This window comes from Theobroma cacao, chromosome 10, assembly GCF_053813885.1.
Source record: "Theobroma cacao isolate CCN51 chromosome 10, ASM5381388v1, whole genome shotgun sequence".
NCBI classification, from domain to species: domain Eukaryota; kingdom Viridiplantae; phylum Streptophyta; class Magnoliopsida; order Malvales; family Malvaceae; genus Theobroma; species Theobroma cacao.
Window position 1 is genome coordinate 5,062,695 of NC_142648.1, and position 72,089 is coordinate 5,134,783.

General features: G+C 33.5%; 6 protein-coding genes, 1 non-coding gene and 2 pseudogenes across 9 annotated transcripts in view; 4 read left to right on the forward strand and 5 right to left on the reverse strand.

Annotated features, from left to right (window-relative positions):
* The window catches only part of SCPL49 (SERINE CARBOXYPEPTIDASE-LIKE 49), a 4,600-nt gene extending 3,269 nt beyond the window's left edge, over nucleotides 1-1,331 (forward strand). The window contains exons 7-9 of the mRNA XM_007009941.3: nucleotides 409-667; nucleotides 775-908; nucleotides 1,003-1,331. Of these exons, the coding sequence (XP_007010003.3) occupies nucleotides 409-667; nucleotides 775-908; nucleotides 1,003-1,128 (519 nt within the window). The 3' untranslated portion in view covers nucleotides 1,129-1,331. The remainder of the gene's footprint in view (nucleotides 1-408; nucleotides 668-774; nucleotides 909-1,002) is intronic.
* A 4,657-nt stretch (nucleotides 1,332-5,988) lies between these two features.
* Nucleotides 5,989-7,284, forward strand: LOC108663595 (dehydration-responsive element-binding protein 2C-like). The gene is made up of 4 exons (XM_088802534.1): nucleotides 5,989-6,412; nucleotides 6,656-6,884; nucleotides 6,982-7,052; nucleotides 7,229-7,284. The coding sequence occupies exons 1-4, from the start codon at nucleotides 5,989-5,991 to the stop codon at nucleotides 7,282-7,284; spliced, it is 780 nt and encodes a 259-aa protein (XP_088658660.1).
* Nucleotides 7,285-17,482: 10,198 nt separating this feature from the next.
* Nucleotides 17,483-18,631, forward strand: LOC148760301 (uncharacterized). Its single transcript, XM_088802535.1, has one exon. It carries the CDS (start codon nucleotides 17,639-17,641, stop codon nucleotides 18,629-18,631), a length of 993 nt encoding a protein of 330 aa, XP_088658661.1. The 5' UTR covers nucleotides 17,483-17,638.
* A 1,585-nt stretch (nucleotides 18,632-20,216) lies between these two features.
* Nucleotides 20,217-25,118, reverse strand: LOC18586505 (vacuolar protein sorting-associated protein 24 homolog 1-like). Its single transcript, XM_007009946.3, has 6 exons — nucleotides 23,941-25,118; nucleotides 23,679-23,755; nucleotides 22,709-22,811; nucleotides 21,524-21,645; nucleotides 20,603-20,797; nucleotides 20,217-20,500 (listed from the first exon to the last, which is right to left on the reverse strand). Exons 1-6 carry the CDS (start codon nucleotides 24,050-24,052, stop codon nucleotides 20,420-20,422), a joined length of 690 nt encoding a protein of 229 aa, XP_007010008.1. The 5' UTR covers nucleotides 24,053-25,118; the 3' UTR covers nucleotides 20,217-20,419.
* LOC18586506 (zinc finger protein) lies at nucleotides 24,075-29,387 on the reverse strand. 3 transcript variants are annotated; one of them, XM_088802605.1, is made up of 6 exons: nucleotides 29,125-29,387; nucleotides 28,559-28,677; nucleotides 27,568-27,807; nucleotides 26,469-26,556; nucleotides 25,569-25,635; nucleotides 24,075-25,251 (listed from the first exon to the last, which is right to left on the reverse strand). In XM_088802605.1, the coding sequence occupies exons 2-6, from the start codon at nucleotides 28,668-28,670 to the stop codon at nucleotides 25,198-25,200; spliced, it is 561 nt and encodes a 186-aa protein (XP_088658731.1). In that variant the 5' UTR covers nucleotides 28,671-28,677; nucleotides 29,125-29,387; the 3' UTR covers nucleotides 24,075-25,197. The 3 variants fall into 3 exon arrangements, with proteins under 3 accessions (XP_088658731.1, XP_017984987.1, XP_007010010.2); XM_018129498.2 differs by lacking the exon at nucleotides 28,559-28,677 and having other exon boundaries at nucleotides 27,568-27,716; XM_007009948.3 differs by lacking the exon at nucleotides 28,559-28,677.
* Nucleotides 29,388-43,793: 14,406 nt separating this feature from the next.
* On the forward strand, nucleotides 43,794-43,884 carry TRNAY-GUA (transfer RNA tyrosine (anticodon GUA)). Its single transcript is given in 2 exon segments — nucleotides 43,794-43,830; nucleotides 43,849-43,884. It is a non-coding gene; the product is annotated as a tRNA-Tyr (tRNA).
* Nucleotides 43,885-52,659: 8,775 nt separating this feature from the next.
* On the reverse strand, nucleotides 52,660-53,040 carry LOC148760302 (secreted RxLR effector protein 161 pseudogene; annotated as a pseudogene).
* A 7,832-nt stretch (nucleotides 53,041-60,872) lies between these two features.
* On the reverse strand, nucleotides 60,873-62,410 carry LOC18586507 (akuammiline synthase 2-like). Its single transcript, XM_018128727.2, has one exon. The coding sequence runs from the start codon at nucleotides 62,408-62,410 to the stop codon at nucleotides 61,067-61,069; it is 1,344 nt and encodes a 447-aa protein (XP_017984216.2). The 3' UTR covers nucleotides 60,873-61,066.
* Nucleotides 62,411-64,465: 2,055 nt separating this feature from the next.
* Nucleotides 64,466-66,007, reverse strand: LOC108663734 (akuammiline synthase 2-like; annotated as a pseudogene).
* Nucleotides 66,008-72,089: the final 6,082 nt, after the last annotated feature.

Sequence of the window (72,089 nt, forward strand, 5' to 3'; positions counted from 1 at the left end):
CTTAAAAACATATTTGATGGATTATCTGTATGAATGGGTTGTTCTCATTCTTGTTCTGGTTGTAATATCCTGTAAACTATAATGTGCATCATTTCATGGCATAATCAAACAATCTTTTTGTGTGGAAAATCTGAAGAAGTGTTTTTGCTCAAGCAATGTAATTTGCCTGATGAGAAGAAGTAGTAGGGCCCGCAATTGATCTTCATGTCATATACTCTTTCTTTTTCTTTTTTTTTCAGAATTCTTTCTTTATGAGCAAAGGATATCTAGATATTTTTTGTTATTGTTGAATCACTCACCTATAACTACCTCTTCGCTCTGAATAAGCTGTTGATGAAAGTAATCTGTGTCCTGACCCCTTATGATTCTTTGAGTAAAATTTGACATGCACTAATGTGTTGTCTGCAGTACTACGACATTAGAACGAAATGTGAAGGGAGCCTTTGCTATGACTTCTCAAACATGGAGACATTTCTGAACCAGGAATCTGTTAGGGATGCCCTTGGAGTTGGGAGTATTGACTTTGTGTCCTGCAGTCCTACAGTGTATCAGGCCATGCTGGTTGACTGGATGAGGAATCTTGAAGTTGGCATTCCTGCTCTCCTTGAGGATGGTGTCAAGCTTCTTGTATATGCTGGAGAATATGATCTCATCTGCAACTGGCTTGGTAAGTATTTCATGAATTAGTGATAAAAATATTTTATATCAGATACATCTAGCTATTTACTTCGCCAATTTGTATGTGAATGTGGTCATGTAATTTTTCTTGAACAGGCAATTCGAGATGGGTCCATGCAATGGAATGGTCTGGTCAGAAGGAGTTTGTAGCATCTCCTGAGGTTCCTTTTGTCGTTGATGGCTCAGAAGCAGGAGTCTTGAAAACTCATGGACCTCTTGGTTTCCTAAAGGTCTTCTCTTTACCCAACCCTGCCTTTGTCTTTAATCTATTGATAGCTAATAATTTGCAGCTGATGTTGACATAACTGTGTGATGATCTTACAGGTTCACGATGCAGGTCACATGGTTCCTATGGACCAGCCAAAGGCAGCATTGGAGATGCTGAAGCGGTGGACTAAGGGTACATTATCTGAAGCTGCCGATTCAGAGAAATTGGTTGCTGAAATATGATTTCCATCATTGCACTGCTTGCATACAATTTAGTTGGCATTAGAATGGGAATAGCCGTATCGTAAAGCTCTGGGGTTTCTATGTATGCCTGTAAATAATTGCATGTTAATGCTAGTACAATGGTATCTTTGTTTTTTTGAAGATCACCTATTGAACTTATATGAATCAAGGACTTATAAAAATCTTCAAGCTGGCTTACTTAATTACTATACATGGTTATAGATACACATTGTTTAATGAAATTTTATTTGTCCAATTAATGAAGGAGATTAAAGTATATTTTGCACTGTTTCCCAGTATCAAACTATACAAGCAAAAACCAAAGCTTGTTCAGTTCGAAAAAAAAAAGAAGAAAGACCAAACCTAAAAAATTCAGAGTTTCTTTGTCTTAGAGGGAAAGAAACAAAACCCTGGTCAGAGAGAATCGAAGCAGGAACTTTGTTCATTTTTCTGGTTCTTTTGACATACGTACATGTGAGACAGTATAATCATGATTCATTCCTATATCAAAGTTGTTTGCATCCACACTAATCAAGATTCTAGGTACAAAGTTGAAGTAAGGCTACTATTTAAGACCATAACATTATTAAAAAGGCTTGCATACAATAAGAGGTCCACTATCAACAAAAAAAATTCTTAGTTTATCAACCAAACATTGTAGAGACTTGCTTGGATCATATTAAATATATGTATAAAAACAGCCGCAGCAAATTTTGATCAAAGAAAGCTACCTTGCTCAGTTCTGAACTCATTCCTAATTCTGCAACTTTATCTTGCATCAAAGAGTTATGAACTTTCTGGCAATTTAATTGAGCTAAAATGTCTTTCATATCCAATTCCAAGCAAGTATTTTCCTTCTCTAAAAACTGCAAAATATTATAAGATATTAAAGTTTTTTTATTAAATGATACCAACATTTGGATGCATACCAGATTCAAACAGAACAGGATAATAATTTGATTTTAGAAGAAATATGTTAGAAAAGCCTGGGAACCGAATTCTGGAACCAGTATTAACTATAATTAAAAAAAAAAGTATTAACTACAATCTAGTTGGCCTTAGAATGGGAATAAATGTAGTATAAACCTCTGGGGTTTCTGCATCGCACCAAAAAAAAAAAAAACATAGGGTATTTATGTATGCTTGCAATGTATGCTTGCAATATATGCATGTGGATGCAATAGAATCCTAGCACAATGATATCATAAAAACAAAAATAAAATACTTAGATCTCTTAAGTTTTAACCAAAATTCTACACGAGATTACTAGTTTTCGAAATAAACAATGAGACATAAAAATGCAAACATTGTTAATAGAAAATATGAAAAAATTAAAATATTCCTTTTTCTTTCTTTTTTTTCCTCTTAAACAATGTGGCCTGCTGGTGGTGCTCCCATTCACTAGCCAACCACCCCACGGCAGGTGCTCTGCTCCCCTAACTTGCTAGAAAATTCTTTTTGAAAAAAAATTTAAAATGAAAAAATATAATTTATATAATAGTAATTTTTAAAATTAATAAAAAGTAAAATTATCCTTTCAATATTATTACATCATCAAATTAACGAAAACCTTAACAGTTGATTAATAGCTGAATTTATGTATTTAGTAAAAAATATTTTTTTGAACGGACTGTACGTTTCAAAAATTAATAGACTAGCATAAAATTATAATTAAAACTTAAAAAGTTTAAGTATTTTATCCTAAAAAAAATCTTGACATTCCTGCAATTGCTTATCCAAATCATATTTGTCTCTCCCACAACTTCTGTTGTCCATCAATTTCTACTGCGAGATGGTCTACTTGACTCTGAAGCTTCCGATATAAACTTTCATAATCAAACTCTTCTTTAAGCTTTACCATATTTACAATTTTCATTGCCTGCAAAAAACAAGTTATTAGGCTGCCTCATCAACTCATCATTAAAAAGATAATATATAAAACAAGTGCAGTCTTTTCATCAACATTTATGGTTCAGGCATTTAGCTATAAAGCAAAATAGATACACTAAGATCCATGAATACAGACACATGCATGCATGCTAACATGGATGCACATATGTACATGCATACACATTAAATAGCAATGCTGGCCATTTCTAAATAAAGGATCCCATCTCAGATTTCATACACCCTAGCTTTCCATTTTGCTAAGGTTTAGTTATGCAGCATAAGCTTTGGTTGGCTCCAAAAATAGTAGGGAACTAATGCCTAACCAACAACTAAGTAGCAGAAAAGCTCAATTTGTTTTGCTTGTAGAATATTTCCACACTCAATTAGCTACTACAGGGAATCTTTCTCACACAAACCCTGCCATAGTTAATGAACATTCTTCTTGATCAGCTCAAAGGAGCAGGTAAAACCCTTGGAAGCTATATCCTTCTACAATTCAGTTAATGCATGACAATGACACACTCTAATTGTGATTAAGACATAGTGCAACAACTTCCTCCCACTACGGCAAGTTTATACCAGTTCTGTTGTATAAATCAATGTAGTGCTGCCTCCAATTTCAATTTAATGGACGAAAACAATATCCAGCAAAGGAAGCCTGCTCCATTTACATGCTGAGAGGAAATCCACAAAACCAGGAAAATTCAAAGACTGAAAGATGCAGAATTTATATATGTTGCATATATCAAAGTATAAGGAAGATGAAAATGCCATGGCAAAATAACAAAACAAAGAGAAAGGGAGAGAGGTTGGTCAAGAATTAAACAGAGAATATTGCATGCATTTGACAGGAGAATTCCTCAACTTTTATATAGCAATATTTTTCAAAGAAACTCACCCTCTGCCCAAACATTATTGTGCTAGTGGTCTCTGCATGATGTCGTGAAGATGGCCCAATTGTTATTGTAAGTGAAGTCCTTGCAGAGCCTATTCATTTGCAGATGAATCTCATAACAATATTAGAAAATAAAACCAACAAGCATATTCGGATAAACTGACTAATAATGCATATAGAATGCACTTACTGAACCTAAACGGAAGTGTCCTTTTGCTCCTACTTTCAGTTGTTTACCACTCAAAGAAACCGGAAATTTTTGAAACCAGTTATATAAAACTTTTAGTGTAGTAAGAAAACATACACACAGATAGAATACAAGAGACTATTAAAAAAAACACAAAAAAGTTAATGGCAAGATGGGTTTGAAGCTTGCATTTAATCAACTAATTATAAATTCTTATAAATATCAACCATAAAGAACATACCAGATTTGTCAAATCTTTCAAACCTTGCAAGATCCACAATCAGCAACTTGCTTTTCCTAACCACAAGGTAAATTGCTTTTTGTTTGCAATACCATATTCATGTTAAATTGCAATGCTTGCATGATAATTACACGTGTAAGCATGTCAATACAGTTTGCTTCGTTGTCCTGGTTGAACAATATGCTTAGCTGCCTTTTTCACATACCATTGCGAGTAGTCTTGCATGTCTTAAGGAAATTTTAAGCTTAACACTTGTTTTATAGTTGTTTACAAGTGCAATGTAAGTGTGCAAAGTTTATAAGGTTGTAATTAAGGAGAAAGATCATACTAACTAAATATAACCTTCTAATTAATTAACAATTCAACATAAAGATGGATATCAAATCATAATTTAACAGTAATTTTTACATTCTTCCCTCTGAAAAAAAGATAAAGAAAAGTACACAAATTCAAACCCTCCATCCCCTTAATTATCTTCAAAAGTAAATCACCATCATTTGCCTCATCCGCAGATATTAATTAATATTTAAATCTCTCTGGTGGGATTAGTTTGCTCTTTCGCTAACTTAAACTACAATGTGGTTACCTTTAAAAAAAAAAAAAACTACAATGTGGTTAGCAGGGATTTGCTATTGGTAATGGCCTGACTGACCCTGCAATCCAGTATAAAGCTTACATAGATTATGCTTTGGACATGGGGGTAATTAAGAAGTCTGACTACAATCCTATCAACAAGCTGGTTCCAGTTTGTGAAACGGCAATAAAGCTTTGCGGTAATGTTGAATCTGAAATGGTTTCCTCTTTTCCTTTGATCATTGCTCTACAGTTTTAACTCTTTGTTTCAAACTTCAAAGCCTGGATATATTAATTGATGCTTATTTTTTTTCTTTTGCCATTTTTGTGTTATAACTTATAAAATATATATCACAGATTGAATCGTTGCTACTTATCTCCTCGACACCTTTTCTTGTTTTATAATTTGCAGCTGGTGTTGATATACTATATATGGTTATGGATATACATTGTGTAATGAAATTTTAGTTGTCCAATTAATTAAGGAGATTAAAGTAATTTTTGGTGACGTGGCATCAATGGGAAGGTATAAAAGCGGGGCAGTTGATTTCCGTTAGAACACTTCCCGGTCTGGTCTCACACTTTACTTTCCTTATTAGTCTGTTTCCTGGAACCAAACCATACAAGCAAGAACCAAAGCGTGTTTTGTTAGAGAATAAAACAGAAGAAAAACCTGTTCAGAGAGAATTGAAGCTGGAAGTTTGTTCATTCTCTTGGTTCTTTTTACAGGTACGTTTTGTAGTTACATTTTTTATCTTGATTTTTTAGGATTGATTTTATTTTTCAGTTAAGTTTTTGTTTAGGGTTTCGGATCTTAAGAAAGTGTCGATTATAATTTTTCTTTTCTTACTTCTTTACCTAGAAAATAGAAAGAAATACCTGATGGTCATTTTTCTTTGTTTCTGTTGATCACTGGTATTTACGTCCATAGTGACAATTTGTTTCTTGAATTGAACTGCAGATTGTTGGGGTCTGAAGCAGTTTAAATCACTCAATTTTTAACGGCTAATTGTTATTTCAAGAGGGTTTCAAATACCAGAGCTTCTATTTACTACATTGGATCACGATTGCAAGATGGATCAAAATCTTAAGGTGGCTTCAACTCTGTCTTCGGATTCTTGTAGAAAAAGGAAGAGACGTGATGGTTTATCAGTTGCTGACACTCTCAAGCTCTGGAGTCAAAGCAAGGATGCCAAACAATCGTGTAAAGCTCCTGCCAAGGGCTCCAAAAAGGGGTGTATGAAAGGGAAAGGAGGACCTCAGAATCAAAGCAGTAACTACCGAGGTGTTAGGCAGAGGACTTGGGGTAAATGGGTGGCTGAAATTCGAGCACCCAATGGAGGGAAGAGAATATGGCTTGGTACTTTTCCTACTGCTTGTGAAGCTGCTTTAGCTTATGACGAAGCTGCCAGGACGATGTATGGGGAGAATGCCATACTAAATATGCCTCATATTTCGGGTTCTGACTCAGTTGCAACTACTTCACACGCGTTTTCGGAGGCAACTACTTGTGCTGCTTCTAACTCCATGACTGTGCCGAGTAACTATGAAATTTGTGGAAGAGATGTGGACCGTGAAGGTGAACCAAGTAGGATGAATGTTGAGTATACTGTGGATTCTGAAACTGCCTGGACGATGGATGGTGAAAATGCGATGCTGAATATGCCTCATGTTTCAGATTTTGACTCAGTTACAATTACTTCACCCGTGTTTTTGGAGGCAACTACTTGTACTGCTTCTAACTCCATGACTGGGTCGAGTAACTCTGAAATTTGTGGAAGAGATGTGGATGGTGAAGGTGAACCAAGTAAGATGAATGTTGAATATACCGTGGATTCTGAAGCTGCGACGACAAGTCAAGATGTCAAAACTGATGCAAAATCAGAAGAGCACACAGATGATAGCTGGCTAACTAATGGTTTGGATTACGCAAAAAATATTGCAATCGATTTTGGAGAGACTGCTGACTGGTTTGAGGATTATTGTTTTAATGTACCTGAATTTTTTGATTAAAATGTAATAGAAGAAAAAGAATTGTTTAGTTGTAATTTACCTTCTGAAATGAAGCAAGAAGTTTACACATCAAGAAGTTTCGGATTCTGTTTTTGCTTTTGCTCTTGGCTTTAATGTTAAGCAAGGTGCTTTGTTTTCGTTGTATGACTTGTTGTGTGAAGAGAACTGAGCATCGGTTAGGTTGATGATCTATTGTTGGGATGTTTGTTTTGGTCTTTGTTTTGTACTTGCTTTGAATCTCGGGCTGTATTAATTATGAAGTAAGTTTTGCTTGTTGAGTGTGAGTGGTCTCTTGCGATAGGAGCTGCTGTGTTATGGGTTAGTGCTGTGTCGAAGGTGTTGTTTGAGTCTGCTTGAATGTAGGAATATGTTACAACATGGCTCTCACTTGTTCTACTATCTAGTATGTTGGAACTGCTATGAAATGAATTTGGTACAGGGCTTATGAGTCAATTCAAGCTGAGTGGTTTGCTATGAAAGCTAAGTTACAATATTTTAATTTTTAAAGTTCAACATATGCACAAAAGGTCAATAATTTGTCTTACCCAGTGAGGTGGTGCATATCCAGCTTTTAACCTGATATAGTCTGCAATTCCTTCTATTAATCCTCCAAGAGTTTGGCCATTCCCATTCCACTGCTCAACATGATCCGCCTCATGAACTATTATTCCTGTAAATTCTCTCTTCACATCTCCTGAGTAGTTTCCCATATAGTTTACGAAACTTATTAAAGTTCTGTAAGGCAAATTAAAGGTCACATCAGGAAACTGATGAATAGAGAACATGGGACAATTTTATTACATACATACATGTGAGACAGCTTAATCAGGATTGATTCCTAAATCAAAGTTGTTTGCATCCACCACTAATCAAGATTCTAGGTACAAAGTTGAAGTTCCATGTAACTGGGAACGCTTGCAACGAGGTTAATGCTTCTGAAACAAAGATCATTATCACATCTGCAGATAGCAAGCCCGAAGACCGTGAACATAGAGAAGATCCATATTTCTCTTCAAGCAAAACAGCTCTTCCAACTGAATCGGGGGTTACATGCATGTATCAATGCTGCGCTGACTGCCTACATACCCTGCTTAGTTTGATGCAAAAAGTCCTGCTTCAAGAACCAAAATCAGATGGGAGCCAGTGGACGGTAGTTGCATTAATGTCTGTGGATCTTCTTTAAAGTTAGGAAAGTTTATGATGCTGGATATAGCAGCAGTAAATTTAATGAAAACCTAAGAATTGAAAGTCATGGAAAGTTATCCAAGTGCCAAGAGTCGTTGCAAAAGCTCAGAAAATAGTTTAGTTTTTCCAACGCAATGTATCCGTCACTCTGTAGGCACCACCTGTACAGACATGGAATTCATGTTTGATCCAAAATTTGTTTACAGAGATGGAGTAATGGTTCCTATAGATTCTAACAAAGAAGTTTCTTTTCACTGTAAATTGAAGACGTTGTGCCTTCGTTCTCTTAGAGTCTACTTACACGTTCACGATGCTTGTCACATGGTTCCCATGGACCAGCCAAAGGCAGCATTGGAGATGCTGAAGCTGTGGACTAGAGGTACACTATCTGAAGCTGCTGATTTAGAGAAATTGGCTGCTGAAATATGATTTCCGTCATTCCACTGCTTGCATTCAATGTAGTTGGCCTTGGAATGGGAATAACCATCGTGTAAAGCTTTGGGGCTTTTATGTATGACTGTAAAAATATTTGCATGTGGATGCTGGTACAATGGTATCTTGATTTTTTGAAGATTACCTACTGAAATGAATCAAAGAGTTATTAAAATCTTCAAGCTGGTTTACTTATTTACTCTATTTTCTCTCTTTATTATTATTATTATTATTGAACATTACTTCAATGTAGAAAGTGAAATTCAAGATTCATATTTCTGGCAATATGATCTTTCTGGCAATCTTATTGAGCTAAAATGTCTTTCATATCCAATTCCAAGCAAGTATTTTCCTTCTCTAAAAACTGCAAAATATATTAAAGTTTTTTTTTTTTTAAATGATACCAACATTTGGATGCATACCATATTCAAACAGAACAGGATAATAGTGTGCTTTTAGAAGAAAAATGTTAGAAAATCCTGGGAAACGAACTCTGGAAGTATTAACTATAATCTAGTTGGCCTTTGAATGGGAATAAATGTAGTTTAAACCTCTAGGGTTTCTGCATCACACCAAAAAAAAGCATAGAGTATCTATGTTTGCTTGCAATATATGCATGTGGATGCAATAGAATCCGAGCACAATGATATCATAAAAACAAAGATAAAATACTTAGATCTCTTAAGTTTTAATCAAAATTCTACGCGAGGCTATTAGTTTTCGAAATAGATAATGAGACGTATAAATGCAAAAACTGTCAATAAAAAATATGAAAAGATTAAAATATTTTTTTTTTCTTTTTTTTTAAACAATGTGGCCTGCTGGTGGTGCTCCCAGTCACCGGCCGACCACCCTGCGGCTGTTAACAACAAAGACGAATATAATGCTCTATTAAAAGGTAGTAGAACAGAGGTGAACGATAGTTACTTTGTTATTAACAAATAAGGTCTTATATTCACATTGATAAGAACAACACATATATATCAAGAGATACAACATTAATTAAACACTAACACTTGTTCTTGATCCATTAACAAGTGTAAAACATTTAACAAAATAGCTTCATGCAGCTTAACATGTAGAGTCATAGAGTTTTAAACAAAAGACTCCTATTTTTGCGCAGAATCTATGTGGAATGCATATGCCTTTCGTGTCCATGCGGATGCAAGCATTATAAGTTAACATTCTCCCTTAATGCTTGCATTGACTATCTTCATTCTCTCTCTGTGCTATTCTGCTTCCCTCAGTGAGTGGTACTTAACATTGATGTGTTTTGTACGTCCGTGGAACACAGGATCTTTTACCATAGCTAAAGCAAATTTATTATCAACAAATAAATCTGATGCAGATTTATTGTCAACAAATAAATCTGATGCAGTTGTTAGTGGGAATCCTAGGTCATGGAGAATTTTTCTTAACCAAATTACTTGGTTTGCTGTTGTTGCAACAGAGACATACTCAGCCTCTGCTAAGGACTAAGCCACAGTCTCCTGTTTCTGAGAACACCATGCAAATACTCCATTTCCAATTGAGAATACATAGCCAGAGGTACTCTTTGCATCATCAACAGAGCCGGCCTAATCACTATTTTAATATCCCATTAATTTGATTTCACCATTTTGGGTGAATTTGAGTCCAAAGGTGATTATACCATTCAAATACCTCCGTACTCTCTTGGCTGCAATGGCATGTGATTGGCATGGTTGCTGCATGAACCTTGACAAAAACCTCACAGTATGCATTATCTTGGGTCTTGTGGCACAGATGTATAACAAACATCCAATGAGACTCCTATAGTCAGAAGGATTCTCCAATTTGACACCGTCATTAAGAGATAATTTTTCATTCATAGCCATAGGAGTGGATACACCTTTGCAATGGGCCATTTTGAATCATTTAAGTACCTCTTTGACATAATTCTATTGGCATAACAGAATGCCATTATCTTCCTGCTTGACTTGAATTCTTAGAAAATATGACATTAACCCAAGATCAGACATGCTAAATTCTTTCTCTAATAACTCCTTGAGTTTATTAACCTAAGTTGAATTACCTCCAATAATTAATAAATCATCAATATACACGAACAGGATTAGAGGAGATTGATCTTTCTTCTTTAAAACATATAAAGTGGCCTCATTTGGACTCCTCTAGAAACCATGATTCACCAGGAATGAGTCAATCTTACTGTACCAAACTCGTGGAGCTTGCTTTAACCCCGTGCAAAGCCTTGTGAAGTCGGTACACCTTGCCTTTATCAGATTCAATCTCGAAACCAAGTGGTTGCTCAATGTAGATTTCTTCATTAAGTTTTCCATTCAGAAAAGTTGACTTTACATCAAAATGGTAGAGCTTCCACTTACAAGTTGCAGCGATGGCAGTGATTAGTCGAATGGTATCTATTCTTGCAACAGGAGCAAAGGTTTCCTGATAATCGATACCTGCCATTTAAGAATATCCTTTCACAACCAGGCAGGCTTTATACTTATTCAATGACCCATCTGAGTTGAGTTTCCTTTTGAAAATCCACTTAACACCGATCACGTCTATATCTTGGTCTGTCCACCAATGACCAGGTATTATTTTTTTCTATCATCTTTAACTCTTTTCATTGCTGCCATCTATTCAAAATGATGAGCAACTTCTTCAAATGAAGCTGGTACAACAAGAGCCAATTGACACCTAGCATACACAGTTTCAATAGTTCGAGTCTTTCTTACAGTTTCATCATCTATGATTTGGTCAGCTTCCAGACCACTCCCATCTTCATCATCAATATTACTATTATCAATCATATTGATTGGTGCATAACTGGTGCTTGCAAGTTGTTGTTCTTCCCAATTCCACTCTCTATCTTCATCAAAAATGACATTTCTGGTGATGGAGACCTTCCCAGAATCAACCAAATAAATTCTATAAGCTTTAACTTGCAAACTGTACCCAATGTGAATCCCAATTTGTGCCGTAGGTTTGACTTTGTCTCTTAGTTGTTCAAGAATGTGTTGATAGCATAGGTAACCAAAAACTTTCAGATGATCCACTAATGGTTTAATACTGTACCATGCCTTATGGGGAGTCATTCTTTGAGTAGCACAAGTAGGCAACATTAAGAAGATAGGTTACTGTATTTGCTGCTTCTGCCCAGAATCTTTTAGAAAGACTTTTTTCATAGAGCAAACACCTTAACATTTCCAGTACAGTTCGATTCTTTCTCTCACTGACTCCGTTCTGTTGAGGGTAATAAGCAGAAGAGAAATGATGAAGAATACCTTCTTTGTCCAAGTATCGAGTGAACTCAAGCGATGAGTATTCACCACCATTATCAAATTTCAAAACCTTAAATCTTTTTCTCTGTTTAAACTATAACTTAAGCTTTAAACTTCAAAAAGTAGCCAAACACTTCTGATTTCTCCTTCATGAAGTAAATCCAACAAAATTTGATGAAGTCATCAATGAAAATAAGGTAATACCTACTTCCATTTAAGGAAGCTTCACTCAAAGGGCCTTTTACATCTGTATGTACCAATCCTAGCTTGTCATTGGCTCTGCTCAGACTAGTTGAAGGGTGTGGTCTTCTTGATAATTTGCCAAACTGGCATGTCTTGAAAAACTGGACCACCACCTGAAAACTTGGGAAGATCATTCACTAAATTTGAAAAACTGAGATGTTTTAAGGAAGCATAATTACAGTGGCCTAATCTTCTGTGCCAGAGAGTTGTTGGATTTGAATCATACTCATTAGCCTGCATGCATACATTATTCCAATTCACAGCATAACACTTTTGTTTCATTAGTACATTCATAAAGAAATTACTTGAAGGAGCATAGATGATGCATGATTTATCTTTGAAAATTAAAATATAATTGTCATTTAACGTTTGACCCACGCTAAGTAAATTTTGGGTTATTTCAGGTACCAATTGAACCTCACATACATAAATGATGCCTGTTGCTGTGTTGATTGCTACTGATCCTTTCCCCACTACATGAAGGTATAGCCCGTTGCCAATCTTCACTATTGAAAAATAGCTAGCATCTAATTGAATAAACAATGACTTTTTGGGGGTCATGTGGTTTGAATCACCATTTTCAATCAACCATTGTTTTGCATCAGAGGTACTTGAACCACTACCTACCATAAATAAGCATTCTTCAGCAACCTCGGCCTTTTCTGCAGTCTGACCATGTTTTTCTTTATTCTCAGTTTGCTTATTCTTGCAAACTCTCTCAACATGACCTTGTTGATTACAAGCCCTACATGTGACATTGGGTTTAAACCAGCAACTAGATTCTGCATGTCCTTTCTTCTCACAATGAGAGCAAGGTACATTTCCGTTCCTTCTAGCTGTTTGCCTACTAATGGAGTTCTCTTTTCTTTATCTTTTGCTCAAACGTTACCTTTTTCATAGATGACTCACCGTGGCTCTTACCTTTCATCTTAGCAATTAGTGCATGCTCAACATTCTCATCATTTCTGATTGCTCTCATGTTCTCAGCTGCCTGCAGTGCATTGACAAGTTCTGTCAATGTTATCTTGGAAAGATCCTTAGCTTCTTCTAATGAAGATATCTTGGATTCAAACCGTTCAAGCAAGCTTATAAGCACCTTCTCCATCACACGATCCTCTGGTAATTTGCCTCTTAGAATTGTAACTTGGTTTACAATCCTTTCCACCTTTTTTTATAGTCTTTCACATTGTCATTATCTTTCATTTTGAGAGCCTCAAACTCTCGTATCAGATTCATCACCTACTAATGTCTAGTACAATTAGAACCTTAGAATGCAACTTTAAGCTTTCCCCAAGCTTCTCTTGCTGACTTGCATGCCATGATCCTTGAGAATAGGGGTTCAATGACCGCTCCATGAATGAATGACAGTGCCCTATACCTCTTTGTAATCTCCTTATTGTATTGCTTAATTTGAGTAGCACTTGCATTATCCCTCGAGGGAGGGACTTTAGTTCCGGACTCAATCACATCCCAAAGGTCGTAGCCTCTTTGATAGGCTTCCATTTTTACAGACCATGAAGGATAATTATCACCATTAAACAGAGGAGGAGTTGGATGGCTTACTGTCATGGTGGTGGCCATTTAATTTTCAAGTAACTTGCTGAGGCTTTTTAAGACTATCGAATTCAGAAGAGCAAACTTATTTAGGGTTTACCACAATCCCTCAAGACTTTAAATCAAGCTTTGATACCATGTTAACAACAAAGAAGAGTATAATACTCTGTTCAAGGGCAGTAGAACAGAGGTGAACAGAGAGTTACTTTGTTATTAACAAATAAGGTCTTATATTCACATTGATAAGAACAGCACATGTATATCAAGAGATACAACATTAATTAAACACTAACACTTGTTCTTGATCCATTAACAAGTGTAAAACATTTAACAAAATAGCTTCATGCAACTTAACACATAGAGTCATAGAATTTTAAACAAAAGACACTTATTTTTGCACCGAATTTACGTGGAATGCATATGCCTTCATGTCCACGTGGATGCAAGCATTACAAGTTAACAATGGCATATGCTCTCCTCCCCTGACTTGCTAGAAAATTTTTTTTGGCAAAAAAAATTTTTAAATGAAAAACTATAATTTATATAATAATAATTTTTAAAATTAATAAAAGATAAAATTATCATTTCAATATTATCACGTCATCAAATTAACGAAAACCTTAACGATTGACTAATGGCTGAACTTATGTATCTAGCAGAAGATTTTTTTTTGGACGAACTTGTACATTTTAAAAATTAATAGACTCGCATAAAATTATAATTAAAACTTAAGAAGTTAAAGTATTTTACCCTAAAAAAAATCTTGGCATTCCCGCAGTTGTTTATCCAAATCATATTTGTCTCTCTCCCTCAACTTCTATTGCATATCAATTTCTGCAGTGAGATGGTCTACTTGATTCTAAAGCGTTCGATATAAACTTTCATAATCAAACTCTTCTTTAAGCTTTACCATATTTACAATTTTCATTGCCTACAAAAAAAAAAAAGGTTTTTGGGCTGCCTCATCATTAAAGTGATAATATGTAAAAGAAGTTCAGTCTTTTCATCAACATTTATGGTTCAAGCATTTAGCTATACAGCAGAACAGGTACACTAAGATACATAAATTCAGACACATGTATGCATGCTAACATGGATGCACATATGTACATGCATACACATTAAATAGCAATGCTGGCCATTTCTAAATAAAGGATCCCACCTCAGATTTCATACACCCTAGCTTTCCATTTTGCTAAGGTTTAGTCATGCAGCATAATTTTTGGTTGGCTCCAAAAATACTAGGGAACTGATACCTACCCAACAACCAAGTAGCAGAAAAGCTCAATTTGTTTTGCCTTTAGAATATTTCCACACTTAATTAGCTACTATAGGGTATCTTTCTCACTCAAACCCTGCCATAGTTAATGAACATTCTTATTAGTCAGCTCACAGAAGTAGGTAAAACCCTTGGAAGCTATATCCTTCTACAATTCAGTTAATGCATGACAACGACACACTCTAATTGTGATTAAAACATAGTGCAACAACTTCCTCCCACTACGGTAAGTTTATACCAGTTCTGTTGTATAAATCAATGCAGTGCTGCCTCCAATTTCAATTTATGGAAGAAAACAATATCCAGCAGAGGAAATCCGCAAAACCAAGAAAATTCAAAGACTGAAAGATTCAGAATTTATATATGTTGCATATATCAAAGTATAAGAAAGATGAAAATGCCATGGCAAAATAACCAAACAAAGAGAAAGGGAGAGAGGTTGGTCAAGAATTCAACAGAGAATATTGCGTGCATTTGACAGGAGAATTCCTCAACTTTTATATAGCAATATTTTTCAAAGAAACTCACCCTCTGCCCAAACATTATTGTGCTAGTGGTCTCTGCATGATGTCGTGAAGATGGCCCAATTGTTATTATATGTGAAGTCCTTGCAGAGCCTATTTTTTTGCAGATGAATCTCATAACAATATTGGAAAATAAAACCAACAAGCATATTCGGATAAACTGACTAAGAATGCATACAAAATACGCTTACTTACCCTAAACGTAAGTGTCCTTTTGCTCCTACTTTCAGTTGTTTACCACTCAAAGAAACCAGAAATTTTTGAAACCAGTTATATAAAACTTTTAGTGTAGTAAGAAAACATACACGCAGATAGAGTACAAGACACTGTGTTAAAAAAAAAACACACACAAAAGTTAATGGCAAGATGGGTTTGAAGCTTGCATTTAATCAACTAATTATAAATATCAACCATAAAGAACATACCAGATTTGTCTAATCTTTCAGACCCTGCAAGATCCACAATCAGCAACTAGCTTTTCCTAACCACAAGGTAAATTGCCTTTTGTCTGCAATACCATCTTCATGTTAAGTTCAAATGCTTGCATGATAATCACACGTGTAAGCATGTCAATACAGTTTGCTTCGTTGTCCTGGTTGAACAATATGCTTAGCTGTCTTTTTTACATGCCAGTGCGAGTAGTCTTGCATGTCTTAAGGAAATTTTAAGCACAACACTTGTTTTATAGTTGTTTACAAGTGCAATGTAAGTGTGCAAAGTTTATAAGGTTGTAATTAAGGAGAGAGATCTTACTAACTAAATATAACCTTCTAATTAATTAACAATTCAACATAAAGAGGGATATCAAATCATAATTTAACAGTAATTTTTACCTTCTTCCCTCTTGAAAAAGGATAAAGAAAAGTACACAAATTCAAACCTTCCATCCCCTTAATTATCTTCAAAAATAAATCACCATCATTTGCCTCATCCGCAGATATTAATTAATATTCAAATCTCTCTGGTGGGATTAGTTTGCTCTTTCGCTAACTTAAACTACAATGTGGTTACCTTTCAAAAAAAAAAAAATACAATGTGGTTAGCAGGGATTTGCTATTGGTAATGGCCTGACTGACCCTGCAATCCAGTATAAAGCTTACATAGATTATGCTTTGGACATGGGGGTAATTAAGAAGTCTGACTACAATCCTATCAACAAGCTGGTTCCAGTTTGTGAAACGGCAATAAAGCTTTGCGGTAATGTTGCATCTGAAATGGTTTCCTCTTTTCCTATGATCATTGCTCTACAGTTTCACCTCTTTGTTTCAAACTTCAAAGCCTGGATATTTTAATTGATGCTTATTTTTTTTCTTTCTGCATTTTTGTGTTAGAAAATATATATCACAGATTGAATCGTTGCTACTTATCTCCTCGACACGTTTTCTTGTTTTATAATTTGCAGCTGGTGTTGATATACTATATATAGTTATGGTTATACAGTGTAATGAAATTTTATTTGTCCAATTAATTAGGGAGATTATAGTAATTTTTGGTGACGTGGCATCAATGGGAAGGTATAAAAGCGGGGCAGTTGATTTCTATTAGAACACTTCCCGCTCTGGTCTCACACTTTACTTTCCTTATTACTCTGTTTACCGGAACCAAACCATACAAGCAAGAACCAAAGCGTGTTTTGTTAGAGAAAAAAACAGAAGAAAAACCTGTTCAGAGAGAATCGAAGCAGGAAGTTTGTTCATTCTCTTGGTTCTTTTTACAGGTACGTTTTTAGTTACATTTTTTTTTCTTGATTTTTTAAGATTGATTTTATTTTTGAGTTAAGTTTTCGTTTAAGGTTTTGGATCTTAAGAAAGTTTCGATTATAATTTTTCTTTTCTTACTTCTTTACCTAGAAAATAGAAAGAAATACTTGATGGTCATTTTTCTTTGTTTCTGATGATCACTAGTATTTACGTCCAAAGCGACAATTTGGTTTCTTGAATTGAACTGCAGATTGTTGGGGTCTGAAGCTGTTTAAATCACTCAATTTTTAGCGGATAATTGTTATTTCAAGAGGGTTTCAAATACCAGAGCTTCTATTTACTGCATTGGATCACGATTGCAAGATGGATCAAAATCTTAAGGTGGCTTCAACTCTGTCTTCGGATTCTTGTAGAAAAAGGAAGAGACGTGATGGCTTATCAGTTGCTGACACACTCAAGCTCTGGAGTCAAGGCAAGGATGCCAAACAATCGTGTAAAGCTCCTGCCAAGGGCTCCAAAAAGGGGTGTATGAAAGGGAAAGGAGGACCTCAGAATCAAAGCTGTAACTACCGAGGTGTTAGGCAGAGGACTTGGGGTAAATGGGTGGCTGAAATTCGAGCACCCAATGGAGGGAAGAGAATTTGGCTTGGTACTTTTCCTACTGCTTGTGAAGCTGCTTTAGCTTACGACGAAGCTGCCAGGACGATGTATGGGGAAAATGCCATAATAAATATGCCTCATATTTCGCGTTTTGACTCAGTTGCAACTACTTCACACGCGTTTTCGGAGGCAAGCACTTGTTCTGCTTCTAACTCCATGACTGTGCCGAGTAACTATGAAATTTGTGGAAGAGATGTGGATGGTGAAGGTGAACCAAGTAGGATGAATGTTGAGTATACTGTGGATTCTGAAACTGCCTGGACGATGGATGGTGAAAATGCGACTCTGAATATGCCTCATGTTTCAGATTTTGACTCAGTTTCAATTACTTCACCAGTGTTTTCGGAGGCAACCACTTGTTCTGCTTCTAACTCCATGACTGTGCCGATTAACTATGAAATTTGTGGAAGAGATGTGGATGGTGAAGGTGAACCAAGTGGGATGAATGTTGAGTATACTGTGGATTCTGAAACTGCCTGGACGATGGATGGTGAAAATGCGACTCTGAATATGCCTCATGTTGCAGATTTTGACTCAGTTACAATTACTTCACCAGTGTTTTCGGAGGCAACCACTTGTGCTGCTTCTAACTCCGTTACTGTGTCGAGTAACTCTGAAATTTGTGAAAGAGATGTGGATGGTGAAGGTGAACCAAGTAAGATGAATATTGAATATACCGCGGATTCTGAAGCTGCGACGACAAGTCAAGATGTCAAAACTGATGCAAAATCAGAAGATCACACAGATGATAGCTGGCTAACTAATGGTTTGGATTTCGCAAAAAATATTGCAATCGATTTTGGAGAGACTGATGACTGGTTTGAGGATTATTATTTTGATGTACCTGAATTTTTTGATTAAAATGTAATAGAAGAAAAAGAATTGTTTAGTTGTAATTTACCTACTGAAATGAAGCAAGAAGTCTACACATCAAGACGTTTTGGATTCTGTTTATGCTTTTGCTCTTGGATATAATGTTAAGCAAGGTGCTTTGTTTTCGTTGTATGACTTGTTGTGTGAAGAGAACTGAGCATCGGTTAGGTTGATGATCTATTGTTGGGATGTTTGTTTTGGTCTTCGTTTTGTACTTGCTTTGAATCTCGGGCTGTATTAAGTATGAAGGAACTTTTGCTTGTTGAGTGTGAGTGGTCTCTTGCGATAGGAGCTGCTGTGTTATGGGTTAGTGCTGTGTCGAAGGTTTTGTTTGAGTCTGTGCTTGAATGTAGGAATATGTTACAACATGGCTCTCACTTGTTCTACTATCCAGTATGTTGGAACTGCTATGAAATGAATTTGGTACAGGGCTTATGAGTCAATTCAAGCTGAGTGGTTTGCTATGAAAGCTAAGTTACAATATTTTAATTTTTAAATAAGTGAGGTTGAGCTCTCAATTTCGAATGTTAAAGATGTGTACAACTGTTTCTTGAAACATGAGGTCACCAATATGTAGATACTTGATCATATACTAACAACAATTCATTGCAAGAAGCAAACGATCACTTTCCTATAAAAGTTATTAATCTTTTTTAATTTCTTCTCTCTTGTTGCTTTTTTTTAAAAATTTTCTATCTTATATTTCATATGAAAAATGCTATAGTCATAGTTCAAATAATTCAAGTAAGATATATTAAATCTTTATCTTTAAAAATTGTATTATTTACACATAATGTTGAAATATGCACTTACCATTACATTAAATGATAGAATGGAAAAATCTCAGAGAAGAACTTTTTGCTAATTTACTTATTTTTGAAGCATTTCTTTGCTTGAAGGCGAAGTTTGCTTCAAATGGTAAGATTTCAATAAATATGATGAAACCTAAGTGACCTTTTTTTCAAATTAATTTAATCAACAAATTTTCTTGTGGAAAGCTAATTATTGAATGGTAAATTTGTAGAGGTATTTCATATTTACTTAAAAGGGACATTTTATCTTGAATTACAGATAAAACAAAAAACAAGACTCTTTTACCATATAATCTTAAGAAAATTACGCTGATTAGATGTAAAAAGCCTGCATAAAATTTGTATTTTTTGCAAGAAAAATATCTTATCATACTTGTGAGTGTTAAATGATTGACCTGTACACGCTTCCTATGTATAAATCATGATTTTAGAAGTTTTGATATTTAATGTGACAATTCCATTGTTACTTTTCTCTTGAAACCCTATATAAACTTTGCAAGTTTTCAAGGTGAATTTTGAAAACAAAAACAGGTAATGGTTGACAAGAGTTTCTTGAAGCATGTGATCTATTTGATAGGTGATGAAATGGTGAAATGCATCAAATTATAGCCAGTGGATTGTTGTTGTTGACATTCTAGGGGTATATTCAAATTCTAGCCAATGAACTTGGTTGTGGCAAGTAGATTGTAACTTCTGGTTGAAACTAGAAACATGAGTGTGCTCTCTAGGGAAGGGCACCGAGGAACATGAACTTTCAACGGTGTCTAAGAAAAAGGCCCTGATCTTAAACTGAGAACACAACTGACATAATACAGAAGCATGTATATATCTATTCCAGAGATTAATGGTATGGAGGCTTCAAAAGCTCTCTCAAATTAGACTGATGAGCTCATAATGCTCTTTAATACAAAATACATTTTTACTAGATAGACAGTAAAATCACACCAAAAAGAAATGTATAGTTTTAGGATCTCACTCGGGCAAGTCGCGCCCTTATCTCTTCTAACTCTTCCTCATCATCTGCACCCTCTGTTATAGCTTCTTCCTGTAATATTTTGAAAACATTTAGTTCCTTTATCTTTTGGAAATAACAAGTGAAAAAAAAAAAAGACAGAGAGAAAAAGCAAGGGGATAAAGTTGTGCATACTTCATGCGAAGTGCTTTCTCTTTGGGTAGGTACCCTGACTCTTTCCTTCCTAACAGCTTCAGGAAGCTGTGCAGCAGTTTCACCAGCTATTTCTGAAAGAACCTTATCAACTTCTTCTTCAGTCTCTTCTTCTATATCTTCTGAATCCAATGCTGTGTCAAGGGCATCATTTACTATTTCTTCAATAACCCCAGCCTATAAACCAATTTATGACATAGGTGTAAGAGAACTAAAGAAAGAAAATAAAAATGAAAATGGTTAAACAGAGACATTACTGTAGTTAGGAAAAAAAAAAAAACCCTTAAACCTACTGCCTGATAAAGAACTTCTAAACATGTAGAATGCAGGTGCTTCTCACATGCCACATAAGTCCCTTAAATTTTTAAAAAGGAACCATTCATCAGTTGAAGATCAGTCACTAAATTCTAGCTTTGTTTTTTGCCATCCTCTTAACCCAAACCCCTATTGGCTGAGCTGCAAAAACAGGAAATAGCCCTCCTCCCAATCTCATAAATAGCTGAAATCGAAATATACCTCCACCCCAACCACAACTTAAGGAAGGCTTTTATATCCATATTCTTTCTCTGAAAAGAGTTTTTGTGAACTTGATTGTACATCTCATCTTCAAAGAAATGAAAGACAAAATCAAACCCCAAACGCCGTAAATGAACCATTGGACTAAAGTTTATCGGTTGAAAACTTACTATTTATATTGGGCATATTCAAAATAAATTTCCTGACCTAGTCAACCTCCACGCAACTTTCAGCCAATAAAAGCACTACTAATATCTCATCTTGAGGCCACATAGCAACTCCAAACAATAGTCAACTACCAACTGTTCTTAATATGTTGAGAAAGGTCATGAAACAAAAACTGGCATATGAATGGAACAAAATACTAACTCTAAACTTGAAAATTACCTTGGTCATTTCTTTGCTAAATTCTTGCATTGTGGCAGCCATTTCCGGAGCTTTCATGAGGTTGTTGACAAGTTTCATGACTTCAGCACTCTTGGACAAATGACCAACAGTACGAGCAATTGCTGCAAACCCATTCCACTATATAAGCACTTAGAAAGAAGGTGAGAAAGACCAAATGGGATCTACGTCAAGCAGTTCTTCCAAAGAATACATTCATGAAGGACACTAAAAGGGGAAAAATAAATTGTTTCTCTATTACACCAATTATTTTGACCATAGCTTTCCCAAGTGACATCTTATGCATCAAGCCAAGTTAAGATTCAAGGGAGAGATGGAAAGGATTTTGATAACCATAACTTCAAACAACAAAACAAGGCTTTCTTGATGGAGAAAGAAGTGGAAAGTGAAGTTTTTTAAATGTTGAAATAAAGATGATTCTATAGTGGAAGTTCACAAAGAACATGATGAACTCTTCTATTAAGAATATTCTGCAATCAATCATTCTTGTCCTCCCACAAAAGGTACCTCCTTTAACTTTAACTAGGAAACTGAAAGAAAGCTCCAAAGTATTGACATGAATTAAACCTTGTAAATTTTTAAGGCTAAATCCATTGACAGAAAAAGGTGTAGACTTATCTAACAAGGAAACAAAATTATTTCCCAGACCATTCTAACATGATTTTTTTTTTTTGACACTCTTTTCTGATTCTTCAATGAAAGTTTTACCAAGGCAATGGTTAAGGAAACTTCCATTAGGGAAAAACTAGATTTCCATAACCTTTGAAATATTGGAGTCATATTGTTCCACAACTCCTACTTCTTAAAAAAGGTAGATGCATAGTTTCCCTAAATATAAAAAATAAAAACATTGCTACTTCAGTAGTTATCAACATTCAATCAAAAATAATAATGATGATTGATAATAATCAAAACCACAAAGTCTGTTAACCATCAAAATTGCTGCTCTTGTAAGACATAATTTAACTTGCACAATTTCCAAAACATAGCAAAATGCATACACTTAGGTTTTATAAGTCTAGTACTTCAAATATTCATGGAAATAAGCACATGCAAACAAAAATTCCCAACCTATGTTCCCAATAAAAAAGTTTCCGATATGGGGACATAATAGCATTCTTTGGAATAAACATAGCGAACAAGATTCAGATGCATAAGTTGTCATACCAACACTTTCCCCGAGGTGCATTGATATTGAATTAAGCTGGGCTTTATTCTCATATAGACGGTTCACAGCTTTTCTTGACATTACAATTTCTTTTGCAAGTGCCTGAAAATATAGAAGAAGGATCATCATGTCAATATACATAAGAGATGATTCATCAATAACAAGAAGCCAAATGCAAAATTGCAGGCATGCAAGCATGCACATGATAGAAATAATGAACATTCAGACATAACAGACACACAAGCTTCAGTTGATCAGACCATGCAACTAAAACACGATCACTTCTTAAGCTAAAAATTTACATCTTTTCTATTTCAGCTTGCAGTTCCCATTAGTACTTATCAAGGGTTAACCAAGCTTTCTGTCCAAGTTTTTAGCTTTAAGGAGACTTAACAAATAGAAACATAAGAGCTCTAGTATTACAAAATTCAATTAAAATCCCATTCAATACATGCCCAATCATCTCATTCAAACAAGCACAAACTCTAATCTGTTCGACCAATTTAACAACCTCAATTACTCTACATCATACTATGATCCAGATCCTTTTACTGTAAACATAAATTTACAAGATATAGCAAAAAAAAATGCTATTGATAGATGATAAGAGATAGCTGCTACTTCCCAGAAGGAATTTCCTGACAATCAGACAAGAAAAAAAGACAGTAGATGAATTTACACTAGAAAAGAACATTAGCAGTAAGACTAGTATCCCAATAAATGCAAGAGGCGAAGTGGCAAGCACCTTAAAAACACCATCAATCAGATAATCCTTATGCCTTAATGATCTTTAATGTGATTTTATAGCAAATGGTGCTGACTTCTCTTCCTAATCAAACCATTCAAACAAAAACAACAACAAAAAGAGAGAGAAACAGAATTCAATTCGTTAACAACTATGACATGATCGATCCATTCATCTAAAGTTCCCCTAGAAAGAAAAAGTTAACAGAAAAATTAAGATGTTACCTTAGCAGAACCGATGTCATTCCTCTTGGCAGCTTCTCTAATTGCTTTCTGTACACTTTTCTCCTCTCTCTGAACATCTAAAACACAAACCACATAAAAACCCCAATCTATCAATTTTCCGATCAGAAAATTCACGCATATAACACAAAAAAATAAAAAAAAAACATTAATCTCAACTACCCATTAACTCAAAAATCTAAATAAACACCAAAAAAAGCAATCTTTAAAATTCCACCAAAACACTCAAGAAAGAACAACTTGCCTCTGATTTGGCGTTCAATGTTACGGCACTCTTGACGAAGCTTTCTTTGCCAATCTCTTAATAATTGTTGTGGGTTTGTCTTAGGTTTCAACATACTCTTAAATTTATCCATCTTCGTCTCTTCTCTCTCTAAATTAGTTGTTCTTTTTTCTTTTTTTTTCTCTTTCGAGGTCAGAGAAAAACAGGGTGAGAAAATTTTGCTAGAAAACGCGTTGCGACTTTTCTCTGAAGAGGAGGAAAGAAACTGGCTTAGAATCAAAGCTTTCCCCCTTTTTTTTTTTTTTTCTTTTAAGTTTCTTTCCCGTGTTTGTTTCCCCGGAATCGTTTATTTATCTATTTTCTTTTCCTTTTCTATTTTCCAGGAAATTTGGAACGATGTCGTTAGACCGCGCTGGGGTTTTTCTCCAACTTATTTTTCTTTTTACTTTCTTATGTTACAGTGTGACACAGAAATTTGAATCTATTTTATTAGTGAAACAATTTGATGCGTAAAGTTTTTCGGTTTTTAGTAATAAAAGTAACCTTAGTCAAGACCTTTTTATCAGAATCCATCCAAAAGTATATTAAAATTAAATAAATTATTGTCATATGAATATCGAACAACATAATTTTCTATAAAAAGTGACAAAAAGTAACTCGATCCGTTTAAAATTTTGAATCAACCCCGTACCTTTAAAAAATCTTTAAATTATTTAAAAAATTTTAAATAAATTGTTATTATTTTATTTCGTTTAATTAAATCCCTACAGTATCGACAATGACAAATTGTAAAAAAACACATGCATTTAACTTACCTACTAATTAACTCATAAGCAATATGTCATGTAATTCAATAATTTGTATTCAAAGGCAAAACTTAATTGAGTTCATATCAATGGCGCAGACAATGAAGTTAAAAATAAGAAGCAATTTGCTAAGTGTGCGTCTATATATATATGCACACACACTACTCAACTACCCATCACAATGCAAATCGAAAAACAGATAATATCTCTTCGTAGAGTTTCACTGGTTCATAATGAGTCTAATACATCAATTTCCTTTTGCTAGCCAATATGTTTATACTGTGTCAAAATGTGGGTCTCATAAGTCTTGGGAGTAAAAGAGTCCTGGCCTGCAACTGGCAGTCAATTTGAAGAATAATGGCGGCTTTCCATATGTGTAGTTTATAAGACCAAAAAAAAATCAGCTACATGAAACAATTTCTCCACTGTCTAACAGTCCCCATGCCACTACTCAACCGTCATCACCGATCATCTAATCAAAGAGGCCGTCATCGTGCCAAATATCAACTAGAAAGTCTACCATCTCCTGCACAATACATCAATCAACCAAACTGATATAAGAACTGATCATATTCCCATTGGTGCAGTTATTTATTTAAGCCAAGGAGGGAGATGGTATTCAAATCTTGAATGTTTATCCTTCTAAAGAGAGATTACAAACCCTGAGCTAAGTCAGAGTTGTTGGACCGGTTTATTTTATAATAATATAACACTGGCAAAGATGCCTCCTCAGCATTCAAATGTGTGATATGATGGTTACGATCTATCAACTAACTCTTTCATTGTTAATTAATTCTCTAAAAATCTATTGATTCATGATGTGCAGTTTGAAGATACACTTACTGGCAAAGAAATTGACTCGGGAAATGGCTCATTAGTTAGGAGCAGCTCTTCATATGTTGTGGACCAGCTGCAACAGAGATTTTGCAGTTACTAACCACATCGTATTTGGGCAAGGTTAAGACAATACAAATGGGTAAAACTTATGATATCAAAGGAAAAAAATATCATATTACACATCAATGAACCAATTGGAAAAAGATATTCTTCTTTTCTTCAGAAGATATGTTAATAAATAATAACCCCTACTTCTATGTAGCAAATTTGTGATAGTTTCCTAAAAAGTCAGATCACATATATTCTAATAAGTTTGCAATTAGATTGGAGTTTGAGAATCCATATGAATTTACATCAAAGCCCTTTTTGGACAGGAAACCGCATCAGTTCACACAGTCATCTCACATTATTCAAACTTCAGCAAGGTCTCAAAATCATTTAAGAAAAAACATTAAAAACCTTGATTTTCCCACAAAACAATGTGACAGTTAGACAAACCCCTATTTCCCCCTACCACTTGAGCCAAACCGGAATAGCAACTTCAGCTCAATTTTTAATTGCACATCTTGAGGACGGAAAAACTGGCCAGCCAAATGTTCATACCCTTACTTTGTACCAATATTTTAGTTCTCCATAACCATTTTCCAAACAAATTGCAAGTATTTTCCACTAAATGCAAATTTATTACATTTCTTATTTAAACAAAACCCTGTTATCAACAAGCATAATTTAAGAAGGGCTACAATATGGAATTTAAACATCTAGAGACAATAAAGATGGAACTCCAACTAGGCCATTTCCAAATGCATATATGGAGTCTATCTCCCCCACCCAAAATAGTATATGGTAGAGCACTACCAAAAAGTCATTGCATAGAAAGGTAGAAGATTGGAAGAACCAGTATACCTTATAACTGGATCCTTACTGACCCTTTGTGACTGTTGAGATTTATCCCCCACCCACCTTCTTCTGTTCTCATGCCATGCAATTGCAGCTACATAATAGATTCAATTAGTTTATAACATCATGCTCAAAACATAACTAAGAAAATACACCATGAGAAAACCACATCAAGCATGAAAAGAAGAACCATTAACATTTATTTACTGATTACTTCAGCTCATTATTTCTTAAAAAAATTGAAAATATATATAAACAAACACTGCAATCAAAGAATATTTAATCTAATATTTCTTTAGATGTACTTTTGTATCAAAACACACTTGTTACTTTTTTTGCTTCCAGAAGTAGCAAAAGCACCAATCAATGAAGCCTAAATTATATGTAAAGTGCCTGAGTTGTAATCTTGAATTTCCTTCTGATGGTGGCATTAGAGGGTCAGTACATCAGCATTTGGTCACAGAGAGAGCAATGGCAAATTAGCAATGGGCTCTAAAAAAATAATAAAATAGAGATAGGACGGGATCCATTGTGTCAGATGAAGAACTGTATCTCCGATTTCATGAAAATTTAGGGATTGACACTGTCTTTGAAAATTGAAATGATATGTTTATGTGTCAGATACTCTCAGACAGCAAAACCAAGAGAGCACATTGCACATCTATGTTGACTTTTTGCACAACTCACATCTAACTAGCAAACCCAATACAGGAAAGTGCATCATGAGAATGAGTTCTCAAGAAATTGTAAGTAGAAATGAGTAATAATGTAAACCATCTTTTGCAAAACCAAATATAGAAGAAGATATAACTAAAACAGCTAAAATAACAAAAAATAGGTTGATTGAATTTATTTCTTCCAAAATTAGTGGGAAATGATTACCGTTTACAAGCCATATCTAGCACAAATATCTGTCATTGCAAAACATCTTATACAAAACCATGAAAAACATGCATTTTACGTTAAAGCTATAATGGCAGGCATGGGGGCAAGATAATCTTTGTCGCAGATATTACTTATATGAATATTTCTTAATGTGATTGCAAAAGGTGGAAAATACCTTTAATGAAACACTATTATGAATCATCTAAAGAAAGGAACTTACCATGATTTACAAATACAGAACTGCTTGCATCTTTTTCTGCAGGCTTTTTCCCTTTATCAGCAGATTTTGGGCACTCTGACTGTTGTTTCTCATTCGAACGGGAATTTCCAGCATTAACCTCCATCATCTCCAAACCAAATGACCATTCCCTTTGACAATAATTACAATACTTGTCAACTAGAGTTCCTCCTAAGTCCCCTTGATAATTAATCCACCAAAAATGACAGGACTTCAAGATCACTGCCATGCAAAACAAAATTATTATACAATAGAAATCAACAAGAAAGAAAAAGAAGAAATTTTCAGCATGAATATAGACCATATAAATCATATCCCACCATTAATTGAGCAGGGTAATAGTATAAGCTATATACAAAATTATGTCTTCCAGCATGATTTTTTTTAGGTAAATTAACTTTTACAGCTCATATACATGACACCTTACACATGTTTTCACCAGTATTTTGACTTTCCGGATGCTCAGGAACTGAGACATCTTAAAACATTCATAATTAAATATACAATATTAATGATATCAGCTCAGTTCTAGAAGATCAACTACCTTTTCCCCCCTAATACTTATAAGTTCTGATCCAACATATTCAGATTATGCTAATAAACACAAAGGGCATGAAAGTTGTGTTTCAAGAATGAGAGCGCAAGAAACCAAAAATCCTATTGGTACGAAACTCCTCAAAAGGACATTTTTGTCTGTTAAGTCCAATGTGGAATTCAAGAGCCCAGATTACTCAGTAGAAACTTATAAGAGAAAGTCTAGCCTGTCTCGATAGATAGCATATCCATTCAAATGAATCAAGACCTGCTCATTTACATGAAAAGGAACTATGATATCTAAAACAAACTTCCAATTTCAGAAAACCAAAAAGAATCAATTTTGCCATATCATTCAGCATTGGTACCATGCAGAGAAGCTTAACGCATCAACCCGTGTGACATAGTACTGATTTTCTCACTCAATAGAAACCCATACCATTTTCTTCCCATGAAAAGGAAAATATTCCCATGTATCCATCAAGTTCTTGGTCCAAAGAATCCAAGAAAAACACCACTGAATTCCTCCAAAATTCCATACAATTCCTCATTCAAAATCTAAAATTGTTCAGAAAACAAATTGAAGAGACGACAAGAATCTAAGGAATCTTCTACTACTTGAGACATTAGTACTACATTTTAATGACCTGACTATAAATATGTACACAGAACACAGAAAAGATGAGCATGACTATAAATATGTACACAGAAAAATTCATTCCCATTTTTTTGCTTTTCAACTTAAAAACCAGCCACAATAGTAACACGTGTTCTGCAAGAACAGAAAGAAAACAAATCAAACAGCTCATACAGACAAAAGATTCATAAGAAAACACCAAAAACCCATACTTACTTTTCATCAATTAACAATGCATTTGGCCATGAAAAAGCAAAACAAAAGAAAACCCATTTTTCAGAATCAACCAAACCAAACAATCAAACAGAAAATAATTAAAAAAATTAAAAAAGAAAAAACAAGAAAAGAGAAAGTAAAAAAGACCATACCTTCGGAGAGGAAAAAAATGTAAAGGTGGGATTTTGGGAGACGTTTACAGGGAAGAAGTTTAAAAGGGCATTAAAGAAATTAAAAAAAATAAAAAGAAAAGGAAGGTTTTTGTTTTTTTTTTGGTATGTTTTCTTGTTTTGTTGGCTTACTGTTTTGTTGTATTATTCATAGCTTCGGTTTGGTTTCCTTTCATTTCATTTCCAACCTTTCTTTCATTCCTCCCCTCGGTCATTCCCCCTATTTCTCCTGTTTATGTTTCTTGTTTTCCACTTATAAAAGGTTTGTCTTTGTCTTTGCTGACGTGCATGTGACTTGGAATTTTGACGTGCGGAATTTTTTGAATGGATAAACTTCTCTTCAAGTGAAGTGAAATAATTGGATCCTTTTAATTGGGTCCCTTTCTCAAAAATATTATGCATCTATCTACCCTCTTTATTTATTATCAACAAAAAAAAAAAGAAAGCAAGTTTCCCCTTTTTCTTATTTTCTTCCTCAATAATTAGTTTTTTAAAATATATATGTAAATGGTATACAATTATAGTTGTTATTGGTGAGGAAAAAACTAATTGTATGGGGTTGATAATTCTTTACTATTGCCACAAGAAACTGCACAAAAGAAGCAATGGTTGGGTTTTATAATTGGGTTTTATTTTGTAACTAGACAATAGTTGATGATCTTACAATTCTTTTTTAACTAGATTTTATTTTATTTTTTTGTAATTAAGCAAAGGAATTGGTTTGTACATTTTTGACACAAATGGAAAGTTAATACAATTATGTCATTCTATTGTATACTTTTTCTAGAATTTAACAAATATAGATTAATAAAACAAAAGATTTTCATACACTTATAAGCAAAATTGCATTCAATTACAATGTTTATAGAATTTTTATACACTTCATACACTATTTCAACATGTACAAAGGGTTAGCATTCTCTCATATGTAATATGAAACAAAAAGTGGTAAAAGTATCAAGTGGCTCTTGTAATATAAAGTTTAGTTCAATGTAATTCCTATACTATAGAAGTTTGTTCAATTTAATCCTTGTATTATAGAGTTTTGTTCAATTTAATCTGTATACTTTACAATTTGGTGTAATTTAGTCTCTATAATGTCACTCAAAGAAGGGTTATTTTTTTAAATGGGCCTCATGCATAAGGTGTTTCTAACAATAGATTTCTCTATAATTTTAACTGTTTTTAGCTAAGAGAATTAAAATTTAGACAAAATTACCGTTAATAAAACTAACCCATATATTTAGATCCACGTCTCAACTCAAAACCTATTAACAGGTCAAGTATGTTTAGGTCTGTGCCTCAAACTCACTCATATTCTTTGAGTTTTTCTCGTCAGACTATTCATCTCTAGAGTATTCTTTATCAGAAAGAAAAATGTTTAAGCATTTTGAGTATTTTAGAGTAGTTTTTAATACACGAAGAAAACCTTTGAGTGTTTTAAACATTTTTAAGCATTTTGGAGTGATTTTTGATATATGAAGAAAAACTTTTAAACATTTTTAGCATACTTTGTCAAGTAGGCATATTCGCTAATTATGTTATTAAATAGAATATGGTGTATCATTTGAAGTTATTGATCTTGTTAAATGGAATTTAGTAGTTTTGGTAATTTTTGGGTATTACGTGACTAGTTTTTAGGCACTGTGTGATTAATTTTTAGGTATTATGTGATTGACTTTGAGTATTGCGTGACTAGTTTTTAAGTATTGCGTGGCTGGTTGATATGACATTGCATGACTAGTTGATAGGCATTATGTGACTTGTTAGTAAGGCATTGTGTGACTTGTTAGTAAAGCATTGTGTGACTTGTTAGTAAAGCATTGTGTGACTAGTTAGTAAGGCATTGTGTGACTTAGGCATTGCTTAAAAATCAGTCACACAATACCTAAAAACCAATCACGCAATGCCTAAAACTAATCACGTAATATCTAAAAACTAGTCACAAAATGATTAAGTCACACAATGCCTAAAAACCATTCTCGCAATACTTAAAAACCAGTTTAATCAATTTCAACTCCTCAACTTTAAGGTTCTATGAATAAACCAATAAACTCAAGAACCTTAAACATATACTTTTTTTTTTGTTAAGTCATGAAATTGTGCATTTCATAAAAGATAAGTTACAAAACTCCATAATCCTCCAAAGCAAGACAAAATATATCCTTATCGGGAGGGCCTTGCTCACTCCCCTTATGCAAAAACAAAATATACTCCCTTTACAAAATATTTCCTAAACAATTTCAACTCAAAATCTCATAAAAAAATCAAAGTACCCAACAAACATGCTTAACAATCATCCTAATCCCAAACACAATAAAACCATGAACCATCATAAAACCCATCAAGCATGCTTTAGCTGTTCTTTCTCCCTGAGCCCATCATCTTAATCAATCTGATCCAACTCATCAACATAGGCATCTCCATCGCAGTACAGGTTTTGAAGTAAGTCATTACCAGAAAGCATCTAGTTATCACATTCAACATGCTGCCTACAATAGCAAAACCGTTGTTCATCACTCTTGAGAACCCTAATATCCACCATCCAAAAAAATAAAACAAAATAAGAAAGAGCTTGATGTCATCTCTGCTCTTTGGATGGCAAGATAAACAGTATTTGACCAGAAAGAGAAATCAAGATTTAATTTTGAAATTTTTGTTTGGATGGGGAGATAGAGAAAATTGAAACCATTTTAGTTTGTTTGAAATTATTTATCAAGTCATGTCAAAAATTACCTAAAAATAGTTAAAATTATAAAAAAATAATATTTTTGAATTAGTCTTACGAGGAAGGTTATTTTTCACAATTTCCTTCACAAAGAAACTAACATTGTAAAAAAAAATTTCATAATTTTTTTTCTAACTCGTTAGTGCCATGTCAGAGTCACTAATGGTCAATTCGGATGAAGTTATGTAAGAAAACCTAATTACACATAATGTCAAAAGATAGAGATTAAATTAATCCATTTTTGGACAAAAAGACATGTCGTAACATGGGGGTCCGGGAACCCGACTGCTAGACGTGGTTAACTTGGGGAGTCGCCACGAATCTTTTTTGTTAGGTGTGATTGGCCACCTGATGAATTTGTTCTATTCAACGAGATCTTAAATTAATTTTAAATTCGTCGAAAGAACGATAAACTGGTCTATGCGCTCTTGTTTAAAATTGGGTTCGAGAGTACAGTTACGCATAGGGAAGGATTAGCACCCCTATAACGCTCATTCCTCGAACGGTACCATTTAATCATGCGTTATCCTCGCCCATTGATTTATTTTTATGTTCCCTTAATTATTATTTATTAAAATATTTTATTTAATTTTATGAGTTTGACGCGCATGTGATGCAATTGTGTAATGCATGGCATAATATCGAGACAATGCCAAATGAACACCTTTTGTTGAGGATATTTTTCGAATCTGCCTATCATGCTGGTGGGATTCGGGATGTTCTCTCACCTAGGGAATTATCCGAGAAATTCGCCTTCGCAAGTTCGACGAATAAATCCCATCATCGGGGTTATCGTACGTTTTTCTTTAAAAATAATGTTTTCGTGAATATGAACCTATTACGAGCAAAAGCCTTTTTATTAAAGATGTTTTTCGAGCCCTCCCATCATACTGGTGGGACTCGAAGACATCCTTTCACCTAGGGAGCTTTCCGAGAGAAACTCGTCTTCGCAAGATCTTCGAAAAATCCCATCATCGGGACTTAACTCATGGACAAAAATGTCTATATGCCATGATTTGCATGATGCAATAGAGATATATGCTATGTTTGTGAAGTTTATTTTTATTATTTATTTTTATTTATTATATTTTTTTATCTTTTTCATTTTAAGTTTCTCCTATATTTTCCTTTTTTGTAATTAGATACATTATAAATTATTTGTGATTCTATGTTGTCTTGGTGAAACAAAATTTTTATTTATTTATTATTTATTTATACTTTTTATCATATTTTTTTTATTTTTGACTAATTTTTTTTATGTAGTAAAATTTTATTTATTTAAAATAAAAATCTCGAAAACTCAAAATCGAGGCCCTCCCATCGTACTAGTGGAGCCTTAATTCGAATTTTGAACCTAGGGAAAATTAACCCGAGATTGTGACCCTTCGCGTCCCGACCGATTATCCCATCATCGGTATCATCCAAGTAATAAGCTATTATTTTAATTAGTGACTTTAAATAAAACTAAAAGCATACCTTTTAAATTTAGAGACCTAATTAGAACTAGATAAAAACTAAATGGCCCAATAAAAATAATAAACAAATAACCCAAAACTAAACTAAAAAAATTAAATGGCCTAATAAGCATAATACACAAATAACCCAATAGTAATCCAAATAATAAGGTCCAAAGGAGTCCATACCAAACTTTAACTATTGAAGCCCAACGTCCAAGGAACCCAATAGCCCCCTTTGGGTTTGGCTCGGCCCGCTTTAGCAGTCTCCCTTAAGGTCCAAAACGGCATCGTTTTAAGCACCTAGGAAGAGTCTTTTGAGTTCTCCCAAAACTACACCGTTTTGCCTCCAAGCCTTAATATATAAACCATTTTTTCTCTTCTCTCCCTATTTGCTTCTTTCACTTTTTCTCTCTACGATGGTAGTTCTCTATCCTCTCTCTAACCTTCCATCCTCTCTTTCCTTCCTCTCAACCGACCCACCGGCGGCATGGAGCTTTCCTTTTACTCTCTTTTACGATCGATCAAACTTCTCCCCACCGCCGCTCACTCTTCTTTTTCTCTTGTTGCCCGAATCGGGCTTTACTCCCCTCGCTGGTGCCACTCAAATCTCCTATCTCCGCCTCTTTCCTTTTGCCGACGGCAAGCCCAAACCCCTTTTCTCCTAGGTGACGACTAACCCAACTCACTTCTTCCTAACCGGCGATAGCAGAAAACCCCAAACTTAAACACCCCAACGGAGGCACAATACCCCTTCCAAATCTCTCTAAAAACGAGCTACCAATCCTCCAACCAAACCCCCTCCCTTTTCACTCATTGTATTTTTTTTATTTTTTTATTTTGGTTGTGGATTGTGGTTTTTGATCTTTTGTTATGTGGCTAGGGTAGTCTGCTGGTAGAAAACTATGGTATTTTGGATTTGCAGGTTTCGGTTGTTTGAAGAAAAAATGAGATTTTTTGTTGATGGATCTAGTTTTTTTTTTGTTTTTACAAGATTGGTGTTTTTTTTTTGGATATGGCTTTCTCTGGTTTTTCAAAATCTACCCCCATTTTTCTTTTTTGCAGGTTGTGAATCTTTAAAAGCCAAGTTGTCAAAAAATTTGGACAACTCGGTAATGGGGTTCTGGCACCAAGGAGTTGGTAGCCAGAACCCCCATCACTCATGGTGGTTGGGGGAAGGGATGGTTGGGCATACGCCCAGCCATTCCTCTTTTTCTCATTATTTTATTTTATATTTTTTTATTTTATTATTATTTTTTTAAAATGGGTGTCTACAAGACTAAATTGATGTAAACATTATACTACAAAGACTTATTGGATAGTTTGACTCTCTCAAAATCATGCATCTATCTACACTATTACTTATTATAAAAAAAATCAATTTTTTTGCCATTGTCGAGGCTTAAGGTTTTTCATATATTGAAGATAGGGTTCTTTTCAAAAATACCCCTCATACATAAGGTGTTTTTAAAAATAGCTTTCTTCATTTAACTATTTTTAGCCAAGAGAAATTAATTTTAAACAAAATTACCCTTAATGAAGCGACCCATATGTTTATGTCCACGTCTCAAACTAACGCATATCCTTAGAGCTTTCATCGCCAGACTATTCATCTCTAGAGTATTCATTGCCAAAAAGAAAAACCTTTTGAGCAATTTTAGAGTGATTTTTTATTCACGAAGAAAAACCTTTGAGCGTTTTGAGTATTTTAAGCATTTTGAAATTATTTTTTATATATGAAGAAAAAACTTTGAGCATTTTGAGCATTCTTTATCAAATAGGCATATTCGTTCATTATGTTGTTAAATAGAATATAGTGTGTTGTTTGAAGTTGTTGATTTTGTTAAATAGGATTTAGAAGTTTTTGTGGTTTTTAGGCATTATGTAATCAATTTTTGGGTATCACATGACTAGTTTTTAGGCATTACTTTACAAATTTTTAGACATTATGTGACTAATTTTTAGATATTACGTGACTGGTTGATATTGTCAAACCCTGCTTTGTAAAATAATTATGATGTCATTCACATACTCGATAGAATGTTTGTATATTGAGGAAGCCCGAGAAATCGTCAAAAGATGGTATTGCCCCTAGAGGTGTTGTGAAGTTGATTTATACCTCGAGCTAGTTCAAATGAAAAATTTAAAAGGAATTTGAGAGTTCTGAAACCCCAAAATCTACTTAGAATGGTGATTCGGAGTTTGAGGATCAATTTAAAATCAATCAGGAAAATTGACCGGTTATGGGGCAAAATGGTCATTTTGCAATTTGAGGACAAAATGGGAATTTTTTTTAAAAAAAAGATTTTCTTAGCCCCATTTGACATATTTGAGTATGATATGAGTATTGAAGTACAATTGGAAGATTTAGTAGTGAAAATATATGAATTTTCGGTGTTTTTGGAGTATAGGTGCAAAATGGTAATTTTGCCACTCAAGAACGAAATTGAATTTTTCGAGAGAATTTAGATCAAATTTGATTAAATGGAGCATGATATGAGTATAAGGAGTGAAAATTATGCATTTTGGTAATTTTTCAATTTTTGGGGTAAAAATGTAATTTTTCACTTTTACGGGGGTAAAAGTGTAATTTTTAAAAATTTACTCCACCAAAACTTTGGAAAAGTATAGAAATTTCATGGAAGACATGGATAAGTGAAGAGGATTGAGTGGTAGAAAAAGAAAGTCAAAAAGATGGCTAGAAAAAAATAAAATAATAAAATATTCAAAAGGTAAATAAAATAATAATATTTTATTAAGCCTATTAAAAGGCTTGAAAATTCCAGAATTCTTCATTGGGAAGGTCAGCCAAAACCAGCAGGAGGGAGAGAGAAATAAGAACAAACCCTAGAGTGAGAAAATTCAAAGAAAAAGTGTGATTTTTCAAGGAGTCAAGTGTTTAAAGGTATGATTTTTTAAGCTTAGTTTAAGATTTATCATTTCCATGCATTTTTCCTTATTTTTCATGATTAAATTATGTGTTTTGATGATGGATTCAAATCTGATCATATGGGTTTAGAGAGAGAAAGTTGTTATATTAATTTAATTTTAAACTATGTTAGTGTTTAGTGTTAGTTTAGCATGTTTATGAGTAAAACAATAAGAAAAATATTTATTTTCTCCATGAATTTCTCTAGGCCGAATCTAGCCAATGGTGTGTGAGGATGAGGTTGACTTTACTTTAAGAGAATTGGATGGAAAAATGATGAATTATGAGGTTGAAAATTAAATGGGAATTTTTAGTGCAAAAAAATTGAAATTTTTACCCACTAGGGGTAAAAGCGTAATTTGTGATCCAAACTGATAAATTGAACCACATTCACAGTCATTATGGATATAATTGGATAATTGAAATTGAAATGGATGGAATTAGAGTTGAATTGGAGATTTTAGAAATTTACACCGTGTGTAGGCGAGTTAGGTCGGACACTGTAATTAAGCGATTGTCCAAACATTTCACACCTTATCTAGTGCATACGCATGGATAAGAGCCTGAAATAATATATATTGATTTGACACAAATAATTGAATTTTTTGTGTCATGTATTGTGGATAGGTGATGAGCTATCTAATACGGGTAAAAGACTACACCCGAAGATCGAGAATAGGAGTATATCTACTCCTAGTACAGTGAGTAAATTTACTATCGTCTTAATTATCTAGAGTAGATTTATTTCATTGTGTGATTTTATGAAAAAATGGTTTAATTGAAAAATTATTGTGTTTTATGGGAAAATGAGATTTTATAAAATTTTTAAAAATTTAATAATGATTTCAAAAATAGAGTAATTGGAGACGTATACTATGATTGTGTTGTTTATCCATGATTTTACATTAAATGGTTATGATAAATGTGGGTATGACTGGTTATTTTTATGATTTAAAGAATATGTGAACTGCTTTGATTTGCCTTGAATGTGTTAAGTGAGCCATGTCATACTATTGTGATTTTATTGGTTGGTGGATTATAAAGTGGGCACTGTAGTGACTGGGGTTCAGTGGGCCAGCCTAATTAGAGGGGCACGGTTCCCAATTATTGAGCTTACGTCGATTAGAGAGGCGCGTAGGATAACTCCCGAGGTAGGATTTGAGTACACTTCACGCTAGCCACCACGTGAAACTGAGACTCAGCCAATGCCAAGGAACGATTGTGTTGTCAGAGGTGAAATGTGTTTGTGTGTGTGACAATAAACAGCCTTGGCGGTCTCGGTAAGATGCCTCCGTGGGGTATCCCTAAGAATGGATTTTTGGCAAGGGCCAAGCTTTTGAAAAGTGCATAACCCATGTTCAGTAATTGAATGAAATGCAATTATTTATATGGGTTGGGATGAAGTATTTTAATTGTCTCATATTACTCGACTTTAGATTATCTTGATGATGTTTGTCTACTCACTAGGATTTTATAATCTCACCCCTTCTTCCTATATATTTTTCAGGCTCAGAATAGGTAGTAGACTGTCAATTGCATCGAGAAGTAAATTTCGGAGTTGCATCCTATAAAGCAAGGTTATAGACTTAAACCTTCTCAGTTATTTGGGGGCCCACGTGTCATTATAATTTAAATTGCATACTCTAGTTTTCTATATTACAGTATGTATAAATTTATTTTGTTTTTATGTGTAAAAAATTAATTTTTGATGTTTCAAAAATATATATATATTGTTTTACATTAAAATAGATTATTTTAATTAATATTTTATTTTATTTTATTATTCAAAAAAAAGGAAAAAAATAGAGAGGAATGGAAAAACTGGTACAAAAGCCTTGCGAGGTCTCGAAGGTCATTCGAGGGAAGAATGTCTGTCGAGGCTTCGCAACGGTTGTCACGGGCTCGATAGGAGTTCCGGGTCGTGACAGATATAGTATTGCGTGACTGGTTGATAGGCATTGCATGACTGATTAATAAGGCACTACGTGACTAACTAGTAAGGCATTGCATAACTTAGATATTGCCTAAAAATTAGTCATGCAATGCCTAAAAACTAGTCATGTAATACTTAAAACTAATCACGTAATGTCTAAAAACTAATCTCACAATACCTAAAAATTAGTGATATAATGCCTAAAAACCAGTAATGCAGTACTTAATAACTAATTGATTTGTTTGCTCGCAGCCAAGTTTAAGTTGCCAAAATCATACAGTGTTTTAATTTATAGATATGTTTAATCAATTTCAATCGCTCAACTTTGGGATTCTATGAATAAGCCAATACACCCAAAAACCTAAAACACATACTTTGATATCATCTCTACATTTTGGGATAGCGAGAAAGAGCTGGATGACGAGATAGAAAGTATTTGACAAGAGAGAGAAATTAAGATTTAATTTTAAAATTTTTATCTAGACGGCAAGATAGAAAAAACTGAAACCATTTTAATTTGTCTGAAATTGTTTAAAGGGCATTATTGTCAAGTCATGCAAAAAATTGACTAAAAATAGTTAAAATTATAATGAAGGATATTTTTGAATTAAGCTTATGAGTAGGGTTATTTCTCACAATTTTCTCTTAAAAATATAGGCAAATACCTAGATGTCCCTCTCTTGCATGGACGCAAGGAAGCACATATATTTAATTATCTAGAGGAGAAAGTTACTTGCAAATTAAGTCACTATAAAGCTTTTACTTTTTCTTTTGTAGGTATATTGACTCTAGTTGATTCGGTATTATTGACGTTGCCCTATTACACAATGCAAACAATTGCCACCTATTAATGTCTGCAAGAAGATTGAGGTGCATTGTAGAGATTTTCTATGGGGAAGTAGCTCAAGCTCAAGGAAAATACCCTTGATTAAATGGGACATGGTTCGCCGTCTAAAGGAGAAAGGTAGGCTAAGCATTCACAAGCTTAATTTGATGAATGAAGCCTTTTTACATAAAGCTTGTTGGAGAATGCAAGTAACTAACATGGAAGCTTTTTGGGCCAAGTTATTGCGGGGAAAATATAATGTGGGAAGCTTAACCATTCCAGCAAGTATACGAAGACATGGTGCTTCGGCATTCTAGATGTCAATTAGCAAGCTATAGGGGAAGTTTAAAGGTAATATAAAGTGGGCTCTTGGTAATGGCATTACTACTGAGTTTTGGACAAACGATGGCTTGGAGATGCTCCTTTTATCGATGCTGCAAAATCTATTGAAACGATGATTAATGAATGCGGTAGTGTCAAGGAGTTTGTTAAACTGAATGGTGATTGGGACCTTGATAGAGTGGAAAACATGCTAACTTCTGAGGATTTACAGCGCCTTGTTGAGTATATTCCTCTTTCGATTAGCATGGAACCAGCCAGACAGTAGTGGCCTCATTCATATTCAGACGAGCTTATGGTTGCTTCAGCATATAAAATACTAAGGAATTATCCTCTCGTTAACGAAGATACGACTAGTTAAATTTGTAACACAATCTAGAAGTGACAAGGTCCAGAGTACTTATCTGTTCCTTTGTTTTCAAAATAAGCTGCTCATTAACAAAGAGAGGGTACACAGAAAAATGTCCAACGACACTAAGTTCCCACAATGCTGAATAGATGAGGAATCAATGATTCATACTCTGTGAGATTGTCCATTGGCGATGGTAGTATGGTGCAAGCTCTAACCACAGAATCTGTAAGAAAATTTACATTATTTACCCTTGCTTGATTGGTTGTCTTTCAACTTAAACACAACTAAGGTGTTAGTTAATGGAGTACCATGGAGCCTGGTCTTTGGAATTGTTTGATAGATGTTATAAAAATGGTGAAACTTGTTTGTATTTGTGAACAAGACAATCTCGACTGAAAGTCAAATGGTTACAATACAAATCTGGTCATTGGATCTACATTTGACAAACATAAATTCTATCCAAGAAGGTGGCTGCACTTTGCAGACAAGGGAGGAAATTTTAATTGGATGGTCACCTTTTATAGCAAATTTCATAGCTCTAAATGTAGATGGTGCTTTCAAACAACCCTTGGGCAAAGCCTTAGCTGAAGGAGTACTTAGGAATGTTGGGATTCAATTTCATTCTTAAACATGAAAATAATTAAAAGATTAAAATATAACGTAACGGAAAAATAAACTAGCATTTAATCAGAGAAACAGTCAAATCCTACAGGACCAATGTTTGTGTTTTTCATGTAATTTTTAAATTAATTATGAACATTCATAAGTTTAAGAGTTACATACCTTACTCTAGATATCATAATCAAGAGCCAATTAAATCCAAAAAATGCTTGTGATGAAGCAAGTAACCTGAAAAGAGAACAAATCAGTCTGAAATCCTGTAGTCGAAATCTTTGCTTCTTCACCTTTAGGATTTGTCAAATCTTCAGTCACCCAAGTGTTTGACCTCTAATAGTAATTCACACGGCGGCTGAATAAGACATTCTCAAAGGTAAGATTTTACTTGTGCTAACAAATTTTGTTTCTAAAAACAAAAAGACTAAAAGTTCTTCCTAAATCTTATTTTTGTTAAACAAAGAAAATTATTTTTTTTCTTATTTTTATGAAACGGCTAAAAAGTGGCTAAAGGCTTAGAGTTTTAGTTGGCTAACATAACATATTTATATAGCCAAATTAAGTTGTAATCGTAGATACAACAGTTGTATTTCAATTTAATTAAGTCTTTATGAACTTAATTAATTTTCATTTTATTTTGGTCTATTCCAATTAAGTACAACTTAATTGATTATCCTTATTTAATTTCAATCATGTCACTTAATGTGTGTGACTTATTAGGCTTTTAACATGTTGGCAATAAATATAAATTCTAATCAAATATCGATTTGATAATTGATTTATATTTATAGATCATGAGCGGCATCTAGTAATACATTATAACCACCCAAATGTTAGAGAGTCAATTAAAGAATTTGACAAAGCCTTTCAATGATAAGTCTCTCAGTGTAATACGATTCTTTCATCAAATATCCCGATATGTCATAAAATATGGCTTAGTGTCTACTTATGACATTCCATATTAGTTGTCATAATTCATAACTAACCTTATGAATTTAGAAAACTAACTTTCTTCAAATTTGTCATGTTTTGACCAAAGACTTTATACAGGTTAATCAAGAATTGAGAAGCAGTGAGATACATCCCCTCATATCACTTAGAGTGATGAATCCTCTCTTGACCACTCATTCAACTTCGTATGCTTCATGGCATACCCAAAAATACCTTATTTAGGTATCTAGTTGCCTCCAGACCCGTAAGGTGAAATCAAAGTATATCATTCCCCATACAAGATGACCGATGTCTCAAATTCGAGAACTAGTTGAATGACTATCACCTGAGAACATATTCCATAGACACTTGAGTAAAATACCAAATGGGTGCTCATAGTAGGTCATGTTCAGCAAACTTGTTCTTTAATAAGCACCCACATGTTATCCTCAAGTATCTCATATACTTCAATCTATGAGATCGATTGCTTACTTCCTAAGTAAGGAGGCTTAATATGTATTAGTCTTTGAACATTGTCAATACCCTATCTAGACAATACAATGACCAAGAACTATTTGAAGAATATTGCTTTAATGTATAGTGATCTCATAATTGTAATAACTTTACAATTCTCTTGCAAGGCCTTTATGTTTCATGGGCTTCATATTAATACTTAATAACTCCTTATTATTACACTAACATGACGAAAAATCTTTATCACATATTGTTATGTGATTAATTATGCATTAAATGACAATATATCCCTTAATCAATCCAATTGACTTTAAGGCATATACCAACAAGGAATGCACAAGGGAACTAGTTGGGTGGCTTCTTTTCAACTAGAGAAATGTTCAACGTTTAGAGCTGAACTCTAGGGCGTTTTCAAAGGGCTCACATTGGCTTGGGAGTTGGGCTATAGGAAAGTTGACTTGCAAATTGATAATAAAATAGTAATTCAGGTCATTAACATGGTCTTTCCTCATCCTTGTCACAATTTGGATTTGATCTAAGCAATTAAGAGTCTTTCCATCAACAATGGGAAGTGGTGGCTTGACATGTTTTTAAAGAAAGGAATAGAATTGCAAATTATATGGCAAACATGAGTTTCATGATAATGCTGAAAGATTAGTCATGTTTGTTGATCCTCCACATAATATTGAAGCTTTGTTATTTTAAGATGTAATGGGCTTATGCTTACCACTATCAATAAGAATATGAAAGGGTTTCTTCTTTAAAAAAAAATAAATCAATTTTTCCTCTATTCTTGTTTTGTGCTACAACAATTTAAAAGGTATACTTTTTAAATATTTTTAATTATACAATTATTATGTATTGCATAATTATTTAAAAAGTCCTTGACTATTAAAAAAATTCAAATAATCTTTTATTATTTTATTATGTTTAATCAAGTTCATATACTTTTATTTTGAGCCAAATAGTTCTTGATAACTAACGGTTAACTAATTAACATTTGTCAAAACGTCACTTATCATTTTATATTCACGTGGTGTTGACATGGAAGGTAAAAATGTCACGTGGTCTTGTCATTGTACTACATTATCATCCGCCATGAAATGTTAACATGTCACGTCAGCACTACATGATAAGAAATTATAAGTGATGGTTTAACTAACGATAGTTAAGCAATCGTTAATTGTAAAGATTTATTTTAAATAAATAACAAATAAAGTTAACTTTTTTTCATTGTGAACAAAGAAATTTGTGATTAATAGAAAATTATTTATTAAATATCGTTTATGGTAATTTTAACTAAAATTAGAGCTTATTTAAATTATTTTGTCAAACAACTTATCTATAAAAAATAACTTATAAAAGTAAATTTACCAATCAGATTTAGCTTAATTTTAAAAATTATTATTTTTTGTAATAACTTCATAATAGTTTTTAAACTGAAAAAAATTAAACCAAATAGACTTATAGTGTATATATAACTAATGCTTACAAAGACAACAATAATATTGTGAGATAATATAAAATTGAGATTTATAAGATAAAATAAAATTACCTTTCATCTTTATAAAACCTATATGTAATGTAAGTAAAAATTAAGATACTCTACTTTATATTCAATCATTTTCATAAACTAAGTTGTACAAGCTAAGGCCTCAAGTAAAAAATAATCCTATTTTATCAAAAGTAATTGTCTAACATTTGATAGAAAATTTTAAGAGTCAAATAGAATCATTTTTTCCAAGAACATGAGAAGATTGGGCTGCAAGAATAATTTCCTTTTTTGTCAATGATGCATGAGATACAAGTACAAAAATAGCAGGATTTGATTATTGTTAAAGCAATATGTAAAAAGAATTGAACACATATATAAAAAAATATTAAATAATCATATAGTAACAAACAAATATAAATTTGTTTTTTATTTATTTTTACTTTATAACATAACAAAATTTGAAAGCAAATAAAAAAATTGTAAAAAGGAAAAATCAAGAAGCTTCATATTAGCAATCCACTCATTCTATTCACGAGTTTTTCATTAGAGTTAATTACTTTGGCTGTTAATAACAATCCGACCTTAGCTCAGTTGGTAGAGCGGAGGACTGTAGTGGGCTTCTCTCATGGCCATCCTTAGGTCGCTGGTTCGAATCCGGCAGGTCGGAGTTGGGATATCTTTTTCCCTTATTTTTAAAATTTTCCTCTATAAACGACAATAACATAATAATTTTTTTTTAGAAATTGTAGATATTATATTTTGGCTGTTAATATATTATATATCATCTTCTCAATATCACAAAAATAATCTTACAAGTAAAATTACATTATGGAATGATTAAAGTTAGATAACATGTAGATTGTAGAAGACATATAATTCTTTACTTTTCAACTTCAGTGTAAGAATATAACAATAAGACTGGAAGCCCAAATATTTTTCAACTTCAGTGTAACAATATCTATAACATATATAATTTGAAGACCCAAATCTGGTTTTACATTGAGCCACGTTTTTATTCTCTTAAGCTGACATCTGGAAAGTTATACAAATATAAAAAAGTGTTAGCTTTTTACTTTTCTAACTTTGAAAATTTCAACACCTTATGCAGTGCCTCCATATGTACCTTCATTGCTATGCCGTTAGAAAGTTATGAGCTTAAAAAAAGGAAGCTGAACGTTTGGCTTTTACAAGCATGGATGTTACAATTAATTGTTTGAGTGTGCAACACGTCTAATTTGGATGAACTTCTCTTCTTCCATTCAGAACTGCATTTGATCTAATCGCTTTTACTTAGACTTTCTTTTTCTTTCTAGAGATTTCTTTAATTGTTTATAAGTTTCTTTATTTTTCTTTTCAAAAAAATTAATTTCTTTACTTTTATTTCTTTTATTTTCTGATCTTTTGTTTGCCATTTTGTGCTGTTTTTGTTCTTCATTTGTTCCCTGTTGATCTTCGTTAGTTGCCCAACAGCAAGCACTTACTTTGCTTTATTTTAGGTAATTTCTCAGCTTATCATGTTAGCCTTTTTCATCACTCTAATTGTGATTAATTTTTAATAAATTTTTTGGTACATCAAAATCATCATATTGAATACTGCATTCTTTGTATGGGATTACTTGATTCATGTATGCTTTCACTGTGTCACTAACACTGAAGTTTTAAATAAATTAAATTGTTTTGCACATTTTGAAAGTTGCAAAAAAATAAAAGGTCTTTTTTATGGATGATAATATTCTATATTGATAAAATTTGTCTCTTTTTATTGTTCGTACATATACTTTATCAATGTTTGATGTAAGCTGTGTATTACTCATAGAATTTTAACATTTTTTTGCTTCGGTTCATAACTTGTTGAGATCAAAATTTCAAACAATATATGATATTCCTTAATTGTTCTAACATTGTTTGCAAACAGGGCACACATCAAACCAAAACCTTGATGGAAACGTAGCATTACTAAAACTTTTTGTTTGTCTATAGCTAATATGAAATCTTAACATCTAATTGCCAGCTACGTATGAAGATGCCTCATTCTTTTGTTCGAGGTCGCATGTAATATTACACACTATAATTATATTTTTTTTGTATATGCTTCGAATACTGGCTGAATATCAAAATACTATTTTACCCAACTACATATATTTTGTAACAGCAACAATGACATCTTTTGTGAAACTTCATAGAAATCTTATCTTAATTTCTACTTACAGGCACTATCTTTTGTACCTAACCTAACGATAATGGTGTAAAATTATAAATTGTTGTAATATTACTTTATGTTTTGTGCTGATATCTATATATCTATGCATTGTATTATGATCTTAGGTTATAATATTCCAAAACTTTCTACTATTGACTATATAACATTTTGTATATGTAATTTTTAATACATAAACTTACTTTTGTCTTCACTTACAGAAATTTAATAAAATGAAAATTTTGATAAACACAATTATTATAATATATATTATTATATTCGTATGCAACATACGGATACATTTCTAGTAGTAATAAGACTGGAATCCCAAATATTTTTCAACTTCAGTGTAAGACTATAACAATAGACCGGAAGCGCAAATATTTTCCAACTTCAGTGTAAGAATATAACAATAAGACTGGAAGCCCAAATATTAATTATCATAGAAGAATATAACAATAAGTTTCCCAAATCTTAGCTTTTAATCATTGCATATTAATTCTTCCATTAGAATTTATTGGGCATCAAACTGAAAATTAGAACTTGTTAGGTACGTTACAGTCTAGGTTTCCTTAACATTGCTTAGTTTAGAATATGTCAAAATTAGGTCATGCCTTTTGATAACTTGAAAGACACTTTGCTGGGGAAGCAATACATGGTATACAATTCATGCAGATCTATAAATTTTTTTGAGTAATGTTATAATTAAAATAATAATAATAATTAAAAAATTATTACTATGTAACTTATAGAACGAATTTTTTTGTTTTTCTATATATTATTTAAATATTAGTATATAAATTATTTTTGGATAAATCTTTGAGTTTGAGTCTTTGACTCCACTTCCTACAAAATCATAAAAAAATTAATAAATTCATTAACATCATTAACTACATAAAACTTTAATATAAATAATATAATAAATAAAAATTATTAATACTTCAATAAATAAGTGATATCATGTAACACTACTTGTCTTACTATAGATCCGTCCTGGATAAAACCCCACGGTTTTGTGCAATAAAGGCAAGCAATGGAAGCTGCAGTTTCTCATCAAATAGAAATACTTACTAGCTTCTCCGTTCAGACCCTATTTAACAAATCCTTACAACACAGTACACTCCCCTGGTGGAACTTTATCTGAACAAGTCAGCTTCTTCAATAGCAATAAAATGAGAGGAGGAAAAAGCTGAAAAGGTTAATTGTTCGTATCGGGGGCAGGGTAGCAGGGAAGGGTGGGTGGGGTGAAGAAGATTAAATGATTAGGGTCCAAAGAAGACATCTACCAATGTTAAATGCAAAGCTTTTTCCAAAAAGAAAATTATCTTACGTGAACACTCATTCTTATATTTGGTTCAATTTTGTATTTCATTTTCCTCTTCTCATGTGCAACGTTATTCTTATTATCAAGTTCATTTTTGAATTGAGAGGAACGCATCATTTTGACATAAATGAAAATATGTCAAAAAAATTAAACAAAAACTCCCTTAATTATTTTATGAAATTACTATCTTATATATAACAGAACCTAACCTAACATATATATAAAACTCTTTTATTTTCCTCTTAATTTCTCTCTCTTTGATATCCATCTCACTCTTTCTATCTCCAAACCTCCGTCATTATCATTGTCCTGCTCTGCTGTTGCCATCGTCTTTCGTCGACCGGTGCAGTCAAAATCGTCTTTTTATCTCTTCCTCCATAGCCGTCATCGCCTTCCTCCATAGATTGAAGCTCCAACGACCAAATTTGGTCGCAAGAAGTGTTAGGTCAGTGGTCCATTGCGCCGATGACATCTTTGGTAATCAATGGTGAATTAGAGAAGAGGAAAGAAAAGAAAAAAATTAAAAAAATTAAAATAAAAAATCATATTAAATTATAAATTAATAATAACATATTATTATCAAAAGATAATGAGTTTTAAAAACCCAATGATTTTATTAAATTATAATAAAAAATACTTTTATCCTTTTCTCACCTCTTAATTATTTTAAAATTATTTTTATCAAATATTGAAATAATGTCATAATTATAATAATTTCATTTTATAAAATAAATAATATAATAATTATTCTATTACGTTCCTTCTGATACTATGGATGATTCAGTGGGAATATGATTTTCATTGAAAACCGAAGGAATGTAACTATCCCATTGCTTGGGAAAGTTAGAATCATTTTACTTCCCTGTTTTAGTCCTAGCCCGAGCCATTCTTTTTCTTTGCTTCTTCTTCTTCTTCTCATCACCCTAGCCGCTCACCTTGCGCAAAGCCTCTTGTTCTCCGTCAAATCTAAGACAAAAAATGGGTTCTTTCTCTCTTCTCATAATCTTTAGTTTCAATTTTCTTTTTGATGGCTAGTTTTGAAAGAATCTAAGCTCAAGCATTCACCATCAAGTTTTTCCCACTGTAATAATTACTTGATCCTGTTTCCGTATAAGTAGCAAATGAAAGCATGCAAGTGAAAAGGTCAAAGAGGTGACAATTAATGGAAGCAGCAGCACAATTAGATCACAAGGGGGCAATGAATTTCTAACAGCATTTGATGATGTAGGGATGTGGGCTTACTTTTTCAACAAAATATATCACTCCCTTTTTTATAAAAGAAACTTACCTTACAAATCCTCTTTCGTGCACACAACAATTTCTTCACTCTCGTTGTTATAGAGTGGCTATTAGAGTCTTCCGCAAGGAATTATACGTTTCAAAATCCTGTAGCTTTTGATGGTGCCTCAAGAATGAAGAGAAAGAAAAAGGGAGAAAAGAGCTTTTTGATTTTTCTGACTTACAGAAGAACTCACGTTCACTCTTTTTACTATGTATTGAAACTAGTATGTCTATTTACTATTTATAGACATATTAGGGATATAGAGATAGGATATTTTAAATTTAAATAAATTAAATTTAAAAAATAAATAATCCTTATTTAAATTTAAACAAATTAAATTTAAATACAATAGATAGATAATTTAAATTTAAACAAATTAAATTTAAATTTATCCTATCTCAAATATTTATTATTAATTATTCAATTAAAATATATCAGAACAATATCTAATATTAATTAATTGAATATTAGTTCATTATTCACAAATAATTAATAAAGTTACATGCCATGTGGACGCACCACATTTAAATGCAACATCTCCCACTCGTACACATGTGCATCAACTTATTCCATTCTCAATTTAACTCATTCTCCATTTATCGTCATACAAGGAAAATGGAACGTGCGACCAACGAGAAAATAAAGGTACCGGTGAACAATGAGATATTAAGTTACCATCTTACTAACATAACACTGCTCGAGTTCTCGTCATACCCCAAGTCATTTTAATCACATAAGATTTTGCATCTCCGATCCCTCCTACATGTAAGAGCTATACAGAATCTCTTTATGTGTCTAAACTCATGGTTATATCTAACAACTAATGTTTTTTATAACTGCCTGGGCAATGAGTTGTAGACCATGTTTGTGAGATGTAAAATGACTTTTCCTTGGATACTCATGCCAATCCATTGAGATCTGACTGCTTTCTTAGTCATGCCCCGCTAGATCATATCATTTTTTACCCTTGGAAATCATGCTAAAGTAGCAACACCGAATCTCAACTTCATATCATAGATCTAAGTTCAAAGGGTATAAAATTTAGACTACATAAGTCCTTAGGGCTCACACAGTGATGAAGCAGGGATCTATTCAATCACTCATTTCCATCAGTCAACTAATAACACATACAGTATGAAATGTATGCTATGGTGGATCTTTTATTTAAGGTTTGTCATGTCAAAACCACCATACAGATCTCGATCTAATCCCTACAAAAGGATTGACTTGAATCCCCTAAGATTCAAATTCGACTATCACTGGCTCCATGGAATATGAATAATCTCCATGTTTGACTTTTACGAGCTTCAATCTGACTCTAAGTCAATGTGACATTATTGAGATCCTTGCTCATAACTCATGTGACAAGGAGATCACATGTCAAACCCTACTTTATAAAATAATTATAATATCATTCATATGCTCGATAGAATGTTTGTATATTTAAGAAGTTCGAGAAATCGTTAAAAGACGATATTGCTCCTAATGGTACCATTGAGTCGATTAAGCCTCGAACTAGTTCAAATAGGAATCTTAAGGTGAAATTAAGAGTTTCACAGTTCAGGAATGACTCAAAATGGTAATTCGGAGTTCGAGGATCAATTCGAAGTCAAACCAGAATTTTTACTATTTAGGGGCAAAATCGTAATTTTTCCACCCACGGATAAATTTTGAGATTTTGAGAGAATTTAGATCACATTTGACAAATTGGAGAATGGTATGAGTATAAGGGATGAAAAATATGTCTATGGGCAATTTTTCAGTTTTTGGGGCAAAAATGTAATTTTTCACTTTACAGGGGCAAAAGTGTAATTTTTAAAAATTTGCTCCACCAAAACTTTGGAAAAGTCTAGAAATTTCATGGAAGATATAGATAAGTGAAGAGGATTGAGTGGTAGAAAAAGAAAGTCAAAAAGATGGCTAGAAAAAAATAAAATAATAAAATATTCAAAATGTAAATAAAATAATAATATTTTATTAAGCCTATTAAAAGGCTTGAAAATTCCAGAATTCTTCATTTGGAGGGTCAGCCAAAACCAGCAGGAGAGAGAGAGAAATAAGAACAAACCCTAGAGTGAAAAAATTCAAAGAAGAAGTGTGATTTTTCAAGGAATCAAGTGTTTAAAGGTATGATTTTTCAAGCTTAGCTTAAGATTTATCATTTCCATGCATTTCTCCGTATTTTCTATGGTTAAATTATGTGTTTTGATGATAGATTCAAATCTGATGATATGGGTTTAGAGAGAGAAAGTTGTTAGATTAATTTGATTTTGAACTATATTAGTGTTTAGTGTTAGATTAACATGTTTATGAGTAAAACAATAAGAAAAAAATTCATTTTCTCCATGAATTTCTCTAGCCCGAATCTAGCCAATGGTGTGTGAGGATGAGGTTGACTTTATTTTAAGAGAATTAGATGGAAAAATGATGAATTATGAGGTTGGAAATTAAATGGGAATTTTTGGTGCAAAAAAATTGAAATTTTTACCCACTAGGGGTAAAAGCGTAATTTGTGATCCGAACTGATAAATTGGACCACATTCACAGTCATTGAGGTATTGTGGATATAATTGGATAATTGAAATTGAAATGGATGGAATTGGAGTTGAATTGAAGATTTTAGAAATTTACACCGTGTATAGGCAAGTTAGGTCGGACACTGTGATTAAGCGATTGTCCAAACATTTCACACCCTATCTAGTGCATACGCATGGATAAGAGCCTAAAATAATATATATTGATTTGACACAAATTATTGAATTTTTTGTGTCATGTATTGTGGATAGGTGGTGAGCTATCTGATACGGGTAAAAGACTACACCCGAAGACCGAGAATAGGAGTATATCTACTTCTATTATAGTGAGTAAACTTACTATCGTCTTAATTATCTAGAGTAGATTTATTTAATTGAGTGATTTTATGGAAAAATGGTTTAATTGAAAAATTATTGTGTTTTATGGGAAAATGAGATTTTATAAAATAATTTTATAAAATTTTTAAAAATTTAATAATGATTTCAAAAATAGAGTAATTGGAGACCTATACTATGATTGTGTTGTTTATCCATGATTTTACATTAAATGACTTATGATAAATGTGGGTATGACTGGTTATTTTTATGATTTAAAGAATATGTGAACTGCTTTGATTTGCCTTGAATGTGTTAAGTGAGCCATGTCATATTATTGTGATTTTATTGGTTGGTGGATTATAAAGTGGGCACTGCAGTGACTGGGGTTCCGTGGGCCAGCCTAATTAGAGGGGCACGGTTCCCAATTATTGAGCTTACCTCGATTGGAGAGGCGCGTAAGATAACTCCCGAGATAGGATTTGAGTACACTTCACGTTGGCCACCACATGAAATTAGGACTCAGCCAACGCCAAGGAACGGCTGTGTTGTCAGAGGTGAAATGTGTTTGTGTGTGTGACAATAAACAGCCTTGGCGATCTCGGTAAGATGCCTTCGCGGGGTATCCCCGAGAATGAATTTTTGGCAAGGGCCAAGTTTTTGAAAAGTGCATAAGCCATGTCGAGTAATTGAATGAAATCCAATTATTTATATGGGTTGGGATGAATTATTTTAATTGTCTCCTATTACTCGGCTTTAGATTATTTTGATAATGTCTGTCTACTCACTGGGATTTTATAATCTCACCCCTTCTTCCTATACATTTTTTAGGCTCAGGATAATTTGTTGATAGTTGATTAAGACGAGAATTAATCTCGGAGTTGCATCTTAGAAAGTAAGGGTTCGTAGCCCTACATCTTCTTAGTCAGTTGAGGGCCCACGTGTCACTGTAAAAATAATTTTATTCTTCAGTTATTTAATTTAAAGTATGTATGAATATATTTAGCTTTTACACCATATTTTTGGCGAGTTTTGGTATTTTCAAAGAAAAATGACGAAAATGCCCCTGTGAGCCAGAAAGTAATATTTTATTGTTTTGATTTGGAAATGACTTATGATTTTTTTTGAAATGTGAGATTTAATAACTGTCGCTCACTGGGGAGATGCAGAAGCTGATGCTAAGCCTTGCAGGGTTTCGATCGGCATTCGGAGTAATGAGTGCCTATCGGGACATCGCGGCTGTTGTCACGGGCTCGATGGGAGTTCCGGGTCGTGACATCACAAAACGCTTGGTACCTTGTGATCATTTAAGTCTCATCCCACACACTATCGAAGTGTTGGGGTGATTATCCAGTGTGAGAAGAATAATCTATAAAGTCAGGTGACAATAATTTCCTTAGATATGTGCCCTAATTAATTAACAACATTTAATCAAATGATTCAAAATAAACTTAATTTATTAATTGTTCAGATACAATAGTACATGAATGTCAAATGCGTAAAAATCCTAAACCTTTAATATGCTTTTGGAAAACATTTCGAGCAATAGGTTTACTGAATGAGTCTGCTAACATATCAGTTGTGGAAATGTACTTCAACACAACAAGACTTTGTGCAATGATGTCACGAATGTAGTGATAGCGAGTATCAATGTGTTTGGTTTTTTCATGATATTAAGGATATTTTGTATAAGCTATGGCAGTTGTGTTGTCACAATAAAGTACAATAGCTTCACTAAGATGCCTAGTAATGTTCAAGCTTTGTAAGAACCTCTTTAACCAAACCACCTCTTATACCGCAGCACAACATGTTACATACTCTGCTTCCATAGTATATAGAGCAGTACAAAGTTGTTTCTTGCTACTCCAGGAAATAGCTTCGCCTCCAAGTATAAAAGCATATCCTAAAGTAGACTTCCGATCATCTTTATCACAAGCGTGATCAGCATCACTATATCTGACTAATTTTAGATTTCCACCTTGATAGCACAAAGCCAAATTAGTGGTTCCTCTTAGATACCGTAGTATCCTTTTGACTGCAACCCAATGGGCAATCCTAATATTACTTTGGTACCTACTAACTATACCAACTGCAAAACATATGTCTGGTCGAGTACACATCATAGCGTACATCAGACTTCCAACAGCATTTGCGTTTGGTACGTTCGCCATTTGTTTCTTTTCTTCTTTGGTTTTAGGACATTGTTCCATGCTGAGATATAAACTTTTCTCCATTGGAGTGTCTATGGGCTTGGAGTTTTGCATACGAAATCATTCTAAAACCCTTTGAATTTAATTTTCTTGAGACAAACTCAAGAACTTTTTAGAACGATTTCTCGAGATCTTAACCCCGAGGATGTATTCAACTTGTCCCATGTCTTTCATCTCGAAAGTGGAGGACAACCACTTTTGAGTGGTGACAATTAACTCCATGTCATTCTTGGCTAATAGGATATCATCCACATATAATGAAAGAATAAAGAACTTATTTCCTAATCTCTTTACATATACATAATGGTATTCTTCAATCATCACAAACCCTATGGAAATGATGGCTTGATGAAAACAAAGATACCATTGTCGGGATGATTGTTTCAAGCCATAGATATAACGTTTCAAGTGACACACCTTGTGTTATTTTTCTTTGGTTTGAAAACCAATTGGTTAATTCATGTAAATCTCCTCATTGATTTCTCCATTGAGAAATGCAATTTTCACATCCATTTGGAACAATTCCAAATCTAGATGTGCCACTATAGCCAAGATACGGCGAATTGACGTAAATCTTACCACAGGAGAAAACGTCCCTTTATAATCCACACCCTCTTTTTGGGTATAGCCTTTCGCCACTAAATGAGCCTTATATTTTTCAATTGATCCATCCGCTTTGCGCTTTACCTTCAGAACCCATTTGTTTTCGATTGCTTTGTGCCTAGGTAGAAGATCAACTAACTCCCATACTTGGTTTTCGGTCATGGATTTCATTTCATATTCCACAGTAGTAAGCCACTTGTCTGATGATGGTGAGTTTAAAGCTTCCTCATAGGAAGATGGTTCATCAACATCCACAAGAATACTTAAGAAAGACTGACCTTCTATCTCGAATCGTTTACGGGGTATTTGCCCACATTCACTTCTTCGCAACTATGAATCTTGATGGAGCACAAACGGTGTACTCCCACTAGCCTCAACAGTCTCTTGGATTGGATGTGTTTCCACATTCATTTCCTCATGTTGGGATACATTTTCTTGAGGCTCCTCCATCTCATAAAGCTCAAGGTTTTCTTTAACCTCACCTATGGTTGGGAAGTCATCTTCTAGAAAATCAACATCACGAGATTCCATCTCAGTTAGCCCTCCATCAAGGTGTTCTCCATACATCACGTAGCCCTTTGAATGTTTTGAATATCTAATAAATACACACTTATTAGCTTTAAGACCAAGTTTTCCATACTTATGAGATGAGTGATGTACGTACCCGACTGATCCCCAAGGACGTAAGCCTTCTAAATTGGGCTTACTTTCATTCCATAACTCATATGGAGTTGTGGGAATAGATTTTGAGGGCACACGATTGAGGATGTATGATGCGGTCAAAAAGGCATCCCCCTAAAAACTTATTGGAAGGTTAGTTTGTGCCATCATTGACCTAACCATGTCTAACAAGGTACAATTCTTTCTCTCTGCAACATCATTTTGTTGCGGAGTTCCAAGTATCGTTACTTGTCGACGTATTCCCTTTTCCTCACATAATTCTTTGAACTGATCGGATAAGTATTCATGACCTCTATCAGTGCGAAAAACATTAAGTTTCATTTCTTTCTGATTCTCAACCTCTGCCATAAAGCGTTTAAAACAATTCAAAGCTTCAGAACGGTGAGACAATAGAAATATGGATCCATATCGTGAGTAATTATCTATGAATGTAATGAAATAGGATGCGTCATTACGTGCCTTTACATTCATAGGCCCACAAATATCTGAGTGGACAAGTTCTAAAAAATGGGTGGCCCTTTTAGCCTTCCCAAAGGGCTTTCTACTGGACTTACCAGCAAGACATGGCTCACATGTAGGAAGTTTAACTTTGGTGATTGAGCCCAATAGCCTTTCTCTAGCCAATTTGGACATTCTATTTTGCCTAATATATCCTAATCTAGCATGCCATTTCACAGAATCATTTACAACATCAAAAGAAGAATTTGAAACAAAAGCAACATCATTATTAGAATCCAAATCTAATATAATCAAACTGTCTTTAAAATAACCATGATCAAAAAACGTGTTTTCAAGAAAAATAGACAAACTATAATTCTCGAAGGAAAACTTAAATCCTAAATCCATCAATGCTAAAACTGAAAGTAGATTACATCGTATAGATGGAGTATAAAGCATATCATGTAGGAGCCATTTTCGCCCATTGTGCATTGTGAGTTGGTAAGTTCCTACTCCTAGGACCTCTCCCTGTTCTCCGTTCCCCATCATGACAAAGTGTCTACCCATTGGTAAACGATGGTAATCTACATATCTTGCACGGTTGCAGGTTATGTGCTTGGTTGCTCCTGTATCTACAATCCAACCAAGGAGAGAATGAGCTATAAACACATGAAAACATACATAAGTTCTAAAGCTATTTAAAGAACGAACCTTCTTAGGCTCAGTGCATTCCTGAGCAAAATGTCCCTTCTTACCACAGTTAAAGCATTTCAACTTGGACTTATCCTTTTTCCCACCACGCTTGCCCTTTTGGGGCTTGGTGACTCCATCACTTTTGGGCCTTAGATTTCTTATCATTCCCTTCTTTTGTTGCTTTTTTCGCTAGGGAACATACCCTTTGCGATTTCCAGCTTGAGCTATCAGGGCAGTGTTGCAAATAACTTCTCTACGCTTTGCCTCAAGCTCTAAATGGCGAGAAATATCATCAAAAGTCTTTATCACTTCATTATATGTTAATACAAGTTTAACAGGTTCCCATGAGGACTAAGGGAGTGACCTGATGACAAGTAAGACCTGCTGCTCATCTGTGAGATCATAACCAGTTGTCTTCATCTCTCTTATCATGGCTGACATAGCCCTTAAGTGTTCAGCCATAGTGTGCTTGGAGTCCATCACATACTGATTGAACTTTAGTGTCAAGGCACGAAGCCTCGTTACTGTGGTTCCACCATATTTGAATTTTAGTTGTTCCCACAACTGTTTGGCAGTTGGGAAGTTCTCAAACTCCCTAATGAAATCATCATGCATGCAGCTTAACATGGTGAAACGTGCACTACGGTCTCTCTTATACCAAGTGTCATAGGCCTCTTGGTCACGGTGATGCTGGGCTGTGTTTCCAGCTTCAAGTGGGTTCATCTCTTTAGTCAAATGATCGAGTAACTCTTGCTCATTGAGAAGATACTGAACCTTCTTATGCCAGATATCATAGTTTTTGCCATCAAGTTTGGCACCTTTGGTCAAATCAGCAATAATTTGTTTTGAAGCCATATCACTACATCATTGCATAAGATTTAATTAGGCACATATCTAATTTTCTAATCAATTAAGATTAGACATATTTAATTTCTACCTATATTAGTAGTTCAAAAATTTCGCATGCATGCTAGTAATCATCACCAATAATATAAGCATAAATTAAAATGTCTAATTTAATTTTAACCTTAGATTATGGGAACAACTCTCACTATCTTTAAGCATAGGAGCAACTCTCACATACCACATAATATAATGAGTCCTGCTAAAGAACCCTTTTATAGGTGCCCATATCCAAAAAAATTTATGCATACAAAAATAGCACTAAGTAGATCATATTTTCAAATGCTTCCAAGAAAGACTATAATAGTCTCCTCGACAAAACACGCTACTTCTGCAGTAATTTTCAAGTAAGGCTGAAGGAGTCACAAACGGTCTCTCTTAAAACCTAGTCTCCTTTGACAAAACTATTGAGATATATGATCATCGTACTGTCTTTTTGCATACAAGTTTACTTAACAAATAAGTAAAATAATTGCACTATGCATTTTATAAATTTTGCCTTTTCAAATAGGTAAAATAATTACATTAGGCATTTTATAAATTTTACCTAACAAATAAGTAAAATAAATACATCATGCATTTTATAAAATTTACCTAACAAATAAGTAAAATAAATGCATCATGCATTTTATAAATTTTACCTGACAAATAAGTAAAATAATTACATCATTCATTTTATAAGTTTTGCCTTTTCAAATAAGTAAAATAATTACATTATGCATTTTATAAATTTTACCTAACAAATAAGTAAAATAAATACATCATGCATTTTATAAATTTTACCTAACAAATAAGTAAAATAATTACATAGCATTTTACAACATATGTAAAATAATTGCATTAACAAACATTTGCTTAATTCATATATATGTTTTAGAATAAAAATAATTTCTAATATACAACATATATATAAAAAAAATTGGATAATTAACATATTAATTAATTATATTTATAACACATGTGGATTTAATAAAATAGTAACATGCTAAAAGCATAAATAATGTTCTTGAAATTTTTTTGGGGGCATTTTGTAAAAACAAAAACTTGTGGGGCAAAAATATAATTATACAAAAATATATCCTTTGGTGCCATGTGGCTGCCACATCAGGCCCTTTATGACAATGTCTGGATCCTTTTGGTCTTTATTATTTGTCGCACTCTCATCTCAAGGATGTTTTCTTGGTGCAGTGATTGAAGGATATTTTTAAAGTCTTAATGACCTTCTTAGTGCAGGTTCGAATCTTGCTAGTTGCATTTTTTTTTTCGTTATCATCCATAAGGCACCATGTGGCCTTAGACCAATGCACCTTTTTGCACTAGATTAAAGCCTTTTCCTTTTCAACAATTTAAAAAACAATCAGTATCGGTAATCATAATTAAAACAAGTTTTCAAAATATACACAAAATTAAAAGGAATAAAGCAAGCCAAAACCTGCTCTAATACCACTGTAAGGATGTGGGCTTACCTTTTCAACAAAATATACCACTCCCTTTTTGATCAAAGAAGCTTGCCTTACAAATCTTCTTTCATACACACAACAATTTCTTCACTCTCGTTGTTATGGAGTGACTACTAGAGTCCTCCGTAAGGAATTACACGTTCTAAAACCCTCTAGCCTTTGATGGTGACTCAAGAATGAAGAGAAAGAAAAAGGGAGAAAAGAGCTTTTTGGTTTTTCTGACTTACAGAAGAACTCACGTTCACTCTTTTTGTTGTGTATTGAAACCAATACGTCTATTCACTATTTATAGACATATTAAGGATATTGAGATAGGAAAAATTTAAATTTAAACAAATTAAATTTAAAAAATAAATAATCCTTATTTAAATTTAAACAAATTAAATTTAAATACAATGGATAGATAATTTAAATTTAAACAAATTAAATTTAAATTTATCCTATCTCAAATATTTATTATTAATTAATTAATTAAATATTAATTAATTATTCACAAATAATTAATAAAGTTACATGCCACATGTGGACGCATCACATTTAAATGCAACAAAAGACATGTGAGGCATGTATTGTTTGCTTTCTTTATATGTTGTGCTTTGTTGATATATATCTGTTTTGGGATGGGGTCTTTTTGTTTTTGTTCTGGGATGTGGCAAGTGACTGAGTAATGTATGTGGGTGTTTTGAGCTGCATGAGAGAGGTTGTATAGCTTAGAGCTTTTATACAGATGGCTGTTTTTGGATTCAGGATAGATGGTGCTTTTGTACGGATGGTTGTTTTTGGATACAGGGTAGATGGTGCTTTTGTACAGATGATTGTTTTTGGATACAGGGTAAATGGTGATTTGGTTAATATGCCTGCTTTTTGTTCTCAGGCATAGAGGACAGATCACTGGTTCTGAGCTGATGTATTTTAATTTAGAAGTACTTTATGTATGAAATTATAAAATTGAATAATCTTACATTCTTTTAATGTAAATTTTTTACTTTTCAAACTTTATTTTTAAAAATAATAAATAATAATATGATAAAAATAACAAATATTGTAATATTGTAATATGCTGATTAACAGCAATTTGGTGTTACTGAATTTCTTTTTTTTTTTGAAAAAAAAAATCACTTGTGGTGGCGGACTGGTGGAGAAGAAACAAGAAATTGCTTGTCTGGTGCAATGCTGGTGGAGAAGGAGCGGTATGACTGACTGTTAAATTTCACTTAGTTGGGTCCTGTTATTCAAGCCTGAGAGGGGTGTATTTGTCCAACCCCTTTCTCTTGACCTCCCCTTTTCCATTGGAAAGTCACTTTCCCTCAGCCCCGAGTGGGAATCACATTGCCTCTTGGTCATTACTTTGGTGAAGTAACCATCCCATCAAAGCACCATACCAGACCTGCTGAGGTCATTAATTCCCCTGCAAAGTGCTTACTTTCCTCACGACTAATTGTTTTGAAGGATTTTGAAAAGTTAAAAATTTGCATTAAAATGTATTAAATTTTATCTTTTTATACATAAAAATAATTTTATAAATTAACACCACATCTTCAATAAAGTATTTTTACAACAAATGCTATATAATATGATCTTCCTAAGATTTTAATCACTACTTTTCCATATATAATAAATTTTGTAATATTATTTTTTTGACAATCACTTTTTTAGTAATCATATTCTCAATAAGACATTAAACGCCACATTATATTTATGACTTATTTTATTCTAACAAAATAATTATTTAATTTTTCTGTATTTCATTTCTTGAATAAAAAAAACCTTGACTCAATAAGAAAATTGAGGTTGAAAATTATGCTTTATAATTGCAAAACTATGTTTATGACTTAAAAATGACACAATATTTTAAGGACTTTTTTAACTGAAAATTACAAAATTAATAACAAAAATAGCTCTGCTTTTATTTTTTTTCATCGACAATAATATCACTACTAATATTTAATTATACAAATTTTATAAACTGACTTTTAATCAAAAATTTCATATTGATTCCATTAATCTATGGGTTTCAAATTTATTTTACTTTCTTAATATTCAAACTTTGGATTTTCTTTTTGCCTTTATTTATAAAACAAAAAAATGTCTTGGTGGACTTGGGGTTGCTCATCTCTATAGAAAAAGAGAGGATTGAAGCAATATGCTGAGGAAATATTAAAACGGCTAAATTAAGAGAAAGTACTCAAATAGTGATGATGTCGATACCAAATAGCTAGAATTATCAATAAGTATATGTACGTAACTCCTGTGTAAAGAAGAGAGAGAAAGGAAATTAAGCCAGCCCTGACAGCACAGCCATTAAAACCACCATTATTGTACGTAACTCCAGTTTCTTTTCTTTCTGCTTATGCTTGGCAAATCTTTGATTGCGCCTTAGATTTTCCTTGAATAAGCAGCTTTGGAGGTCAGGGATGCACAGGTCTATGGCTCCTTTTGTTTAGCCACTAACCTGTTTTTGTGTAATCTTCAATGAATTTACAAGCATTTCAAAAAAAAAAAAAAACACCTCCGAAGGTTCTTCAATGTCCCAAGTAAAAAAATTTCCATGCTAGTTTTTGAAAACTGCTTTATATAAACAAGTATTCAATTGAAAAATTTTAATAATAAGGCCTGTATTAGTCCAGCTGACTTCTCTTCTTTTTAGATAAGTGAAACCTGCTGAGGCTCTTTTTTCTTTAGTTTTTCTGGGTATGTATACCTGCTTAGGCTTTGATCAGAAAACTTTAATACAAAATCACAACAGCAAATTTGCAATCTGGCTTATTCCTCAGTTAAGCCAAAAGGGTTTTGTAGAACAAAAATTATCCAAAATTTTAGAGAAGGCTTGAATTGGAAAGACGTGCATGAATTATGATGATTTTGTATAGGTATGGAAACAAGGGATGTTCAAATAATCCTCTCTTTTAGCTGAAATCAAGCCCTTTTAACTGAACCCCTTTAGTCATGTTAAATCAAATATGTGTACAATTCTAATGTGGATAGATAAATAAATAGATACGGGACATGAAAATGATTCACTTAAAATAATAGATTACTAATGCAAACTGTAACTGATAATAGGATCAACCTTGACAGCCGACTACAATGCTTAAAAATATCTGAAAGACTAAAGCTAGAGATATTTATTGGCACATTAGCACTTATATTAAGCATATTAGCAGAGACTACAATGATCATGATCTAGGTGTTATTTCTAATTAAGACACTCACAGGCTTGAAATCTTCAGACATGGAGAAGCAAACTTCAGGAATTCAGGATCTTTTTCCAATACCAACATTCTCTCTTCATCTAAGGTTATCCAAGCTTCAATTCCTTTGCCACATTTTGTTTCAATAAAAACAGTGAGATTCCTAAACGCAGGGCCAACTTTTCCAAATAGAGCAAATGAAGATGGAAGACCCCATCCGAAATCTGCTTTGTAAAAGCCAAGATTGAGCCAGCTTGTGAAGGCGAAAATATCAGGTTTTTCAAAGGAAAACAACATTTCCAGCTGGTTAATGTACTCAGCTATGGCTTGAAACCCTTGTTCACCTTGTACCGAACTCAAGTATTCATCATCAAAAGCTTCAATGGATTGTTTCATCAAGTCAACCAATTCGGACAACTCCGTGCCTGTCTCAGCTGGATTTGAATGTGCACTCGCCCACCAAAAGACATTTCCAATGGAATCATCTAATGAATTAGGTTTCCCTCTTGCCCTCATGTTCACAGCTTGGGCGATTATAGATGGCTTCAGAGATCCTGATGTTGCCCTAGACGCCGCCATAGAACATTTCCATATGAAACCTGAAACTGCTTCAGTGCGTGTTGGTCTAGCCTCACTTTCCCCTTTAGCCATAGCCTTTAGTTTGGCTATTGCTTTGGCATCAAATGTAAATCTCCTCGTAACGTAATTAGCTTCCGTGAACCACAAGTTTTCCATCACTGACAAGTAATTTTGTGGCATTGGATTTTTTGGTGGAAAGACCAAGGATGCCTCGGGTAATGTAGGGTTTCCAATATTATGATGGGATATTCCACGAGAGACTTCACTCCAGATATTGCATAAAATCAGGCCTGTTTTTGCATCGGTAATTTTGTGAGATGTGCATAGGCCTAGTGCTATCCCACCACAAGCAAACATGGTCACTTGACAAACCAAGAGGGGAGCATCATTGTTTGATTCGTTGCAGAAAGGCTGGCATGGGAGCAATTTGTTCAATGACTCGATCTCCTGACGCTTAAGGAATTCGGATAAGCGACAACTGATTTGAGCTGATAAAAATGGAACACCTTCATTAAAACGATCAATGAACATGTTATCTTTGATCCTACCAGAATATGGATATAAGATATTGAGAGTTTCTGACAGAGATCTCTTTAGTTGAGTCAAAATGTTCATCTTACTGAAATTGGTACCACTCAAGGAGTAGAATGTGATATTTGAGACATAAGTAAAGGGAGCGAGCTGATCAAAAAGACAGATTTTGAAGGGTTTTCTTTGATGAATCTCTGGTGAGGATGGTTTGATGATTTCTCTTGAAAGAATCTGAGCTTCCAAGTTCAACATTTTTCAGATAAAATGCTTTGTAATAAGCAGAAAGTGTTCTTTTCTATAAGCATGCATATATATAGAAAGCTGATTATTTAAAGAGAAATTAAATCATCACTACTATTCATATAAAATTCAATCATATGTTATTATTATGTAATTAAAATTGGTAAAACTTCAAAATTCTACCGACATACATATAAAAGGTAAATCTTATATAGCTACATTTCGCGTCATTGAAAGTGACTTACCAAATATTAAAACCATGTGATGGTGTTGGGGGTGAAAGCAACTTTTGCACCAAAATCTAAGATTTGTACGTGCCAAATTAACAACTCTTTGGTTCTTTTGGGTTGGAAAAACAGTAAGACGATCCCTCTTTAGCTTGGTTCTACATAGATAATGAGTAGTACGTACTGGGATTGTGGAACACATCAAAGCTTTTTCAAAATCGATTTACTCTCGTCCTAGTCGGACCATATGTCGTGTGTATCGGACACTTTAGCATTTATGGTGATTCATCCGTCCAACCACCATTCTGGTGGACAAGACCTCCATTTGCTTGGCTGGTTTCGTATCTCTGCCATGGCAGTCATTTTAACTTATCTGTCCGCCATTCTTCCGCTTTGGTATTTTGTCTGGTGCGTTTCTGGACATGAAGTTTGCCACCTGTTTCTGTGCTCTAAGTCATAAATATCATTAACACTTTGGTTTTTTTTTTGTAAGAAAAAAAACAATATCATTAACACTTATCAGCACAGTTAATGGAACGTGTGACCCACTACAGTAAAATTGATTTTTTTGTTACTGCGTTTTGTTTAAACATGTGCTGTTAAAATCACATAAATTCAATATAAAATTAAATCAAATTTATATATGGTGGAGACTTAAAATTTGAGATTTTAAAATTCTAGAGCTTCCTCGTGGTCATTAAATAAGGACTCATTAGTTATGTTATTAAAAAAAAATTTATAATATATTTTTATTATTAGTTATATAATATTATATTTTTTTGACATAATACTTGAAAAAATTTTTATAATTCTTCTATCACGTTCAATTAAATTTATATATTTTTATTTTGAATTTAATAAACCCTTGTAACTTACAATTGACTAATTGTTATTTTATATTGACGTAATTTTGATATAACGTTGACGTGATATTAAGATAGAAAATGAAAAATATCACATGATCATTTTATCATATCATATCAGTATATTATTATTCATTACGGCATTTTAGCATACCACATTAATATTATATAATATAAAATGATAAATGATATTTTGACTAATAACTGCTAATCAACAATTAGTTATAAAAATTTATTTTTCTTAAAATAAAAATATAAAGATTTAATTTGAACATAATAAAATAATAAAAATTTATTTAAATTTGTTTGAATAGTTCAAAGGTTTTATCATGTATCATGTCCATCTTTTTTCATAAAATTACATGATAATTACATAAAAGTTATTATCATAATCAAATAATTCTTAATATATAACAGTACATTACATCTACAAAATAAATCAATTGAAATACCAATTAATTAAACTCACAGTCTCTGGACTTTCAAGTTATGTTTTTAACTTATATACTAAAATTACTATTCTATACACTGATTCTGAAATTTTCAGATTTCACGAATAAATTTAAAATGTGAATTTTATTATACGTTACTACAAAAATAGTAGTATTAGGGTCATTTTGATAGGTTCATGGAATCTTCACGTAGCATATATTGTTTCTAAATTATGTCAGTGTACAATGTGGAATTAATTCTTCATGAAAACGAAAGGAAAAAATAATAAATAAATGAGCAAATAAGGGGAAAAAAAACAAATTTCTTTGTTTTAATATTGTTTATATTTCCAAAGCAACAGCTTCACCATTTGTTTTTCACTTTTTTTTTTAATTGAGTGTAATGATTGGCATGATGATTTTGTTAAAATACAAATAATCCTCTATTTTAGCTGAGATCAAGCTATGTTCACTGAATCCCTTTAGTTATGTTAAATCAAATTTATAATTATATTAAAAATAATGTAGATATATATGATCCATTGTTTGCTGCTGGAATGTAATGTAGATAGAAATCAATGTTAGTAAAGGCCATGCTTATGTTTGGGTCTCGATGTACAGTTTGCTTGTAAATACTCTCACTGGACAGATTTCTGAGGCTTGCTGGGACATTTCTTGGTTAGGCAGGAAGCTGCCTTTGAGGAGCTGTTTGACTGAATTTATGGTGATTGCTCTGGTTTTCTTCTTTTCTATTTTTGTGGTTGTTTCTGACAGATTGGGTGTATATTTTGACATTTACATAGAGCACTAATTTCATGCTAGGGAATTGTCCTACATGATTTGGGCTCTCTACTACCAGAAAAATGGGTAGTTTTTGTACACCTTTCTTCAAGTAATGAAATCATCTCTAAAGCATTTCAAAAAAAATGTAGATGTAAAATCGATTTTCGGAATAGAGCAAACCATTGAGGAGTTCCCCATCCGAAATCTACTTTGTAAAAGCCAAGATTGGACCAGCTTGTGAAGGCAAAAGTATCAGGTTTTTCCGAGGAAAACATTGTTTCCAGCTGGTCAAGGTACTCAGCTATGGCTTCAAACCCTTGCTCACCCTGCAAAGAATTCAAGTATTCATCATCAAAACCTGCGATAGATTCTCTCATCAGGTCAACCAATTCGAACAACTCAGCGCCTGTCCCAGCTGAAGTCGTAGCACTTGCCCACCAAAACAGATTTCCAATTGAATCATCTAATAAATTGGGCTTCCCTCCTGGCCTCAGGCTCAAAGCTTGGACAAATATAGATGGTTTCGGGGATCCTGATATCGCCCTAGATGCTGCCACAAAACATTTCCATATGAAACCTGATACAGCTCGAATGCGTGATGGTGTAGCCTCACGTTCCCCTTTAGCTATAGCCCTCAGTTGGGATAGAGCTTTGGCATCAAATATGAATCTCCTTGTCATGTAATTAGCTTCGGAGAACCACAAGTTATCCATCATTGATAAGTATTTTGGTGGCATTGGATTCCTTGGTGGAAAGGTCACGGATGCCTCGGCTAAAGTTAGGATATCCAACCTTACGATGCGATCCACGACAGATTGTACTCCAAACATTAGCTAAATTGAGACTTGTTCCTAAGGCTATCCCTCCACAAGCAAATATGGTCGCTTGACAAACCATGAGGAGAACCTCATCGTTCAATTCCTTCATGAAGGGCTGGGATGGAAGCAATTTGTTCAATGACTCGATTTCATGATGCTTAAGAAACTCTGATAGACGACAATTGACTCGAGTTGACAAAAATGAAATATTTTCATCAAAATGATCTACGAACATGTTATCTTGTATCCTATCCGAAAATAGATATAAGATATTAAGGGTTTCTGAAAGAGATCTTTTTAACTGAGTCAAAACCGTGGTGATAGTAAAATTGGTGTCGCGGTCAAGGAGTAGAACGTTAGTTGTGACATAAGTTGTGGAGATGAGCTGATCAAAGATACTGATTTTGAAAGGTTTCCTATGATGGATTTCTGGTGAGGATGGTTCGATGATTTCTCTTGAAAAAATGTCAACTTCCAAGTTCAACATTTTTTTTATCAGATAATTGCAAGAAGTGTTCTTTTTCCCCCCAAGGGCGGTGAAGCTTTATATACTGAAAGTTGATTAGTTTTCAAAGAGGAGAAACCAAAATAGTGTTGGAAGCCCTGAGCTTTCCCTTTTAAGAATTGACAACCTAAATACTCGGATATATCCAAACTTGCCATAAAAAAGAAATATACAAGGAAAAATGATCTGATGCCTTGAACCAATCATAAAATATGATCATCCCCTCATGCAGTCGGCAACATAAATGAATTATTGATAAGATAATGACAATAATTTTATAGGTTATCACGCCAACTGTTTACCAATTATATCTTTAGCATTCAACAACTCTTTGTTGCATATGGTCGCGACGTTTTGTACTGATTCCCTTTTCTTGGTTCTGGTTTTTTGTTTTGTTTTTATAACTAGCAACTAGGATTCATACATATTAATTAACTTTACTTAATCTCCCAGTTCGAAAGCAAAAAATATTAAAAAAAATCTTAATCGTTAAAAAATGATATTACACAGATTTATATCTTTCCCTTATGATCATTTGTAGTAATTGACAGCTTTGTGTTTGAACAAAAACTTATCAGAGCATGCAGACGGAGCCATCAAGAAGGCAACAATTTACCAAGTTTTATTGGAATAAAAAACTACCATAAGTTGAGTACAACTGTGATGTACTGGATCTTACGACAAGTGAAATCATCATGATGACAACTCTCCTGATATATTATAATTGCTTCCTTTGTTGTCGACCCAGTTTCAAGCGACCCGTCGCAATGTTGCATGGTAAAATTGCAGGAAATGGTCGGCAGTTGCCACATTAAATGGTGTCCCCGACATGTAGTATGAATCAAGACTTTATAAACACCAATAATGTAACCTTTTTTACCACTACCAATTCTACCATAATATTGATTCTTAACTTACTTCAACAAAAATAATAAAAATAATAATAATAATAAATTCAAACAAACACCTCAACATTCAAAATTGGATAAACCCTACTTGCATCCATTCTCATACATATGTTAAAAGTGAATCTTTACCGAGAAAAAGGGAAAACGATGCATATCGTAATCAAATTACTTGCGTTCATCCATTCTCATATGTTGTCCACTCAAACCTTACTAAGCCTTCTGCATATTGTCACCCCCCAAAAAATAGAGTAGTCCTAGCATGAGTTCAAAATTCAGATTTTACTACTCTGGCTTCTCAGCAGCCAAAAGGGACTTGTTTTAAACAAAGATGGGGTATTTCTTCGTTCAATACATGGAAATTAGAACATTGCTAAACTAATTATGTGAAGTATATAGAGTATATATATTCTATATATATATATAACAGGCTCTTCTGACTTCTTTGCATGTCTCCCATCCACTCATCTCATATTTTGAAAGAAAAGAAATTTTTTAGCTTATTAGTCAATATAAATCATGAATATCATGTATGATTAGCCTCAAATTGTTAGCATTACTTGTGAACCAAGTATAATAATTAATAAGAAAAATTGGGGTGAGTAATGGATTAATGGTTTTATATTGAAATAGGGGTTTTTTTTTTTAGGATGTTTACCTTGGCATTGAATGAAAATGGGAGAGTGATGGATTGTGGGTCGTGTAACACCCCATATCCTCGTTTAATCGTCAATAAGACTTATGGATAAGACGAAGGGACAATTGATGTAAATTTAAGTATCGAAGAGCGATTACGGACGAAAAGAATATTTTAAAATAAAATATTATCAATTATGAGAATTAGTCCGAAAGATGGGCACATGTCTAATTTAAGTGGGAAAAAATTTATATATAAACTTTATTATTTTGAAGAAATAAAATAATTAAATAATGAGATAAATGATAAAATAATATATATATATATATATATATTTATATATATTTATATTTAAGTAATGAATTGAGTTAGTAGGGGCCGGCCATTTGAGGAACAAAAAGGAGTTGGGAGTGAAATTAGAGAGATAATGAAGATAAATGTTGAAAAGGTCGGTCAACTAAGTAAAAAGGAAAGTCAAGTAAATTTATTAGTGTGAGGTGATTGGTCAAGTAATGGAAGACACAAGAGAGTGGGGGCCAGCCATTTCAAAAAAGGAAAGAAAAAATAGAATAAATAAAAGAAGAAACAAAGATGAAAAGGGAGAAGATAAGAATAGATGGCAGCTGCCCATGTGACTTATTAAAGAAGTCAAAATAATAATAAAATAATAAAAATATCTCTTTTATGATGAAAGATGGTAAGGGCCGGCAAGAAGTAAAAAGAGAAAAGAAAGATTGAATGAATGAGAGGGAGATAAGGACAAAAAGTTGTCATGTCCGTTCTTTTTCTACTTTCCACGTGAAATTCATTTCCTCTTTCCTTCCTAACTAGCAGCTTATAGAGAAAAATAAAAAGGGAAAGAAGGTCGGCCAAAAACGGGAGAAGTAGAGAAAGAAACGAGGAAGGAAAAAGAGAGAAAGAAAGAGCTGGGAAAGAGAGATTGTGTGCTGCCACTTAGAGGAGTCAAAAGATGAGAGTTTTGCTGTAAATTTTAAGGGGAAAAAAAAGCTTAGTTGCTGCTGGGTTTTGAGGAAAGAAAAGAGAGAAAGCTGAGTATTGGGGTGCTGCCGACGATGAGAGAAAGAGAGGAAAAAAGTGCAGTCGATTGGTACGTGAAAGGAGGGAGAAGAAAGGAAGAGAAAAACGAGTAGAAGAGAGAGGAAGAAACGGGAAAGAAAGGTAAGAAAATAATAAAAATATATCTAATAATGATGCTAGAATAAAATAAGATATATTAATTAAGTGGGTTTTAATATTTAGGAAAAATAAATAAATTGTACACTATGGTGAAAGGTCGAAGGAAATAACAAACGACTGGTAAGAAGGAGTAGCTCGATACATCTTTGAATTAATAGCGACGTAACATCTCACTATTGTGAGGTGAGTAGGGAGTGTCAATTTTAAAATTTTCGTAAATATATACATATAAGTATTATTTATTTTAAACGCGAAAATTGTTGATAGCATGTGTTGGTAGGCATTTTAGGGAATTGTGAATGTTAATGATTTCAAAAAGTGTTTTGAATATATATGTATAAATTATATGTAAAGTGTTTTAAAAATCGAAAAATAAGCCCTTTATATTATTTTACATCAAAATATGCCTTATATATTTGTGCAGTGTGCATTCATGATTATATTGCTTACTTACCATGCAAATCACTATTTGAAATTCATGCATATATTTTATTTTGAGAAAATGATAGATTTTATAATACCCAATATTTGACGCTTTGAAAATAATTCGACACGAATTTTTAAGAACACAATGTAAATTTTCTTTTAAAAACGTTTTGGACAAATCGAGAGCGTCGAGAGTAGGTTGGATGTTACTTCAGTTAAGTGTGACCCTCGTGCATGAGTGAGCTCTAGCTAACCATTGGGTCCTCGACGGGCAGTTAGGCGTGGTTAGGGCCACGGCTTATGATATATGTGTACGTGGTTAGGTCACCAAATGATTACGCGGTTGCGACCTTTTGATTCTCCGATGTCGGCCAACATCGTGAGATTGCCACGGTATGTGGGATCCGGTGGAACGAGGCTCCCGGAGGTTATTACGTGGTAACAGGACCACGAATTTTATTTGATTTCCTATTCAAGACAAAAATCTTTTTGGGTTTTTAGACTCTTATTTCTTGCATGGTGAAAACAAAATTATACGGTTTTATGTAGCTCCCTCTGGTTTTACTGTTATATGAATTTTACCCTCGCATGTGAGGCGATTTGCAAATGATGTATACTCTAATTACTATTTGGTTTCGTGGGAGCTTGCCCAACTTTATTGATTTAATTTGAGTATTACATGAGATAATTTCGACTGCAGAGATCTTTTACGAGCATGAAGTTTAAAATGATATTTTACTGATTTAGTTTGAAAATGGTTGTTAACCTTCTCGCTGCACAAAAGTTTACTTGGTTTGATATACATTATGGTTGATTACGACTTACAAGAGATTCGATATTTTCTTATATATATATATATATATGGTACAAATCTCCGTTTGAATTAAATATTTTTATCTACTCTTGTAAATTTTTATTATTCAAAATCTCTGCCTTATTGTTTGTTTCCCATCTACGCCCTACTCACAGAGTCAATGATCACTAAGTTTGTGAGACTCACACTCTTTTTTTTCCCTATTTTGTAAACAATGATCAGCCTAGCATGTAATCATTAGCGCGTTCGGTCCACCGCAAATAGGTAAAGGCATCTCATAGCCTTTTATTCTCAAGTCGCTCTGCTGTTAGATATTGAGTTGTATTATTTTGGTTTTACTATGTAAACAAATATTAGTTTGATATAAACGAAAATTTGAGATTTTTGAACTCAATGTATTTAATTGTGATGTTATGACTTAAAGTCAAAATTTAATGGCTATGCTTATTATGGAAATTTAAGTTATATATATATATATATATATATATATATATGGTTCAAACATTAATACGGTTTAGTAAAGGTGTACAATGAGTTATTGAGAAATTTCTTTTAGGCTTGTTCAGGACTTGGTGGGATCTTTCAGAAGTCTCAGACGTTGGTAGCGACCGAGGAGGGGTCGTTACAGGTCGTGGATTAATAACTACTCGAGTTGAAAGATTGAGTTAAAGAGGAATGTGTTTTGACTAGAGAAATATAGCAACGTGACCATTTTTAGAATGTTTTGAAAACCATTTGCCTTGGTAGGAATATGGATGATTATTTGACTTGAAAAGGCTCAACTAGTAGTAAAATATTCCTTTAAATCTTTGTATAGACAGTTGCTTGGCAAGCAATCGTTGGTAAATCACTTTGGAGTTATGTTTGGACTGATCTTGCTCTCTCGAAAGGTTGAGATGTTTTGTTAACAGGTCATAAGAGACAGGGTAGCAGTCAAATAGGAGCTCACTAAAGAAGGCATCCTAATGCGAAAATCAATCGTTATGTATTATATGTAAAAAGTGAATTGGAACTTCTTACCATCTTTTTCTCATTCTCATGAAGCATGGAAAATATGAGTAAGATAATGTAACATGTGGGGTTTTACGTGGGTTTCCTGGGGTGAGGTGGTTGTGCCTTTTCTTGCTTGAAATTCCTTGATTAGTTAAAGGTGTGGAAGATATTCATTTTCATAATATTTGGTCAATTTGATTATAGCGAAATGTAATGATTATGCAACAGAGGATGCAAGTGTTTGATGTTGTGTAAATGAGAATAAGTTCTCAAAGTAAAAATGATTGAAAGATAACAACACATTTTTAGACCTTATCAGTTAAGCGAGTCAACTTTTTGATATTTTAAAATTTAATGACAATAGGCTATCGTAACGTGCGGGTTCGGGAACCCGATCGCTAGACATGAGTGAAAACTCTAAAACTAGTAGTCACCACCAATCTTTTTTACTAGGAGTTATTGGCCACCTATTGACTCGATTCTAATCCACAGAATCCTAATTATATTTAAGCCTGCCGAAAGAATCTTAAACTGGTCTACGTTTTTTTTCTAAGATCTAAGTTTGGGAGTACGGTTACGCCCGGGGAAGGATTAACACCCCTGGAACGCCGGTTCCATGAATGGTACCATTTTTAGATTATCCTATTAGGCTTTATTTTTTAAGTTCATTTTATTTCCTTAGCTATTATTCACTTATTTTATCTCCTATTCAACCTAAAATGGAATACAAATATGAGGCAAGATGAAATGCATGGTATGAGATAAAAAATGTCGGACGAATAACCTTTTATCGAGGACATTCTCTCGAATCTGCCCATCATACTGGTGGGATCCAGGGTGTTCTCTCACCTAAGGAATTATCCAAGAAATTCGCCTTCGCAAATTCGACGAATAAATCCCATCATCGGGGTTATCATACGTTTTTCTTTTAAAAAAAATAATGTTTTCGTGAATAATGATCCTATTACGAGCAAAAGCCTTTTTATTAAAGATGTTTCCCGAGCCCTCCTATCATACTGGTGGGACCTAGGGACATCTTTTCACCTAGGAAGTTTTTCAAGAGAAACTCACCCTAGCAAGATCTTCGGAAAA

Bases quoted from the DNA above. Each gene is read 5' to 3' on its own strand.
- LOC18586505 (XM_007009946.3), bottom strand. From the start codon at position 24,052: ATGGATAAATTTAAGAGTATGTTGAAACCTAAGACAAACCCACAACAA. The intron at 21,646-22,708 runs GTATGACAACTT...ATGGGTTTGCAG, and splicing joins GCACCTCGGGGAAAGTGTTG to CAATTGCTCGTACTGTTGGT. The intron at 20,798-21,523 runs GTAATTTTCAAG...ATTGGTTTATAG, and splicing joins TTAGCAAAGAAATGACCAAG to GCTGGGGTTATTGAAGAAAT.
- LOC18586507 (XM_018128727.2), bottom strand. From the start codon at position 62,410: ATGTTGAACTTGGAAGCTCAGATTCTTTCAAGAGAAATCATCAAACCA.
- LOC108663595 (XM_088802534.1), top strand. From the start codon at position 5,989: ATGGATCAAAATCTTAAGGTGGCTTCAACTCTGTCTTCGGATTCTTGT. The intron at 6,413-6,655 runs AGGCAACTACTT...GTACTGCTTCTA, and splicing joins TACTTCACACGCGTTTTCGG to ACTCCATGACTGGGTCGAGT. The intron at 7,053-7,228 runs GTGCTTTGTTTT...CTCTTGCGATAG, and splicing joins TGGCTTTAATGTTAAGCAAG to GAGCTGCTGTGTTATGGGTT.
- LOC18586506 (XM_088802605.1), bottom strand. From the start codon at position 28,670: ATGAGGAATTGTATGGAATTTTGGAGGAATTCAGTGGTGTTTTTCTTG. The intron at 26,557-27,567 runs GTAAGTTCCTTT...TCTATTATGTAG, and splicing joins TTCTGTATTTGTAAATCATG to CTGCAATTGCATGGCATGAG. The intron at 25,636-26,468 runs GTATACTGGTTC...TCTCTGTTGCAG, and splicing joins AGTAAGGATCCAGTTATAAG to CTGGTCCACAACATATGAAG.
- LOC148760301 (XM_088802535.1), top strand. From the start codon at position 17,639: ATGAAAGGGAAAGGAGGACCTCAGAATCAAAGCTGTAACTACCGAGGT.